Here is a 69,844-nt window from a genome sequence, read left to right as displayed (position 1 = left end):
AATCAGGGCAGCGTATACCCCCTCCGACCAAGCTCACGTGCACCATGGAGAGGTTTTCCTCCCATGAAAGGCAGCATCGTCTAGCAGGTAGGATACTGGTGCGGGAGTCAGGAGAGGTGGGTTCTGTTTCCAGTTCCGTCACTGGCCTGCTGCGTGACCTTAAGCAAGTCCCTTCACCCCTCTGTGCCTCTATTTATTTACCCATCCAGCCTTTGGTCTGGTTGGTCTTCTTAGACCAGCAGTTCTCAAACTGTCGGTCGGGACCCGACTTTAATGGGGTTGTCAGGACTGGCTTAGACTTGCTGGGACCCAGGGCCGAAGCCAAAGGCCAAGTCCCACCACCGTGGGCTGATGCCAAAGCCCAAGGGCAGGGCTCAGGGCCGTCTTTAGGATTTATGGGGCCCTAGGCAGTATTATTAAACTGGTGCCCCTATGCCTGACGTGCTCTTAGTAACACAAACATAAGCTTAGAGTATTGGAAAACTTCCTCCTCCGCCGCACCCCGCTCCCCAAAGTCCCATGCCCACCTCTACCCCCCCCAAGCTTGGCTCCCCCCTCTCTTCCCAGACTCCGGGTACCCCCCCAGCTCTGTTCCCAGCCTTACCTGACCCCCCCGGCCAAGTTCCCCAGCCCAGTTCCTCCTCTGCCCCCCGCACTCCCCAAAGTCCCACGCCCACCCCCTCTCGTCCCAGACTCCGGGTATCCCCCCACCCCACTCTGTTCCCAGCCTCGCCTGCCCCAGCTCCCCCTGTTTACTTACATGCAAACTTCCAAGCGCTCCTGCTGAGGGGAGGGGAGGGGAGGGAAGGGGCCAGGGCATCTGCTCAGAGAGAAGCCTGCGGGCCCAGCACTGGGGAGGGGCCGGAGAGGCATCTATGCAGCAGCCCGCGAGGGTGGTGCCCCAAATTTTTGGGTGCCCTACGCAGTCGCATATGCCTAAAGATGGCCCTGCCGGGGCTGAATCTCTCAGGTTTTGGCTTTGGCACCCCTGTCAGTGGGGCTCGGGCGTTGGCCTCCCCACCCAGTGCAGCAGGGCTCGGGCGGGCTGAGACTTTGGTCCTCGCTCCTGGGGTCGTGTTGTCAGAAGGGGGTCGAGGTGCAATGAAGTTTGAGAACCGGTCTTAGCCCAGTGGTTTTCAAACTTTTTTTCTGGCAACCCAGTTGAAGAAAATTTTTGATGCCCGTGACCCAATGGAGTTGGGGTGTGGGAGGGGCTCAGGGCTGGGGCAGAGGGTTGGGGTGCAGGAGTGAGGGCTGCTGGGTGGGGCTGGGAATGAGGGGTTCAGGGCATGGGAGGGGGCTCTGGATTAGGGCATGGGGTTGGGGAGTGGGAAGGGGTCAGAGCTCTGGGCTGGGGGTGCAGGCTCTGGGGTGGGGCTGGAGATGAAGGGTTTGGGGTGCAGGAAGGGGCTCTGGGTTTGGGGGGGCTCAGGGCTGGGGATTGGGGCGCGGGGTTGGGGGAGCAGGCTTACCTCGGGTGGCTCCCGGTCAGTGGCGCAGCGGGGGTGCTAAGGCAAGCTTCCTGTCTGTCCTGGCGCCACGGACCGCGCCCAGAAGTGGCCAGCAGCAAGGCCGGCTCCTAGGCAGAGGCATCTGGAACTGGTGCTCAGGGCGGGGGCAGTGCGCAGAACCCCGTGGCCCCCGCCCCGGCCTAGGAGCCAGATCTGCTGCTGGCCACTTCCGGGCCGCAGACCAGTGTTAGAACAGATAGGAATTATCCTGCCTTCGCCGGGCAGCACCACCGACAGGCCCGGTCGGCGATGTTGACTAGAGCCGCTGTGACCCAGTGCCTTACGTTTCGCAACCCAGTACTGGGTCGCGACCTGCAGTTTGGGAAGCAGAGTATCTCAGCTGTGCTGCAGCCTGGGGCCCTGAGAGAAGAGTTTATAATGCTGAGGGTGAGAATGCACCTTTCTCTCCCTTTATATTACTGCAAACAGTCTTCCACAGTCATGGTCTCAACCACTCTTGCTTGCAAGAGTGTTATTGCAGCATATTAGTTCCCAACAAGTGTTTGCACTGAAAGCAAAATCCTCTTTTCGGATCTACATGCTGCAACTCAACTCTGCTACCTGCTCTCTGGCTATGATAGGTTCATGTCCTGAGCGCAGATCAGAGCCGGGATGGGAGCAGAGCATTTCATCCATGGAGACCGCAGCTGTTTTCCTGTCCATCAAACCAAACCAAACCAACACACACTTCAGTGCTCTATAGCCATGGTTGCAACATTGCAGCTTGCACCAGGGTTGGTGCAGCAGCAGGGATCAGTGCTTTTTAAATAAGTGTTTCCACAGATCAAAATCCTCCTCTTGGTAAAGGTTCAACTGTCTCCAAAACAGGGGTGGAGGGAGGACTAGAAGAGAATGCACAAGTCCTCACAAAGGCTGGGGGGGGGGGGGTGTCCCATCTGCCTTTTCTCATGTCTGCAGCTTGGCCTTCTGGGGGTTACAATTGCATCTAATCCCCCAGCGTTCACATTCTGCTGTCCAAGGGCGAGAGAGCCCAGCATGGTTCAAGTGCAGAAGTAGCCCCTCCTGCTGCACGCCCCGGGAAGCGTCTCTCGGGTCCAGCTAGCCCTAGTATCACCCCAGCTTGCAAGCCTGCAAAGGCAGCATGTGGTTTGCAGACTCTTGCTGCAGCATTTAATCAGGGACTTTCTGCGGGGAGCAAACTGCCCTCTGTAGGGTGCATGGTGCAGCCACGCTGGGCTCTGCCTGGTTCCCACAGGACTGAGTGGGGGAGAGGATGCTGCGGGGAGAGGGGCAGGAAGGAAGGTGTTTTTCCTGCAAGGCGGCTGGTCACGGCTGAGGACGGTTTCCACGCACTGTCCCAGGCAGCTGGTCCCATGGTGTAATGGTTAGCACTCTGGACTTTGAATCCAGCGATCCGAGTTCAAATCTCGGTGGGACCTCTAGGGACTTTTTGCCACCGAGGCCTTACTAAATTCACAGGCAGAGCGGAGTCGCGGGCTAGGCGGGAGGAGGCGAGCCCCAAACGCTCCCCCCGGCTAATATCAAAGGAGGCGGGGGCTAAGCTGCGACTCCATTTTGTGTCTAGGGAGCAAAGGGTAGCGAGGGCAGGTTCGTGCGCATGCGCGGGGAGATGGGGGCCCGAAGGACCGAAGAAATCCGAGTGACGCCGAAGGGCCTGGCCCCGCCCTCCCTAGCGCAGATTGGCTGAGTGAGGGCGTGCGCCCGCCTGCCCCGCCCTGCTATTGGCTGGCCAGCGATGCCCGTCCTCGCATTGGCTACCCGCTGGGGCTTGGGGCCGCCGGGTTCGGAGGCGAAGCCTTTTCCCGCCCTCGCCTCGCTTTGGACCCCGGGCGTCCCTCAGCGCCCCCCCCCCCGCCCCCCCCAGCATCGCGGGCTCCTTGGCACCCCCGGGGGTACCGCGCTGGCCTGGCCTTTGGGAGACCTGAGTGCTGGTCCCGGCTTGGCCATTGGCCTCCTGGGAGACCTGGCACGGTCCCTGTCCTGCTCTGTGCCTCAGTTTCCCCTCCCCATTGGGTCTAACTCAGGGGGGTGCGCACCCCATTGGGCCCTCTCACCCCCCTGCTTGTACTCCCAGGGCCTGGTTTTTTAGAGGTGTTGCCCCCAGGACCGGCTCTAGGCGCCAGCAAACCAAGCACGGGCTTGGGGCGGCACCATTTCAAGGGCCGCGTTCTGGGCAGGGCCGGCTCTAGGCACCAGCTTACCAAGCAGGTGCTTGGGGCGGCCACACCAGAGAGGGGCGGCACGTCCGGCTCTTCGGCGGCAATTCGGCAGTGGGTCCTTCACTTAGGGTTACCATATTTTGTGCCTCCAAAAGGAGGACGCTCCACGGGGCCCCGCCCACGCCCCAACTCCGCCCCCTTCTCCAAAGTCTCCGCCCCCTCCCCTGCTTCCCGCGAACATTTGATTCGCGGGAAGCCTGAAGCAGGTAAGGGGAGTGTGGGGGGAGGAGGCGCGGCCCAGGCTGGCCCCCCCCCAGCGTTTCCAGCCTGGGTTGGCTCGGGCCCTGGGGTGCCGGTCCCCGGCCCCCGGCCGAGCACCCCCGGCCCACCCAGCACTGCCGGTCCCCGGCCCCCGGCTGAGCACCCCCGGCCGCCCAGCACCGCCGGCCCCCGGCGGCCCGGCGCACCCCCCGGCCGCCCAGCACCAGCGGCCCCCAGCGGCCTGGCGCACCCCCTGGCCGCCCAACACCGCCGGCCCCTGGTGGCCCCCGGCGCCCCCCCCCGGCTTCCCAGCACCGCCGGGCCCTGGCGGCCCGGCGCACCCCCCCCCCCCCCGGCCGCCCAGCACCCCGGCGCACACCCCCCCCCCGGCCGCCCAGCACCGCCGGCCCCCGGGCCAGCCCCCAGCCCAGCGGCACCGGATTTTCCCCGGACATGTTCGGCTTTTTGGGATTTCCCCCCAGACAGGGATTTGAGTCCCAAAAAGCCGGACATGTCTGGGAAAATCCGGACGTATGGTAACCCTACTTCACTCCAGCTCGGAGCAAAGGACCTCCTGCCAAAGTGCCACAGATCGCGATCGCGGCTTTTTTGTTTGTTTGTTGTTTTTTTTGGGTGGCCGCTTGGGGCGGCAAAAACCCTGGAGCCAGCCCTGATTCTGGGTGTTCTTGGAGGGTTTTTTTTTCGCTTGGGGCGGCAAAAAAACCTAGCGCTGGCCCTGGTTGACCACCACTGACTTGGACTGGAGTGATGGACACACTGCGCTCCTAATAAGCAGGCCTTAACTAACTTGCCTCTTTTAACCAGGGGTTTGTCACGGCTGGCTGACGCAGTGGCTTTGAAAGACGGCAACTTCTCAAAGCACAGGTTCTTCAAATCCCGGAGTCAACTCAGCCCTTCATCCTTCGATTCACTGCTGTCCAGTCAGGAGTAGGTCCTTCAGGATATGATCTGCACAAACTCTGAAGACCCCAGTGTTATTTCTTATGACTGGTTTGCCCCTGCAGTTTCCTCTCCCCCAATGCTAGGTCTGCTGTGTGCCATGGGCAGCTGCATTTCTGGAGTGCCGTGTGCCTTTAGAATGAGAGATGCTAGCAAATTTTAAAATGTGTCATGTAGATTTCAGAATGATTTTTAAGGGCCATTGATGTGTGGGAAAGGGAAAAGTTGTGTAGCAAGAGAAAGGACGCTATTTGTAAAGAGACTGTAGCATTTTGTCAGTTGCCATCCTGACGTTGCATACAAATGAAATGTTGGAGTACTTCAGTAGCTCTCCTGGTATTTCAAACCAAGATTGCTCTGACTAATTACAGTGAAGGCTTCCTAGTCTAGGGTGAGAGAACTGGTTCTCTCTTTCCTGGCACCTGAATAGATGATACTACCACCAGATGGCAGACTGATCACGGGTGGAGATTTGACTGCTTTTGTGACTCTTGTTGTCTGTCAGCTGCTGAAATAAGGATTGAGTGAGACCACTGCCTGTCTTTTGTCTATGACAGTGATTCCCAAACTTTAACAACCTCTGAATCCCTTTCAATAAAATGCCAAGCCTCATGAACCCCCTCCTAAAAATGAATATTTCCAGGGATTTTCTCCTTTACCTGAGTAAAAGTTATAAAAGCAGTGATCTTGGAAATATAACATTTGTTATTATGACATGCTTATTACACACTATTTATTATTAATAGTTATAATTACAGTATTTTATTACATTATGAAAATGGCAACACTCTTCCAAGATTTCACTTTTGTAGCTTGTATCACTTTGAATAAGCCTGTTATAAGACAAGGCTCCTATGTTTCATCAAGGAGTATTAGATGTGAAACAGCATGACGATCTTTAAGAAGCCAACTCAAAGAGTTCCTCCTACACAAGTAGTCAGGTCTTGAGCAGTCCAGGCAAACAACGCACGTTACAACAAAGCTTAAACTTGTTCTTCATAATAATTTTAAAAACAATACTAGCTGCCTATTTAATTTTAAAAAACAGCAAAAAAGATCCACCTCCCTTTCCATTTCTTATAAGGAGTCTTGAAGTTTAAATCTCCTCACTGTGATAGATATGCTTGCTTTGATCTGTGTAGCTCTTGGAAGTCCAGGGGCTCCGGGCTGCTGGCCCCGGGGTCCCAAGGGACAGCTCTGTCTGCCATTAGGGAATTTTTTTCCCAAGACCCCCCTGTAACATTTCACGAACACCCATGGGTTCACAAACCCCAGTTTGGGAACCACTGGTCTATGACCACCTACCTGTTGAGAGGGCATCACCTTTCCTCTCTCCACTTGTTTGCAGCTGGTTCTGGGGAACGTCTCTTAATTGCAATATCTGTGTCAATGTTCAAACAGCTGTTGCTTCATCCTGTGAGTCTGAAAATGGGGGCAAATGCAGACTAAGGAATGAAGATTTGCCCCCAAATGGGGCTGAGACCAGGGAATTAGCTGATTTGGGAATATGGCAGGCAAAAAAACTGAAAACACTAAATTACCTGATGGAGACACTTACTAGGATGTTAATTGCTCTTACTTTGCTCTTTGCTCTTACTAGGATGTTAATTTCCATGTACGAACCTGCAGCAGTTTGCCACTTACAATGTGGTTCTATTGCAGAAGGTGGCTAGGTAAAAATGCCCCCCTTAGTCAGCAGATCTATGCTGCACACCCTCCAACTTTAGTGGCAAAAATAAGATTCTACTTCTCTTAGCTCAGCTGAAACAACACAGCAAAGAGATTGAGCCGGGTTGTCATCATTAACAGAATTTTTAACTAAATTGTAATTGTGGGGCCAAACTCCGCCTTGTTATACCAGTGCTGCTCCCCCCTGGAGATAATGGAGCTACCTGAGTGTAGGTGAGTGCAGGATGTAAAGACAACAGCATTACACACGTGAGGGCAGAATCTGACTTGCTGTTACTGGTGATGATGTAGGTCAGAAATAACCCAGCTTGATTCTCAGATCCCAAGGCAGGTTTGGAGACTGGCCACTGTTGGTAAGCAGAACAAACTTAATTTGGAGTCACTGAGAGAAGATAAACATGAAGGCCTGGGGTAACATGTCTGCAGAATCGCTTTTCAGATTAGAGCTCCACTCTTCATTTGTGCATCTTTTAAAGGGAGACTTGCAGGGTGTAGAGGGGGAGCTATATTGTACCATTTGCTTTTAAGCAGAAGTCTCCGTGGAAGAGAGAGAGCCGATCTGCCTCAAACCAGATGGTATAGTTGACCTGCTTGGGTCATTAGTGGGATTTAAATCTGGGACCTTCAGATCTAAAAGCATGACTCCTCTCTTTGAACTAAAGGACTAAATCACCTAGGTGGAAATAATATTCTTGTAAACATTTTGTATGCACAGGGAACTACAGCAGAGCAAATGCCCACATTCTTTTAGAATGGGTTACACAGGCATTGTAGGACACCGGACTCTTTTTTTAGGAACCTTCATATTGGCACAAACAAGGTTTATTTCCCTCAATTTTCTGCAAAAATATAGCATGTAGCAGCCTGAATCATAATGGTCATGGCTACAAGCAGGGAGTCACCATGCTGTGAACATTTTAATTTCCTGAGGCCAGCACTTCTTGTGTCACACTGGAAGGGTGACTTTGGTTTCCCCCCATCACTATGAATGCATTGTTAGTTCTCGCCACATACTGAGTCTGCTACCTCTTTCTCCGCAACTGTATTGTATGTATGATCCTGGATCTTGGAAACCCCACCTGCCCTATCGAAGACTTCTGACCTGCAGAGGGTATTCCATTGACTAACATTGACTTCCTGTACCAAGCTGGTGGAATCTTAAAAGTTCCAGGATTGGAGTTGCTTGGTTGCTTCAGGAGATTCTAAGGAGGCTGCAGGCAGGGTTCAGGAGGCCCTTGCTTAAACAAATTTCAAAGGCTGGTTACAACCCCTGCTTTCAGTGCTGTTGGTAAATCCTTTATAAAGACCAGAGGCCAGTCAAACAGGAAAGGCCCAGAAACCCAAATCCCTTTAATACAGATTATTTCACTCTGACGCAGGTTACAAGGAGCTTAGCTTTCATTAAATAGGTCAATCTGCTTTGAGAACAGTAATACCTGGGTATATTTGATCTATCTCCCCCCGCCCCTCACTCTCAGATTGGAAATGGAAACAAAGAGCAAAGTTCTTATCTGTCAGTGGGCAAGTTTTAATATTTCATAAGTGCCTAATGGTGACATAATGGGTGACACATTCCAGCAGAGGCAGTTGGGAGAGGAAGATTTTGGGGAGGGGGATGAGAAACTGGGTCTTGTTTTGAACCTGAAGATGTTTGTCTTGATTAGAAAACAGCATATTGTGTGTGCTGATTGGAAAGACCCTTTCAAAAGATGTCAGATACTTTGCCCTTTCAGTGCCAACAATGGGTCAAACCCCACTAATCCTGACTCAGGCTAAATTCCCATGAACTTCAATTTGAATTTCACTCAAGGAAAGATTGCTGGGTGGTTTTGCCCTTTGTCAGGTTAACTGAGCAGAGGGTTCTGTGTTCCGAGCTGTAAAATCAGGAACAGGTACTTCTCGAAACTACTACTAACACTACCACCACCCCCACAAAAAAAGGAAGAAAGATGAGCCATGTTTAAAATATTCAGCAAATTTATTTATAGTCCACAACAGAATGAACAGAACATCTTCTGCTAATTGCATACAAGACATTGAGCAGGATGATGTTAGCTACAGAGGAAATGCATAATTCTCGATTTGGCTTAAAAAATTAGTTATATGTTATTCCCCCTCCCCACACTCATCTCTTGTATGGGAGCTGGGCTCCTTTATGATGCATGTAGGGCCTGATCCTAAGAAGACGGAGCTCCCTTCCGCTCCCATGAGGTTCAGCAGTGGTCAGGACTGAGCATCAAGTTAGTGTGAGCGCTGGCTTGGCAGACGGAAATCATGCAAGTCAAATGGCCAGCTAGAGAGATTTGTTCGTATGTGGTGCCGACTAAGCCAGTCCTGATATGACTTCTACTTTGCCACTAAAGTATCAGAAGCTGGTACTTTGGCGTGTTCCAGCGCAAACGCTTGACATGCAGAATTGCTACAACAGACGCCAAAAGATAACCCTGCCACCTCTTCCCACGTCAGTTGTTTTTTATACGGGAGGGAAGAGAGTGGACAATTCCTTCTCTGAAAAGCCTTTATTGTCTTTTAACGCTACTAAACCTTATATTGATACATGCCTACTTAAAATGTATCTTTTGTACCTCCGAAGTAAAGTGTTTCATATCCTTTAATATCAAATACACTATTACAGAGAAATCACAGGATGCAGCAGGGGTCTGAGTTGTGATCTTGGCCACACGTCTTACTCAGAGGGGAAGTGGTAGTGGTGTAGACAGCTCTGCCTCAGACAGGAAGCTTGGATTCCTTGCTGTCTTATTTTCAATATAAATTTTTTTCTGTTGATTTAGGTTATTGCGCAAGTGGGTTTTTTTTTGGGGGGGGGGGGCTCCCCAAAAAATGAAGACAGCCATAATCACATCGGCTCTTGGAACATTTCAGCCTTGGTGGTTGCAGACGGATACACTTCATCTGTTGGACAGGTAGCAGCATGGGAGGTAGCAAAGTGAGCACCTCATGCTGCCCTGCCAATGCTTCAATGTAGCTCATTTAGTGCTTGGCTCCTGAGCCTGTCAGCAAGTTAGTGCTAAATGTGGGGCAGTTTAGGGGTACTTGACCACTGGGGACTGGACTGAGATCACCCAAACAGTGGAACTGCAATCTGAGGAATAACTCTCACTACCACCCCAGGCTAGGTTTGAGCAGATGAAGCCTTTCACCCCTGGGTTATTTCCCATTTCCACATCTCTGAGCTTCCTGTCATCATCTTGCTTCCCCTCGGTTCTGTTAATCCACAGGCCTTCAAACTCCCAAGAGGTGAGCAGAGGACTCTGGCTGTTACCGACATGAACGCAGGTGAATTCCAAAGTTAAAATGATGGTCAAATCAACCGTAGTTCCAGCGCAGCTTCCAACATCTACCTCCTCACTGCTCTCTCCTGCTCTAAAGGAATCCGCCCTGCCTCAGGTAAGATGGTGGGGGGAAGTAGAGGCAGGGAGAAGAGGGCTCTGAACAAGTCGCTTGCAAACTTTGCTCCCTTCTGTGCCCTTCTTTGGACTTGTGTGCCATACAGGAAAATGCTGCACATTTCAGGCTGGGCAGATGGCCAAGCCATCACAATGGTGGCTCTTAAGATCTGGAATTGAGACTTAGCTCATTCCCCACTTCTAAAAAATCTCCCTGCAAACATTTCTCCATGGTGCCTTTCCCCGTCAATGATTGCTATTGGCTCCTTATTATCTTCCTCTCCTGCATACCCATCACTAGACTCAATTTGTATTTTAAGAGGGTGTTTGTGTTTTAAATGGTTAAATTATGTCTGTATTCAATATTTGTTCTTGCATCGTGATCTGAGTGCATTGCTGGGGGCAGACGGGGTGGAGGGGTGTCTCTCCCCAAATAATGTAATGAATAAATGAGCAACTTCCAAGTAACTGGTAGCCTGGTATGTGGACAGAGTAAATATGTCAATTTATCAGGCCCCCTAAAATCCTTGGCCGTGATAGTTATAATAATACTTAGCACCTTTGAAACTTAGATCTCTACATGCTTTGCCAAAGGTGAGCAAGCATTATTATCCCTGTTTTACAGATGGGGAAACTCTGTCACAGAGGTTAAGTGACTTGCTCACAGTCGCCCAAGTCAAGTGGCATTGACTTCCACCTTGTGCTAGGGAGGTCGAGTCTGAAGTTAAGCTTTATAGTCTCAAGGTTTTCTTAATGCCTGATTGAAGTGTTGATTGATAGAAGTGCAGCAAGTTCAACAAATGTGTGTGTATATTAAACGAAATGGAAATCGGCTGTGAGAGCCTAGAGAAGAAGGCTGCCTTCTTGCTGCTAAATTTAGGTATGTCTCCAATATCCTTTTTTTCCCCTCCCATAGATGTGCTACACTTCAAAAGGGTTTCGTTTTGGGGGGCTGCCCCACCCAATGGAAAGATCATGCTACAGGGTAAGCAAAATTCTTACAGTCTTGGTTTTGTAGGAGGAAAGGGTCCGAAGTTTGTCTGTGAGTGGCGGGGGTCAACTAATTATACAGCCTCCCTTCTCCTTAAAAGGGTTTTTATCCTCAGGAACACCTTTCAAAAGAGGGTCCTCTGCTGCCAGGGATTCTATATACTCCTTGAGTTCTTTGCCCGTCTTGGAGATCTGGAGAGAAAGAAGAATCTCTTTTTAGATTATGATCATGAGATCTCATTACATAGGCTTGGCCAGACGGTATCAGACTCATGGTCCCTCTACTCCACTGTCGGACACAGGACAGTGGCGAGTGCTAGATGATTCAGAAGAAGGTGCAGGAAGCCTCTGCCCATGTAGAAGTCATCCTAGCCCCTAATTGTTAGAGGTTGGCTGAAGATTTTGGAGCATGCAGTTTTAGATCCCTACCAGACCCGTTTCTTAGCATTAACTGTTCTAACTCTGAATAGCCTTGTGATCCCTATAAATGTCCAATCCCCTCTCTGAATCTTGCACCTTGATGGGAATTATTTTTCTGAAGCAGGCCACTTCCCTTGATCAGCAGCAGGAATTTCCCAGAACCCTGGGGCATGGTGCTGAGAACCCTCAGCAAGCCGGTAAAAGCTCCCTGGAGCTGAGGGTACTCAACACCAGGAGGAGTCAACAACTTCGCCCTCTGGCACTATGGAACTCTCAACAATAAGGATAAAAGCTTATCTGTACGGGAGACAGAACCTTCTTCGGGGCTGGTCCGAGACTGTGTAATGAACTCCCCCAAGGCACTCAGGGCTAGAACAGACCTCATCGCTTTTCGCTCCAAGTGCAAGGCACATTTTTTGACCTTGTCTCCTCTAATGTAAACGTGTAGCAACAGATATATATTTAACAAATAAACCAAAAACCCTAGCAAAACAAGACATTCCCCTGCACACACTTCTCCCTCTGGGGAGAGGATAAGAGAACAAACACATGACAGATAAATAGTCACGTTGCTTAATGCACTCACTACAGGAAAGCGCTCAGATACTCTGGTGATGAGTGCGGTATAAAAACCTATATAGAATAGAATATCAACGTTGGGCTGATGAAACAGCCAATGAATTCCATGCAGAGAGACCGCACTGCTACCCTGCTCCTGTTTTAAGAACTCTGGCCATGTTAATTCAGCTGGGTTATACTGTAGTGATTTAATGGTACAAGATGGAAATTGGCTAAGACTTTTCAATCCTCTAGTCAATCTCTTCCCTCAGCAAGTCCAGGATTTTTGTCTTCTCTAGCACATGACTTTGTCTTCTCTGCACAATACAACCGGATTATTTTAAGGGGTCTCCTATACAAATTAGTTCTCCTGCCCCTTAACCTTTTTTTTTTAAAAACCAAATGAAACATTGCATGTAAGTGTCTTAAATCTAATGTCATTCTCCATCAGTTTTGGGCCTGATCCTGCTATCATTGAAGTCAGTGGCAAGATCTTGCTGTTATCCAAGCTCCCATGGACTTCAGTGGAACTGGGCCAGGCTTTTTGTGCAGCAACAGACACTGTGGGACAGATTTTTGAAAAGATTGTGGTGTGTTGAGTGCTGAATGTCAGGATGAGGCTAAACTAAAAATCTAGCCCCATGAGACCAATCCTTCTTTGTGCTGTCCCTCTTCTCCCATAGACTATAACAGGAGTTGAGGGCACTTGACACCTTACATGATTGGGCTGTGTTGGCAAACTGCTATTTGCCATGTGCCTTTAAATACTCAAATGGCAGCCAGAGAAAACTGTGTTCCATATACTCAGGGACCAAGATCCTCATGCCTCATTGATTTCGGTGGGAGTCAGGCACCTAAGTACCTTTGAGATCTGGGTCCAAATCATTTTCTCTTTGTGCTCTCACTAATCGTCCTTTCCTCGAGCCTTTTCATATGCACTAGAAGCCTGAAGTTTGCTATCCGGACAAGTAAAACACAAGGCTAAATCCTATCTTTAAGGTGGAAATGTGAAAACTCAGTCATTGGTTTTGTATTTGAGATTTAATTGAAGGCCCTTAAATTGGGACGAACGTTGGTCTAGATGGTTACCCCAGGGATTAATTTATCCCATTGTGCTTAGACCCTAATAGAAATACTTGCCATTTGCCTTTCATTCTTCACTTCCTTTTTCAGCTGGTCAAGTTCCATCTTCAGCAGTTCTTTTTCTGTGAGATCTTGAGCCATGCTGCCCTGCAACCAGAGTGGAAGCCCTGTTACTGATTTACATGCATCTTCTGGAAATAGCAGGTATGATCAACAGTCTAGCTTCTCTTAGTACCCAGTGAAGTCAGTGGGGCCAGGAGACACACTAAGGCTATCTAGCTGCTTCCCCATTCAGAGCTGGCATGGAAAATCCTTGAATTTCTCCAGCATTCCCAATAGACGATATAATCAGTTAAACCTTGATGGGCCAGATCCTCAGCTGGTTTAAACTGGCGGAGTTCTATTAGAGCCAATGGTGCTATGCTGGTTTAGGTAACATAGGAATTTCCGCATTAGATCAGACCAATTGTCCATCTAGTCCAATATTCTGTCACCAGCTGTGACCAGTATTAGGGGAAGGTGTAAGAAACCCTGCAGTGGGCAGTTATGGGATTAGCTGCTACCAGAGAGAGTCTTCCTGGCCCCCCAGTAGCTAGGCTGATGCCCTGAAGCATGAGGGTTAATAGCTCTTTCAAAGCTAATTTTTGGTTTTTTTTTTACTATAACTGGATATTTTTGTTATCCAGGAGAGCATCTAATGGCTTGATGCTGATTTACACTAATGGAGAATCTAGGCTGATATTAAAAACCCCCCACCCAATTCAATATATATTTTAGGTGGGAGATTTTTGCACAGGCACAAACCCTATTCCTTTGGGTAGGTTTGTTACTGGGTTGCTATTTCCAGCTAAATTCTAATACTTTGCCCTTCTCTAGCACCTTCCATCCAAGAGTCCAAAAGCGCTTTATGAACATTAATGAATTAAGTGACATAATGCCCCTGTGAAATAGGTAAGTATTATCCCCATTTTACAGACTTGGTGACCTGAAGATCAGACCGCTCTAGTCACTTGCTCACTGTCACAAAGCAAGTCAGTGGCAGCGCTGGCCATGGAACCAGGAGTCCTGGCTCTCTGTCCTAGCCCAAACCATCATCTGTGCTCTCACTGTATAAAAAGCAACATGAAAACAACTTCCTAGTTCTAACTTAAACCAAAGGTGGACAGCTGTTAGGTCGGAAACACTGTCCTTCGTTCACCTGCTATGTTTAATTATTGAATGTCTCTCAGAATGCTGTGGGCTGGATTTTCAACCAGAGTAAAGCCGCATAACTCCCTAGAAGTCAATGGGTGTGGGCTGATTTACATCAGCTGAGGTTCTGGCCCTTGGAGTCTGAAATTAGTTTCGTAGTTGATGTGGAAGGGGAAAACAAATGAAGTATTATTCTGATTTCCCCCTCTCCCTCCCCCGGCCTTTGTCAGGTTAAGCCAAAACTTAAATATCTGTAATGCTTTTACGTTTTTTTTTTGTTTTTTTTTTTTGGCAATTCTGCTTTAACTTGCAATAATTTAACAATTAACTTGCAAGAGTATTAAAAGGAAACAGCACTATAAGGAGATTTTAAACTGTCCAGAAAAACTGAGCTTGTTCTGCGTATCTAAATATGTATTTAGACTATACTTCTGATCTTTATTATTTATAAGCTGGGAGATAGAGGCAATTAGTTAAGCAACGCCACATAAAATAGAATCCCATTTATGGAAATAGAACAGGGGATATAGAATCTATGGAGAAGTTAGGGTTTGGAAAAGAATGAATAACCTTTAGAATAAGTGATGTGCGTGAAATAATCATTATTATCCTAGCAGTATTCAGTAAAGCTTCTGGCAAGAATAAGTGTGGCTGCAACTGGTCTGATGTTTGGGTCTAGTTCAGAGAGACTTCTTAAGCAAGAGTGATCTATTTTACATAGAGTGTCTTTTAAAAAAAACGTTATTCAGAATACCAAAATTAAGTGGCCCACATGATGGATTAATCAGTTTCATATTTAGAATCAAAACACGTTTGGAGGTCTGGGTGCAAAATATATCTAAGTATAAAGCTGAATGGATTCATTTGAACACACATCCACGCGGTGATTCTTCCTGGTTAAGGCAGGTAGCCTGTCTATTGCTAGCAGTGTTATTTGCCATTTTTCTTTGCTCCATCACTTCGTAAGAGTGCACGCTCTATAATGCACTGCAATAGAAATATTCAATATTTCTCACCCTAGCTTCCTCTACCTACAGTGGTATATAAATACTGTCAAATCCCATAGCTGAGACTGTTACACTTTTGTGCCGACCTGCAACCCATTGATACCTGAGTGCTAAACCAAGGAAAAGCGAGGCGTCAAAGAGAAGCCAGGACCCAGCCTGGAGCACAGCAAAGCAGCCTACGCTCTGAGGAAATGAAGGGAACTTACCTACTGGGCTGAGGGCTTTTTCCTTTCCGAAATGCTGAGAGGTTTTAGAGATACATCTGTACAGGCTGCTGAGAGGATGGCCTCTGCTCTTTCCTTCTGCTTCCCACTTGAAGACTCCTTCAGACTTACCAGATGGCCAATGGAGCAGATGTCTTCAGTTCCTAAGCTGATAATAGACTCAGTTTATTAAGCTGGTCAGGTGTCAGGCATTAACCTCAAAACCCAGGGTAACCGGACAGGGGGCTGCAGAGGCAGATTTTAAAGCTGATCAATAATTTCATAGCTGGCAACTAACATGCTGCTTAAGCGTTGGTCCCAGGATATTAGAGAGAGGTGGATGAGGTAATCCCTTTTATTGGACCAACTTCTCTATTGGCAGTAGATGTTACGTAATGCTTCCTTTTTCTTCATGTTGTGGCATTTCTATTTCAGACGGCAAAATTTGAGATCTTCCCTGGTTGTTGGCAGAGTTCTTGAAGCTGTGTGGGTTCAATGAAAGCTGTTACCTCGCTCACCTTGTGCTACATAAGGGCAGTCTAGAAAGCACCTCCAAACACTTGGGAGTCGGATTTCCAGTCCAGGCTGGTCATGAGTGAAAAGAATTGCTAGAGATGGGTACAATAGGCCAAGTTATCCGGGATTTTGTCCTAGGGCCATCTTGAGCCATTGTTGCCTGAAGGCCGCTCAGTCGCTTTGTGAACTGAGCTTGGTGGGTCTGAATCAAGTTCCTAGTGAGCAGGGGTCAATAATCTAAACCACCCTCCCTTCTCCCCCTCCCACACACAACCATCATTGGCCGTCTCCGCAGAGAGAGGTAAGGATCAAGTGGGTCTCTTTGCCCCCTCCAAGCCAGGACTGAGGACTTTTTCCCATGTTGCTGGTAGGGCAACATGGGGAAAAGTTTGCATTGCTTCTTCTATAGATAGGAGACTGACTCCCCGTGTAGACATGGATAGTTGGCAGAAGGATTCTTCCATTGATCTAGCTACCACCTCTCGGAGAGGTGAATTAACTACATTGACGAAAAACCATCTTCTATCAATGTCAGAGGCGTCTACGCTGTGGCACAGCTATTACACTGTAGTTCTGCTGTAGCAGCTGTAGTGTAGACATACCCTGAGGGCTTGTCTACACAGGGAGCTATTCCAGAATAGCTACTCCTGATTATCTCCATGTGTGGATGGTCTTAATCTGCTTTAAATTCACACCCTACCTTATTCCGGATTAATTTTCATGTGTGGACAAGTCCAAGTAGGAGGGCTCCTGCACTTGGGACGTAAGAGGGATTTTCAGAAGCATTTAGGGTGGGATTCACGATGGTATTTAGGTGCCTAAATCCCATTGATTTGAATGGGAGTTAGGCCCCAAAGTATTTTTCTGAATCCTACCCTTAGTGTTTGGCCTACCTCTGCTGCCTTTGGAAATCAAGGTGAAGTTAAATTTTCCTGGATTTCATCAGGAGCAGTCAGGCCAATGCTGAGTGCTTTGGGAAACCCCACCCTTAAGCCCTTTATTCAGTTGCAGATGGCCACATGGCAGCAAGTTGTGCTCCTCTGGGAGGATAAACTGACAGGCAGGCAGGTGCACATGCTATTTTTATGAGGATTCTAGAATTCCACAGATCTTCGAGGGAAGAGAGGATTGACTTATGGCAAAGGCACTGGCCTGGGACTTGAGTGGCAGCTTGCCACGGTCTCCCTACAAAATGGGACGATTCCTTTGTCTGGGATTTGGACCTTCCCATTAACCCAAATGGCTACTATGTGTCCAAATCTGCTGGGCAGTTTTGAAAAATCTCAGCCTTAGATTGCAATCAATTCAGGACAGGAATGGTCTTACTCTGAGCCTGTACAATGCCTAGTGCAACGGTGCCCTGATCTCAGGCAGGGCCACTAGGTGCTACCATAATATAATTATTATTTAATCCTCCCAGGAAAGATCTCTTGAGGAGGTTCTCTCCTGTAGGCCTCCTCTTGCAATATTTCCATTCTCTACAGGAAAGACAAGGACTACATAATTTAGCATTGGAGGTCTGCTCCTTCCCTAGAGGCAGGATGTTTTCCCTCCCCCACTACTTCTTCTCCCCTTGGAAACCCTTTAGGTCTTGAGTGACCGCACTGTTACCTACATCACTGAGCTAGAAATCCATGTGTCAGTTTCTTTCCTGGATTCAGTAGAGAGTGTGGAGGAGGAAGAGTCTGTGAGGTCCCAGAGTGCTGGAGAAGGACAACCATCATATCTGTCTTTAAAATGGGAAACAAATAGGACCCAGGGAATTATAAATCAGTCTAACTTTTATACCTGGAAAGATACTAGAACAAATTATTAAACAATCAGTCTGTAAGCATCTAGAGGAGAATAGAGTTATAAGGAATAGCCAATATGGATTTGTCAAGAACAAATTATGTCAAAACAACCTAATTGGGAGGGCATATGTAGTGGGGTCCTGGGCCACAGGGGTCAGTCCTGGGTTTGGTACTGTTCAATATGTTCATTAATTACTTGGATCATGGAGTGGAGAGTATGCGTATAAAATGTGTGGATCACACGAAGCTGGGAGGAGTCGCAAGCACTTTGGAGGACAGGATTAGAATTCAAAATGACCTTGACAAATTGGACAATTGGCCTGAATTCAACAAGATGAAATTCAATGAAGACAAAGGCCAAGTATTTCACTTAGGAAAGAAAAAAATCAAATGATAACTATAAAACGGGGAATAACTGGGTAGGTGGTCGTCCTGCTGAAAAGAATCTGGGAGTTATAGTGAATCACAAACTGAATATGAGTGAACAATGTGCTGCAGTTGTAAAAAAAAGCGGCTAATATCATTCTGGGGCATATTAACAGGGGTGTTGTATGTAAAATGTGGCAAGTAATTGTCTCGCTCGACTCAGCACCGGTGAGGCCTCAGCTGGAGTACTGTGTCCAGTTCTGGGCACCGCATTCTAGGAAGGATATGGACAAATTGAAGAGAGTTCAGAGGAGAGCAACACAAATGATAAAAGATATGGAAAACCTGACCTGTGAGGAAAGATTAAACAAACTGGTCATGTTCAGTCTTGAGAAGAAAAGACTGATGAGGGAACTCGATAAAACCCTTCAGATATGTTAAGGGCTGTTATAAAGAGGACAGTGATCAATTGTTCTCCATGTCCACTGAAGGAAGGACAAGAAGTAATGGGCTTAATCTGCAGCAAGTGAGATTGAGGTTAGATATAAGGAAAATGCTAAGCGTCGGTAAACTCTGGAATAGGCTTCCAAGGGAGGTTGTAGAATCCCCATCATTGGAGGTTTTGAAGAACAGGTTGGACAAACACCTGTCGGGGCTGGTCTAGGTTTACTTGGTCCTGCCTCCATGCAGGGAGCTGGACTTGATGACTTTTCAAAGTCCCTTCCATCCCAACCTTTCTATGATTCTGTAATTAGAGCAGCCTAGGAGCTGCTCTAAAGTGCACCAACTGGCTACGGCCCCCAAGGGGCCATCTGCCGATTGGAAAACAGCTTGAGCTCAGCAGCACTGTGGTCGCATCCCCTGTGCTCTGGGGTAGAGTAGGAACAGACTAAACTGGCTCTATGTCAATGGGGACTTGCTCACATTGGGAGAATCTCCAGCTAGGGAGATAAAGTGGCAGCGCAGCACAGGGGGGCTGGAATGGAAGAGCCCCATTGTTGCACATTATAGTGTAGACTGGCCCATAACCAGGTTAAAGCTTTGTTTATGACTGAGTGAAGGGGCAACGGCTATGTAGCATGTGGAGTGATGCCAGGCCCTGCATGTTCTTTGGAAAGCGGAGGTGAGCCCATGGCACAAATATCTGTTGGGTTTTGAACTGCCCAAGTTCAGGGCTGTTTCGATCTGAGGGGTTGGTTCAGGCCTGTCTCTCCTGGAAACGTTGGTCCCGCTGAATATGAGGATGGAACCCCACTGCTGTATTGCATTCGTCTCTAACTCCCCACTCGTTGGTTTCAGTAAGGCCAAGATTTGACCCCCTTGATGCGCTACAGAGGAGCTGCAGCTGTAGAGAGCACCAAGCAATGCACCCAGGTTCGGCTATGAACATAGGAACAAACGCCTCAAGCAGATGGCAGGAGTGGGACACGAGTCGATACCTAAGGAGCCTGCTGTTGCCTGATAGTTTAGCTTCCTAGCTGCTGGGTTCTTCTTGGAAATGCTTCTTTTTCCACCGCCCACTTACTTTTCTGCCAGCGGGAACATGACTCACATCCTTTATCACTGCTGCTTTTCTCTCGCCTGGTCCCCAGAGCTTCCCATGGTGGCTGCGTATCCCTGTCTCCGTTGCTCCTCTTCCATCCACCCATTCCCCAAGAGGATCAGACCAATGGTTTGACACCAGTTTCCCCCCTTGCTGCAGCCCAGTTCGTGTTGCAATTCCTCTGTCCTACAGAACGTGGGAACCCATTTGGAGCAATCAGTAAACAGACCCAGGGCTAAAATAATAGTTTCCTCTCCTGGCAATTCCGAAGTTTCCTGAGTTATTCCGATCGCCTTGGTTTCTCTTTGTATCAGTCAGCCTCCAGATCAGGGGCTGGGATGCAAGGAACCAAGGGTGATTAGGAGCTGGAAGTCGGGTCTCTTTGAATTAACCCCCAGGGTGGCTGAGCAAGTGACCAGTGCATAGTGAATCTGAGGCAGATGACCGAGGTCCTCAGTTCTCTCTGTGAGATGCAAAGGAAAAGGTTCACTGCTGGTGAAGGCAGTTGAAGCGTGACTGAGCTCCTCCCCAGCCAATGACAGCACCAGCGTGTCTGAGAGCTGCAAGGTTCAAAACACCAGGCTAGGACAGCAGCTCTCGCAGAGAAGGAAGTGGGAACAGAGCAAAGCAGCAGCATGTCTGAATTGCAGAAACTTCAGCAGACTGAAATCCCCTCTGCCAGGCAAGTCCTGAGGGAGAATTACAGCAAACTTCACAAAGTGGCCGACTACTGTGAGAACAACTACATGCAGGTAGGTGTGTGCTCTCTGGCCCCAGCACACCATGCTGAGCTTCATGGCGCTGCAGCAGGCATTCAGGGACTGGGGAGAGTGTGTGCTGGGCTTCCCCTAGGTTGATTGGGCATGTGCCCCGGAGGGGCAGAAGCATGATGCTGTAGGCGCAGAGATCTTGGGCATGCTGTTAGGGGTATGAAAACTTCGGACGCTCTTATGCAAAGGATCAGATGGGGCTGTCTGTGCAGAGTAAAAAGAGAAGGAAAGAAAATCATCTTACCTTTGGAGAGACAGTATGGTCCAGTGACTAGTGCACTGGGCTGGAACTTGAAAGACCCGGATTCTGGTCTCAGTCATCTTCGAGAAACCACTCCATCTACTGTGTCTTGGTGTCTTGTGTCCTTAGATTGTAAGCTCCGAGGTGCAGAGAGACCATGTCTTCACTGTGGTGGGGCACAGGGGGGAAAGATGTGTTCTTAACTCAAATTCAACCCCTGGGGAGTCTGGTCTTTAACTTGACCTGCAAATGTCTGTGAACCTAGCATCTGCCTGCGCTTCACTAGGCTTCTATCTTGCACTAGCTAACTCGAGTGAAGGACAAACCTTTTTCCATAGCGAAGACAAGCCCTGTGTGTTTGTACAGTGCCTAGCACAATAATAATAATAATCTATATAGCACTTTTCCACTTTAGAGCTCAATGAGCTTAGCTAAGTAGAAAGTGTTACCCCCATTTACTGATGGGGAACTAAGGTACAGGTGGGTGAAGTGACGTGCCCAAGGTCACGGGGTCCGTGGGTGGCAGAGCTGGGGATTGAACCTGGATTTTCTGTCTCTACATCCAGTCTTAACGACAAGCCCACCCTGATGGTCTGTAAGTATAAGCGCTGTACTATATGGCGATAAAGACTAGATCAACCATAATTTCTAGATAAGTTTTTAAAGGCGAAGAGTGACCAATTATTCACATACAGCGGGGGGGGGGGGAGGAGATTGTTCCACGCGGTGACCCCAAAAATCACGTGTCAGGAAACGCAGAGGTAAAAGCTGAAACTCGGTGCTCAGCTCACGCACCTGTGAAATAGCAGAACCCCGAGAGCTGCAAGCGGCAGCCTCCGCTTTGCAGTTTCTGGCTTAGTCACTGCCACAATGTTTCCGTGATAGTTCTTGAGGGAGCAGCTGTCTTCTTTTGTGACTGCTTCATTGAAGAAATTGCAGCGTTATTCCCTTCCATGTGCAACCTGGGAATTAAAACCCACCTCCTTCCTTTCTCCAGATGGGAGTGGAGAACGATCTTGGTATCTAGGCTTATTTCTTTTGCATTGTGGTAGCACCTAGAGGCCTCAGCTGAGATCAGGGATCTTTGTTGGGGGGTGCTCTGCCAAAGCAGTTAAATCCAAATAAACCAGGGGAGCGTTATCCTCATTTTATAGGTGGGGAACTGAGATACAGGGAGTCTGTGGCAGAAGCAAGATTTAAATCCTGGTGTGCGGAGTCAAAGTCCAGTGTGTCTTAACCACCTTTGGTCCATATGGATTCTAAAGGGCTGTACAAACTCGTGGTGTGAGGGATTAAACTAGTCACTCTTAAATGCAGCCACTTCTGGGGTGGAACACAGATGGTACCACACAACCATTCGGGGCACAAAGAGAAGAATCACAATGTGTCCAGTTGAAAACAGAGGTGGAATTTCAATACACAGAATGTAATTGTTCGAGCTGGAATTTGGGCAGGACACCAAGGGTAGCACTTGTGCTGTTGTGAAAACAGCAATGATTGAAGTGAATCTTGAATGACCACAGGTGGCCGGCAGCTTGGTTTTGTATATTCTGTGAAAATCAGCACCCGGGGCGGAGGTGTGCTAACACCGTGAGGACGCACTGACTCAGAGAACGTTATCTACCACATGGCTAGCACTGCTGAGGGTTTCCCGAGAGGACTGCATCTAAGAACTAAGCTTACCTGACCCTGCTTAGCTTGAGAAGAGGACAGCTTGCAGTCACACAGCAACAGGCAAACAGTGGTGCAGCCTACCTAAGACTCTTGGTTTGTTCCCTTCAGTTCCCACAGAAGATGGGGGTTTTATAGCTTGATCCAAAGCCCATTAGAGTCAATGGGAGACTCACCATTGACCGCAGAGCCCTTTGCATCAAGTGTTCATTCGTTTCCACTCAGGTCATCTGGAACGGAAGACCCATTTCCAGCACGTCCCGGCCATGTCTATACATACAGCGGCACAGCTGTACCGCGTACAGCTGCTGTGCGCCTGGTGAAGCCGCTCTATGCCGACAGGAGAGAGCTCTCCTGTCAGCATAAAAAAACCCACCTCCATGAGCGGCGGTAGCTATGTCAGCGGGAGCAGCTCTCCCGCTGACATAGCGCTGTGCACACCAATGTTTATGTCCGTGGAATATTCACACCCCTGTGCGACATAAGTTTTGCCCACGTAGGCCGTAGTGTAGACGTAGCCTAGGTGTTTTGTTTCCGCTTCCCAAGTGAGAACACCCTGGCGTCCCTGTCTGGAGTAACAGCAAGACAAGGCGAGCAAGGGAATATCTTTTATGGCACCAACTTCTGGTGGTGAAAGAGACAAGCTGTCAGGCTCCACAGAGCTATTCTTCAGGTCTGGGAAGGTGTGTGTAGCTCGAAAGCTTGTCTCTTTCACCACCAGAAGTTGGTGCCATAGAAGATATTCTCTCAGCCACCTTGTCTCTCTAATATCCTGGGACCAGCACGGATACAATACCAACGAACAGGGATTAACAGCTGCCTTTATCCTCCTGTCAAGGCCAGGGTGGGGCTGGAGGGAAATGGCGGTGTAGTTTCAGGCAGAGACAAGTGTCCCTGAGTAATGAGTGTCAGTGACCTGCTCTTGTTCTGTCGACGCAGCTGAAGGAAGTTTGATGCATTTGGAAAGCAGAAGGAAACATCTTAAAATTAAGCCCGACGCCAATTAAAAGACATCGTCTCTAAAGGCGCCTTCGCCCAGTCAGTTGGCTCTGATTCCTGAGAGCCCCACCCCTTGCCAGCAATAAACTATCCTCCTCAGGGTCTAATTGACCAGGGACACCACCCAGTTTGCTCTTTGTAAAAGGAATCACGCTAATGAGCTGGGGCTGGGCGATGGGACCTTTCAGCTCTGCCTGTGGCCCTGGTTCATTGTTGTCTCAAACTCTGGCCTCTCAGGACTTCAAAGTGATGGTGGGGATATAACATGGGATTTTCCTGCTCCAAAACAAGCAGGCATTTAACCTTTGAACTAGAGAGGAATTTCCATGTGCAAAGTAATGTACATTGGAAAACACAATCCCAACAACACATATAAAATGATGGGGTCTAAATTAGCAGTTACCACTCAAGAAAGAGATCTTGGAGTCACTGTGGATCGGTCTCTGAAAACATCCACTCAATGTGCAGCGGCGTCAAAGAAGCCAACAGAATGTTGGGAATCATTAAGAAAGGGATTGATAATAAGACAGAAAATATCCTATTGCCTCTATATAAATTAATGGTACGCCCACATCTTGAATACTGTTGCAGATGTGGTCATCTCCTCTCAAAAAAGATATACTGGCATTAGAAAAAGTTCAGAAAAGGGCAACTAAAATGATTATGGGTTTGGAACAGGTCCCATATGAGGAGAGATTAAAGAGGCTAGGACTTTTCAGCTCGGAAAAGAGATGACTAAGGGGGGATATGATTGAGGTCTATAAAAACATGACTGGTGTGGAGAAAGTAAATAAAGAAGTGTTATTTACTTCTCATAACACAAGAACTAGGGGGTCACCAAATGAAATGAATAGGCAGCAGGTTTAAAACAAACAAAAGGAAGTATTTTTTCACACAATGCCCAGTCAAACAGTGGAACTCTTTGCCAGAGAATGTTGTGAAGGCCAAGACTATAACAGGGTTCAAAAAAGAACTAGATAAATTCATGGAGGATAGGTCCATCAATAGCTATTAGCCAGGATGGGCAGGGATGGTGTCCCTAGCCTCTGTTTGCCAGAAGCTGAGAATGGGCGACAGGGGATGGATCACTTGATGATTACCTGTTCTGTTCACTCCCTCTGGGGCACCTGGCGTTGGCCACTGTTGAAAGACAGGACACTGGGTTAGATGGACCTTTGGTCTGACCCAGTATGGCCGTTCTTATGTTCCATGACAGTAGAGGGCTTATGACACATACAGCCGAGCAGTTCTGATCCATCCAGCAAAGGGCAGTGGTTCACATAGACACTATCCAATCTGTTTCACCACTGACAGCTGAAGGCTGATTGGTGGACTGTGTGAATGCAGTTGGTGGTAGTAGATTAGTTCCTGGGTCCAAGTGTCTATGTCACATTTGGCCCCCTTGTTGGCTGTCTTAGTGGAGAAGCCAGGAACAAATGGCCCATGGAGATAGAGGGCAGTTTCTTCAGAGCAGCATCTAGGCATGTTAGCTGGGGATAGTACAGGGAGGAGAAGGAGTCTGCACGGACGCTACCCATGCTGTGTTTATCCCCAGGGCAAGTAGTCTTCAGAGCGGTCACTCCAGCACCTTACACCAGCTCTTCATTCCCATGTAAACGAAAACTGGCCTCCTCCATCGAGACACCAGAACTGTTGGCCTAGATACCAAAGGGCCGGTATCCAAGTCCCGAGTCCCTGAGCCTCTCCAGTCCAAAACGTCTTAAAGATTATAGTGGTAGAATGGCAGAGAAGCCTACGGACACTGAGACCACACAGGTCTCCTGGCTCTCCCGTTCGGTTGGGTTCTTATATTGCTCCATCACGGTGGTGTCAGAGTCTGGCCAGGGTGACTCCCAAACCTTTTTTTTTTCTGTTCCAGGCAACAGACAAGAGGAAAGCCCTGGAGGAGACCATGGCTTACAGTGCCCAGTCCTTGGCTAGCGTCGCATACCAGATCAGCAATCTAGCCAGCAACATCCTCCAACTGTTGGACCTGCATGCAAGTGAACTCCACCAGGTGGAAGCCAACGTCTGCTGCGTTGCGCAGGTGGGTGGGAAATGCCTAGAGACAATGGGGGTGGTTCACCCTGGGTACGTCTACACTACAGCACGTGGAGACATCCCCGAGCTAGCTTTGATCTAGATGGTGAATAACAGCAAAGAATCCGCAGCCGCATGGGCTAACCGCTTGAGTACAAGCCCATGCTGCCACAGCTTCACTTGTTACACGAGCCAGCTAGATCATCGCCCCTCTGATTGCAGCGGTGACATACTCTCCGACTCCTCATCCGCTGCCTCTGATCTCTGCGCTGCACACAGGTGGGCCACGCTAAACATGTGGCTCTTTGACGCCAGGCGAGGGGTTGGTCCACAGGAGAGGTTTATATTGGCAGCTGATGAAAGCGCTCCTTTAGCTCATGTGGTAGAGGCTCGTGTTTTCAGTGCTGAAAGTCTGGGGTTGAAATCCTGCTGTTGGCTCAAGTGGGGTTTGATACCGGCATGGGGGGGATTTCTACTGTACGTGCCCCACTCCATAATTATAGCCTGCAGTCACTCCTATTGGTGGGGCTACAGCCGTCCTCTGTATATGTGGGCCGAGCACAATGAGGTTGTCCTCCCTGATCAAGCCACTTAGGTGCTGTCATAGCATGAAGAATAATTGGCGATCCTTCAAAAGGCCCCAGATCCCTTTGGGGACACAGTGGGGCCTGATTTTCACAGGGGGCGGGGCTGACCGCTTGCCGCTCCCACTGAGTTTGAATGGAGTCGTGGGTGCTCCGCACCTCCTGAGAATCCTGTGCTGGGACGTAAGCGAGAGCAGTTTTCGAGCCCACGTGCACACCCTGCAACGCAGGCAAGTGTCACGAAGACCCCTTGGCCCCACAAGCGGGAAAGCCCTGCAGGAATTGCTCCTGTTCAGTTTGACACACAGAATAGCGAGCTGCTAACTTCGTGTGGGCCGTCCCTTACCGCAAAGGAAAGACGGCCCCATAGCTGGCTGAAGGGCTTGACTCTCTGCCCAGCAAGACGGTGTGTATCTGACTGCTCCCCACCCCCATCCTTGTCCTCCTGGAGTCTACGGATGCGTGTCGAGCGTTCAGTCACAGCCAGCCCTTTTCCTGTGCGTGAAAGTTGCCTGGTAACTTTCCTGTTAGCTGGAGAATAATAATTTAGGGGGGGTGGGGAACCTGCTCAAGAAACTGCAGAGGAATGGATTAAATGCTGCGAAGAGCTGGGCGCTTTGCTTGTCATGAGTGAGGCTCTCAAAGGACTTTCTGAACGTGAAGGGCCAGATCATCAGCAGGTGCAAATTGGTGTAGCTCCATTGATGTCAATGGAACTGTGTCCATTTACCTCAGCTCAGCATCTGCCCCCACATGCCTGATCCTGCAGCATTAAAGTGTGGGAACTGCACCACGGAGTTCAGGAGCAGGCCCTCATTAAGTTTCACCACCCCTCCCCGGGAGGCAGCAACCCTTCCCTGGCCCCTCAACCCCCACCTTTATAGATGGGGAAACTGAGGCACCGAGAGGGGTTGGGACTTAAGGACCATTGCAGAGCTGGGAAGAGGCCCCAGGAGTCCTGGCTCCCAGGCCTGTGGTCTCCACACAAGAGCCTCTTGTTTAGGGGGAAGAGTGCTTCTGGAGCCCCACGAATTTCAGATGTAGAAACTCATGCCTCTTAGTGGGATAACGACAGGGGTTTGTGGTTCCTCCAAGAGGAAAGGCCCTGGTGGGGAAAGTGATGGGTGACGATTGTCTCTCTCTAAAGATGGTGGACGTGCACAAGGAGAAAGTGGCTCGTCGGGAGATTGGAACGCTGACAGTCTGCAAGAGGCCCCCCCACTACCAGAAAATCATCTATCCAACATACCAGGAACCCCTGGAAGCTTACTACAGGAAACCCCTCAACTTCAGCATCCTGGATGACGTCGGTCATGGGATAAAGGTCAGAAAAAACCCCAGGTGAAATCCAGCCTGCTGTGTCCCAGGTCACGGGGAGCTTGAAGTGATCACACTCAGGCTCAATAACGAAAGAGGCGCTAGTTCAGTTGGCAGTTATTGGGATTGATGGTGTTGCTTACATCGCAGGGAAGACTCATTGCACTGGAGGAATCTCTGGGTGAGATTCCGTGATGGGTGCTACACAGGTCAGGCTGCTAGATGATCACAATAATCCAACCCGGCCGTAGAAGAGTATGGTCGTCAGTTTGAAAGTATTAATTTTGTTTGAGGTCCTCCAATTTTTCTTTGGGGGCCCAACTTGACACACCTGAAAAGGCCGGGTTTAGAAAGTGCTGAGCGCCTGGCCCTGTGAAAATCAGCCGTCCTCAATGTCTGGCAAGTCAGGCACCCTGACTCGCGCGTCGCCTCTGAAAGTCTTGGCCTATCGGACTAAGGTAAAGAGCTCTCAGCTTCACTGAATTCCTCTTTATTCCCTCTTCATAGATTCATCTAGTCTGACGTCCTGTAGAGCACAGGCCAGAGAACTGCCCCAAAATCATTCCTGGAGGATTTTCTTGTAGAAAAACATCTAAACTTGATTTAAAAATTGCCAGGGACGGAGAATCCACTATGACCCTTGGTAAATTCTTCCAATGGTTAATAACTCTCACAGTTAAAAATGTATGCCTCATTTCCAGTCTTAATTTGTCTAGCTTCAGCTTCCAGCCCTTGGGTCATGCTAGACCTTCTTCTGCTAGTTGAAGTGTTATGGTGCACTCAGAGTATGTAACTTTTCCCTTTGATTCAAGAGGCTCCACCATGTTTTACAGACATTAACTAACCCTTCAAACACTCCTGCAAGGTAGGGAATTATTATCCCACCACAACAGGTGGAGGACCTGAGGCATAGCGAGATGAAGTGAGTTGCCTGGGGCCGCAAAGTGAGTCAGTGGCAGAAGTGGGAAAAGAATCCAGAATTCTCCTGGAGCCCTGCTCTAGCCACTAGCCCACACACCTCCCTGAATGCAGCCAACATTGCAGCTGATCCAGATGACGCAACAATCCCAATCCCAAAGCGTCCAATCCCAATGTGAAGTAGGGTCTTGTATAAAACCTTGCAATGTCTGCCTCTCAGTCAGCCATTCCAGAGTCCCAATAAAAGGGATGGAAGGGATTTTACCCAGACATTACAATCCAGTCACAAGAAAATTGCTGTAGAAAACACCAGAGTCCAAATCCTGCCCTCACCAGTTGGACAAGCTTCGTGAGTTTGGTGGGGTTGCGTGAGTGTATGTGAGACACACCAGGAGTTCTGATGACTCACGCAGAGACAGGCAGACAGACACAGCGTCTCTAAGCGCTTCCTTTGTGGACAGCTAGCGTCCTCTGGTGAGCCACAGTCCAGTCCTCCTCTTCCTCTTTGAAAGGAACAGGAGCAGAGCTCGATGAGAGATGGAAGCCTTGGCAGGAGCTGGAGCCAGAGTGGAAGGGGTAAAGGTGGTGTTGGCGTGATCTGCTATTTGGCCTAACCACTGGGCCACCCATCCTCTACATCTCTCTGGGTGCTGCATTGCTGTCTCCCTGGCGCGTATTGCTCAGATTTGCCAAAGAAAAAGAAAATGGATTTGTGCCCCTTTTTATACGACGTAGTAAAATGATCTGCAAGGGTGTCTTTCTGCTGCGGCTTATTTTATTTATTTATTTATTTTTTGCCTTCCCTGTTTTTGATGGAGAACTTCTTGGCTGTGTCAGGAGTCGGGGAGGGGAGGGATGCTGAGTTCTTACCAAGGAACTTTGCTCCCCCAGGTTTTCGATTCAATAGCCATTATGCACTTTGTTGTTGCTGCTTTTGAGACACCGGCTAAAAATCCTTTCTTCTCTTGGCGACTCTGATGTTGCTCCCTTGGTATTTGTAGTGTTATAATCCACTCAGTTCTCCAGTCGCCCAGCGAGTTCTCCAGGGGAGAGGATGCCTGAATCCCTTCAGGTATTTCTTCTGAAAGTAGCAAAAGTGCCATAACAAGCCCTATTTTTTTTTCTCCTTTGTGAATCACCTTTAAGAAACCAAAAAGAAAAAAAAAATCCCCATGCGTGAGGGTTTCATCAGCTAGGTGCCCGGCAATCTGAGACGACCGTAACCACCCGAAATCGAAACTGCCACGGTTGGCTTAATGCAGACACGGGAAGTTGTCTGCTCGGGCTCTCTTTTCCCACGATCGCCCCCGCTTTCTCAGCGGCGTGCTCAGCACTGCGCCGAGGGCTGCTTCCTCCACCCAGCTCTTGCATGCTTTCCGCTGCTCCCTGTGGCTAAGTGATCAGCCCCCTCGGTCTGAAGGACTTCCTCAGTACTATTTTGTACATGGCAGATGTGAGACTTTTTCCCAATGAGCTTCGCTTCCGTCGAGGGAGCTAAATAAAAGCTAGATCTTCCGACGTGCCTAGCTCCCCGTGCGACGCCGATGGCCGTCTTGTCAGAGCCTCAGCACCTACTGGCAGTACGTGAATTCATGTGACCGTCTTAGCCTGTGGGGTAATGTTCTCTTGGCCCCTGGCCCCTAGTAAACTGCTGCGTTTACCGGAGTAGGAGGGTTTTTCTTAGGGTTTGGGCTTGTCCAGTTTGTATTATTTTTCCCTTTAACTATTTGAAAGGGCAGGTGAACGTGGCACTGGTGACAGACACTGGCTGCACGGCTGTCCAGCCTGGCTAGCCACAGAAAGATGTGTAGCCAAGCTTGTCAATATGGTGGCCCAGCCTTCCTCCACCCTGGCCTCAGCTCACGCCTCTCGATCCTGTTAGTTTGGCGCTCTGCTGAGGGAGCCACTTTCTGCTGATTGCATGGATGCTGCTGGGCGGAGACCCAGCAGTGTGGGCCCTGAACAGCTCACTATGAACATGGACTTTATTCCAACCCGGCTCTGTATCCTGACTGCTTGAGCCATCCAGTCCCGGCTTCGGGACAAGGTGCTTGGCCTGCTTGTTTTCTTCTAGACCCTCAGGCCAAGTGACAGGAAAATCTTTCTACTCTGACATCTTCCTCCCGAGCCTCTCAGATAAACTCATCCTGCTGCACTCCAGCAGGCACGACACTTTATAAGAGGAGCCACGCACCAATATGGGGCAGCGGGGGCAGAAATACCCTAGTGCTTTGCTCAGTAGGAATGTCCTGAGAAAGTGAACAAGAGTCTGAACAGATCAAGAGGCCAGATTTGCCCCTGTGGTTGCTCCACCCCAGGGGAAACCCAGCCTTTTGCGTTGGTGTGTAACAAGATGTAGGACACTCCCAGCCCAGCGTTACCAAGTTTGGGCTCTGTTCCTCTGGAGAAGTGCCTGGCAAAGGAAGTGATGCACCGCGTGCCAATGCTCACCATTTGAAGGGGCGTCTTTCCGAGAGTCTTCTCACCAGTGGTGCATTGGCTTGCTGGCCTTGTCTCTCTCACCATGTGTCTCCTACCAGCTGCAGCCGTGTAACTTCCTCAGTGGATTGACAGCGTGTCCTGTTTCGTTTTGATCTAGCACACGGTGCTGGCAGGGTACAAAAGAAACATGCAGCGATGCATAGCGAGGAGAGTGGCAATTCTGAAATGCGTATTAATATTTTAGGATGTTTTGCCTGTTGGTAACAAGGGAAAAAAGACTTCATGCTATTACCGGTGCTGCCAGGTCTGCTGCTTGGAAGCAACAAGACTGTGGGTTGTGACAGTTAAAGGGGGGCAGCATTCGCACTTGAAAGACACTGTCGCTGTCCGTATAACTTACTTTACATCTGTGTAGCCATGGCAGGACTCTCTGGGTTCCCTCGGCAGTGTGGGGTAGCGGGAGCCCTGTGAGACAGGACTCCTATGTCAAACTCTGGGAGGGAGTAGGGTCTATTGGTTAGATCAGGGAGCTGGACATCTGGGATCCTGAGCAAGGGAGTACAGTCCGCTAGCTAGAGCAGAATTGCAGGAGTTGTGGATGGGTTCCATTCCCAGCTCTGGCTGAGAGCATAGCATGCTGGCTATGAAAGAGAGCTGGAAATCCTGGAGCCGCTTTCCAGTGCCACCCCTTCTGACCCAAGCAGCTAGCCACAAATTGGGGTCTTACAAGCTGTTCCAGCGGGAGGCAGGTGCCCTTTGATGCAATCTTGTGTAGTTACGAAGTCCTGATTCCATGAACACCAGAGGAACCAAACAACTGGAGATAGTTTCTTTGATTACAACCCCAGGCCTCTTTTAGCCAGCACCCCACTGTACTTGTCCAGGCTGTGCGCGTAGCTCTGTCTGTTTGTGTGTGCTTTCTCTCCTTGTCTCATCTCTCTCTATCTCTCACATATACACCCACCCTTACCCCAGAAGATCACCAGCAAAGCCCTCTGCCCACATAGTTCTAATTCCAGGGCAGACTTGCGTGTGCCTGTGTTTTGGGTGGGGGATGCTATAAAGGAGCTTAACCGTTTCTTAATAGTATCTTAAATGAAGGGCAGTGGTTATACCCACTAGCGCCATAGAGGTTTAACCCAGCCTATACCACCGGCTTTGCCGCGGCTTATTGTGTGGCCTTGGCCAAACACTTTACCCCTGCCCCTCAGAAGGTGACATGGGATGGTTGGAGAATTCATGAAAGTTTGTAAAATGCTTTGTAGTGCTTGTATCAGAGGCCTGGTATGAGGCCTAAGGCCTAAGGCCTGAGCTAAAGTAATGGTCAAGACTTTGCTGATATAAAACAAAGGTAAGCTGTGAGCAAGAGGCAGGCCCTGCTCACAGAATATGGCATGAAGAGGGCTGATGCTGCAAAAACACACATACCTAAAAGGAACTGGGCACAAATGATGTACACACGTGTCAGGATGGTACCAGAACACTCCAGCACGAGCACATTCCCCCTCAGATAACAGGAACATGCTGACCCATCCTAAAGACAGGGTTAAAAGGATACTATGATGGATAGAGTTGTTTTGTTCCAACCAACATGTACAAGGTAATAGGCGGCACCTTGACACGTAGAGGGGTTGTACCTCAATACGTTAGGAGGGATGTGTAACTCGTTTGTACCTGTATAAAAAAAATGGACCTCTGAGGGGTTTTCTTGGTCTGGCCTAGGGGGCAATGGTAAGTCCCGCCACTGACTGAGCCGGTCCATTGTCAGGGAGCACATCTGTACTAGCAAGAACTGTAGACATCTGATCCAGGGAGCTAGAGATTGTGTTTCGTTTAGCAATAAACCTGGCCGGGTGCCTTCATACCTTATCGGAGTCTGTGGTCATTGGGGTTTTCCTCGGGGTCTGCTGTGCCAGCTATCTGCGCAGAGCCAGGCCAGCACACACCCACACAGCTGACTGTTATCAACATTGGACAGAGCAGAGCACGCCACTGTCGACATTCCTCTGATGAAAGATGCAGGAAATACAAAGCATTAGTATTAGCAGTGTAACCCTTCTGCCAGGTGGAGCCAGCAGCAACCATGGCCGGGTTCAATATCGAGGGGTTCCTTTTCAACAATACAACACAAAACAGGCTCGAGCCCCCACGCCTGGGAAAATTGCACACCACCCCTGGGCGCCTCTGGGAGGCAATACTTCCCCACTTGCAAGCACAGAAAAGAAACGTTTAATGAAAGGAGGGAAGTCACACGACATTCGTTAGGGAGAATGCCACAAGCAGGATTCATAATCATAAAACTGTGAGCAGGACCCCCACCCCAGAGTGCGTGGGGCAGTGCCTTCCGCCTCATGTTCTTGAGTTCTACAACCAAATGTTCCTTTCTGTGCCCCTCTCTGCTTCCCCACCATACCCCACTCACAGTGGTTGTCCTGGGTCAGCGAGGGCCCAGGGTTCAGAGGTGCGTTTGTGTGAATTCACCTCCCACCTGGGAAAGAGGGCACCTTGCTTGCACTTGCTCTGGCTGGCTGCCCGCTCTGCCAGCCACTCTTCCATGCCACCAGGCCGCCCTGCCAGTCGCGGTTCCTCTCTGCTGGCTGCCCCACCAGCCGCAGTTCCTCTCTGCTGGCTGCCCCACCAGCCGCAGTTCCTCACCAACTGCTTATTGTCTCGTCAGCTGCTCGTTCTGCTCACTGCCTCACCAGCCCACTCGTTCGCCAGTTGACTGTCAGCCACCTTCTGCTGCCAGCCGCCTCTTCTGCTGTGACCTCTGCAGCTCAGTCTCTTAGTAATTTTCAGCTCTTTGCAGGCTGGGCAGAAACACTGCCCCATGTCAGGTGATTTCAGCTCTCATTGGAGCACTTTAACATATCACAGAGGTTCCTAATGAAGCCTGTTTAGCTGTATCATTGAACAGTGTGGAGGAACAGGTTAAACCAGACAGGACCCTTAGAGAGCATCTACACCTCCTGGCTGGGACACCTGTCCCCACCCCTCTTACTTTCCCAGGGCTCTGGCATTCGAGCCCCTGGCGTAACGAGGTCCTTTCAACTGAGGGTGGACCCCCTCGTTTGGGACAGGTTAAGCACAGTTCTGCTCCCCTTTATTCATACAATAATGACAACAACATTGGTAACAGCATTTCACTACCCCTGCATTCAGTACTAATGCGATTTGTACCCCAACACCAGCCAAAATTGATCACTTTGAGCAACCCCGCTTTATCCGCTGGATATCTAAGCAGAGTGGGTGTGTTCATGTAAATACGCTTTGCTCCTGAAGTTTCTCCCCCTCCCAGCTAGCTGTCAGGGGAGAATTCATTCAGACCTGGCTTACATCAGCAAGGCCTTGTTGTCTGTGTAATCTAGAAGTGGAGACTGTTGCGAGCACCCGGCTCATCATTAACAGGGGGCACAAATTAATTTGCTTCTCTCTCAGGCCCCTGGCAGCACTGGAGGGTTTTTTGCACTGCCACAGCTGTACCACTGCAACTGGTAAATTACCTGGGCCAGTCGCACTGGAAAAATCGCCATGTTTTGCACCAATGCAGTGTGTCTGCGTTATGGGTTTGCACTCGTATCCCGTGCAAATAACCCTAATTTCGACAAGGTTTAAGAATCCGAATGCTCTTGGTCACACACAGCCGTGCCTCTCTGTGAGTAACCCCTTGGGTTGGTGAGTCTTTGTAAACAAGCTTCTCAGGGTTTGTTCTCTCTAGGCGGCCACTGATTCTTTCTCTCTTCTTCCCTGGCTGTAGGACCAGAGCACGCAGTTGTCACGAACGGGAACCTTGACTCGGAAAGGATCCAAGATGTCATCTGGACCGTCTACGGGCACCCTGGGGTGAGATGGCACCACTCTCTTGCACTTGCTACCTGGCAGTCCCACTGCCCTACTTTCCGCCCACCGTCCTGTCCTAAATGAGACACAAGCCTGATAAAGAGGTGGCAAGATTCCCCCCCTCCCCACTGGAAAATAAACCTTTCAGATCAGCTCCCGAAGGTTCAACATCTGCCTGAGACTGCCCCTTATGCAAATAATGGTCACGCTTTTCACAGTAAGGTTCCATTTATAAAGGGTCTAGAAAGGGTTAATGAAAAATTGATAGATGTTTTACTAAATGATTGATCATTTGTTGTAGAGTCCAATCGGTCAGGAGGTTGCTTTTAGCCATGGCTTATCACCCTCTGAAACACCTACTGGCCTGCATATGCCCATCTATAACAGAGTCTACTCACATCAGTAACATGCTTATAGCATTAACCCTTTGTAAGCCGTTTATAAATGTGCCCTGACTAGAGTGTGACCAAAATAATACTAGTCCAGACATAGCCACAAGCCTTGCAGCTGAGCTGGCCAAAAATGAAAGGATTATTATTTGTATTGGTGCAGCACCTAGGAGCCCTCATCATGGACCACGTTCCTGTCCCAGGGGGAAATGCTGAGATTTCAAAATTTAGTTTCATTCTGAATTGGGATGATAAAGTAGAAACCTTGGACTCTTTTGCGAGACGATATTCCAGAATATTTCATTTCGGGAAAAATTCCATTTAGACCTTATCAGAACGTTCTGCGTAGGCGATTACAGAGTAACTATAAAATACATCCTGGGATACAAGATGAAACGTTTCAACTGCGTTGAAACAAAAAGGTTTCGATAGTTTTCTGTGGGAAATGTTGACAACAGCAGAACGTCCCCAGAGCAACATTTTGATTTTTGCCAAATCAGCATTTCCAAACGTTGGAAACTCTTCCTCCAGCTGTGCCGTTAGTGCAGCTGTAGCGTTTGGGGGAAGAACTGTTTGTAAAGGACACGCTGGGCTACATTCACGAAAGGTCTTAGGCACTTTAGGCACCTAAATCCCAGAATCGGGGATTCATAACCCCCTGCCCGACTGCCCCTGCACTCTAAGTGACCAGCATTGCTCGGCACCTACGTTTCTGCAGTGAAAGTTCGCTTGGCACCTAGGATTCTTCATGAATGTAGCCCGCTGCCTTTAAACCACCCAGTGTATTGAATGGGCCTGGAGACTGACCTCCCTTCTCAGGCCCTCCAGAGCTCTGTCAGTGGCATAAAGTTGGTGCTTGTTGTAGAAAACTGTCATCAGCCAGTTTCCTCGTGGCCGCAGGGCGTGGGTGTCGGGTGAGGCACCCAGGTGGAGTCCAGGGGAAGGGAGAGGTTGTATTTCCCCTGCCTTTGCTGGGCCTGGGCGGAGGCGAACACAGGGCCTCAATTTGTCAGGCTGAAAGCGCACGGAGTAGTTTTAATCTAAGGTGAAGATTTCCATCTCTGGGAAGCCGGTTTAATTTTTTCATTGGCTGTCTGGTTGTACGGGACCCTGCTCTGTGCAAAAGGCCATTTGCTGTTACTGCTATGGGCAGACTGGGACCCCTTTTTGCTTGGTGCTGTACAAGCGCATAGTGAGACACAGTCCCTGCCCCAGTAGACTAGACAGGAAAAAGGGCGAGGGGAAAACAGAGAGGAAGTGACTTGCCCAAGGTCACCCAGCAGGTCAGTGACAGAGCTGAAACTAGGACCTAGGTCTCTTGGGTCCCAGTCTAGTGATCTGCCCACTGCCTCACACTGATTCTCTTTATACCATCATGACAATCTAACACCGAATCACCGCAGCTCTGGCATTGATACTTTCAGGCCAAACTCAGAATAAAAACGCCTTGCTTTCAGCAGAGAAAGGGCAATGAGTTTCTTCCCCAAGATGAACTGGGGGTCTGACTGTGGATTTGTGTCTGTCCCGACTGCAGGAAAAACTCTCGTGTCCCAGAGCCCATTCAACTGCCTGTGGTTCCGGAAGGCAAACTCTCAACGGCGTCCTCCACATCATCTTTAACATCCCTCAGGTAGCTTGCCCAAGCTCCCAGAACTCATCAGCCATCCTGGTCGGGGGCTGGGAGACTTGAGGGGAATGTGGGGCTGAGTGAACCTCCTGGCAACATTGGGGAAACATTCGTTCCTCTCTCTAGTTTAAAACCGTGTCTGTTTCATGCCTCATAGACTCCAAGGCCAGAAGGGACCATTGGGATCTGACCTCCTGTGTAGCACAGGAGATAGTGTGACCAGACCCCAGTCGTCTGTGGGCGGGATCGAACCTGGGACCTCTGAAGCTAAATGCATCAGCCTCTACTGCATGAGCTAAAAACCACATGGCCTTTAGCTAAGGCTGGAGCAGACTCACTAATCTCTTAAGTGGTTTTGGTGCCACTAGAGGGGACACAGCACCACACTCAGGAGGTGTGTGGATTACAATAGCACTTCCCCAAAATCATTCCTAGAGCAGATCTGTTAGAAAAACATCCCATCTTGATTTTAAAAGGGTCAGAGATGGAGAATCGACCACACTCCTTGGTAAATTGCTCCAATGGTTAATTACGCTCACCGTTAAAGATGTATGCCTTATTTCTGGTCTGAATTTGTCTCGTTTCAATTTCCATCCATTGCATCGTGCAATACCTCATTATGCTAGATAGGAGCCCATTATTAAATATTTGTTCCCCTTGTAGGAATTTATAGAGTGTAACCAATCACCCCTTAACCACTGCTCAAGAAAAGTTTAGAAAATGTGGGTTTCCAGCTATAGATCAAACACTGTGAATTGGGGATAGGAGAACTCACCCATACACAAAAGCTCGATTAACCAGATGGGAACCATGTGTATGGTCTATATTGGAGCGAGTGACTTTAAAAAAAAAAAAAATTCCTGCAAAAAAGTCCAAAACATTTTCACTTGAAATTTTTTGACAACATATTTTAGGGTTTGGGGTTTGTTTTTTTTTCCAGCAAGAAACATTTTGAAACTAAAACTTTCATTTTTTTTTCTATTCATAATTTCAATTTTTGAAAACCAAAATATTTCAGGGTTTTCAGTTGGGAAGGGGAGGCTTTCCTCCCATTTCTCTCCTTTTCTGCTGGAAAAAAGTAAAATGGAAAAAGGAGAAAGAGAAGAAAACACAAACCAAATATTCCACACTCCAGAAATCAAAAATGAAAATGAAACGAGTCATTCAAAATGAAACAAACATTTTGCTTTTCGTTTTGAATGTTTTCATTAAAAATGTTGTTTAAAACCAAACTCTTTGTGCGAAACATTCAGATGTCGTCACTAAAACTATTTTTCAGTGGAAAAACATTTTGCTCAAAATATCTCAACCAGCTTTAATCCATCTAGTGAGACAGAATAATCACTGATTCTACTTCGTGCCTATTATGGGTGTGTTTTCCATTTGAGTTCTCGGTCTCCTCTGCTCCTGTTTCATTCAGCTTCTCACCCGATATTTTTCCCATTGACCTGGGACAAAATGGGTGGAGCTGGTTGGAAATTGGGCTTTTTTGCCCTTGCGGGAAAATATATTTTGCTTGAGAAGTGCTCCCGCAGTGCCTCATGGGAGCTGTAGTTCAGGTGTTTTGTGCACCTAGTCTCCCTTGGGGGCCAGGTGCCCTGCTTGGACTGTGTCTCCCTCTAGGAGAAAAGTGGTGCTATTTACTGGGAATTTAGTCCAACCGTCCTTTGCATCTGGAATGCATCGAATCACGGCAGCAGGTCATTTGACCATTGGAGGATCCCAAAGTGCTTTAATAAAGTTCGGCATAGAGTCGCTTGCCTGGTGATCTTGAAAACTACGCCCAGGCTTCTCCTGCCATCCTCTCTACGCCCCTTGCCCCAGCAATGCTGCCTTTCTGAATCCCGCCTTATCTGCAGATGCAGCTAATCCAGTTGGCAGACAGAATCACACAAGTACAGGCAGGTGTCCCTCTTTTGGACGCAATGGGAGGAGGTTTCAGACCTATTGCAGCTAGTTTTGTGGTCACTTTGGCAGGCTCTTGACTGGGTGCAGGCACCTTTACACAGAGAGGCTGGTAGGAAATGAGCCAGATTTTCAGTATAACCCGGTAGCACAGAGAGGCTAGACTACTCTTTAGCTCAGGGGTGGGTAAACTTTTTGGCCCAAGGGCCACATCTGGGTATGGAAATTGTATGGTGGGCCATGAATGCTTTTGAAATTGGGGGTTGCAGTGTGGGAGGGGGCTCGGTGAGGGCTCCGGTTAGGAGTGTGGGCTCTGGGGTGGGGCCAGAAATGAGGAGTTCAGAGTGTGGGAGGGAGCTCCAGGCTGGAGCAGGGGGTTGAGGTGCGGGGCGAGGGGAAGGGGGAGGGCTCTGGCTGGGGGTGCGGGTTCTGGGGTGGGGCTGGGGATGAAGGGTTTGGGGTGCATGAGGGTGCTCTGGGCTGGGACTGAGGGGTTTGAAGGGCAGGAGGGGAATCGGCCCCTGGGGCACGGGAGGAGGTCAGGGGTGCAGGCTCCAGGCGGCGCTTACCTCAAGCAGCTCCCAGAAGCAGCGGCATGTCCCCCCTCCAGCTCCTGCACGGAGGCATGGCCAGGTGGCTCGGCGGCTGTCCCGTCTGCAGGTGCTGCCCCCGCAGCTCCCAGAAGCAGTGGCACATCCCTCCTCTGGCTCCTACGCAGAGGCACAGCGCCGGCCAGGAGGCTCTGCACACTGCCCCATCGGCAGGCGCTGCCCCTGCAACTCCCATTGGCCGTGGTTCCTGGCCAATGTGAGCTGCGGGGGTGGCGCTTGGGGCGGGGGCAGCATGCAGAGCCCCCTGGCTGCCCCTTCACATAGGAGCCCAGGGCAGGGGGCATGCTGCCGCTTCCTGGAGCTGAACGGAACCAAGGCACGCGCAGAGCGGGGCAAGCCCCCGACCCCCTCCCGGCTGGAGCTCGAGGGCCGGATTAAAACATCTGATGGGCCGGACGTCCCCCGCAGGCCATTATTTGCCCAGCCCCTGCTTTAGCTCGACTGCTGGCATTCACTCTTTGAATCTGGTTACATATGACTCCATGTCACTCTCTCTCATTTATACCCACAACAGTTCCAGTGGAGCAGCTGGCAACTTCAATGCCAAGGTGCCTGTCGCACAACCTATGCCGCCCTCAGTGCCTCCTCCATTGGACCTAGACACAATGCCTCCCCCTCCACCTCCCCCTCCGCCTCCTGTTGACATGCCCGAACCACCACCCATCGGTTTCGAAATGCCGCTCCCAGATGTCCCTCCACCATTCTCCATGCCAGGTAGGGCTTGTATTTGACACGGCTTATCCTCAGGTCGAATGCTCCCTATCAGCTAGCAACTAGCATGGTATCCTATGCTGAGCCGTGCTGGAACCTTTGCACCATCAGTGGCCAAGCGTAGCACTGGGGTGTTACAGGCAGAACTGGTTGAAAGAGGATAGAAAACAATTTTGGGGAGAAAAAATGAAATATGGAAGTTGTTTCCATTTTGCATCAAAGCCGTTTTTTCAATTAATTTTTTTCCACAAGTGCCTGAAAAATTGTGAATTGTCGGAACGTAATGGTTTCCCCAGGCCCACCTCTTTTTGCCTTTTCCAAAGTTGGGGCCGTTTTTGAAAGTGACAGCCTGGCCCAAGGGGCAAACGAACCCCTGAAACTACGCTCCGTAACTTTTCAAAATGGCCCCAGCTTTTGCACGTAAAAGTGGCAGAGTTTGAGTTTCATTTTTCTTTTGGCCATGCAATAACCTTCCCCCGCTGAGGAAGTTCCGTAAAAGTTGAGTGGCAAAATAAAGAAGAAAAAAAAAGAAGTGGGAGAAAATAGCATAAAATCAAAATAGACATCACTTATTGTATTCAGTAACAAAAAGGGCGGGAAGACTCTGAAAATTCTTTTTTTGTTTTGTTTAAAAAGTTTTTTGGTTTGGAAAAAAACCACCATTATTTGTTGAACAGAAATTTTGCCCAAATCTCTGAGCTCAGCTGTTGGCCCCAAGACCTCAGCAAATCTCCACTTACAGGATGAAATTGTCTGCTGGATAAGGTGCATGCACCACTTAACATAGGAGGCTTAAGTGGAACCTACGTAGCACCTAGGCCATCTGCTGGCTCTCTGGATAGGGTCAATCGAAGGTGCCACAAGGACTCCTCGTTCTTTTTGCGGATACAGACTACCACGGCTACCACTCTGAAACCCCCAGTGAAGTTATTCTATGGAGGAAAAGCAGATATTCACTGGAAGAGGCTTCCCTAACTGATCTGTCTGCTCCAGTCGCAGGGTGGCCAGCCCCAAGCGTTGTGCTTTTTTCTAAATCATGAATCAGGCCCCCACAAGTTGGTAAGCTTAAAAATCATCAGATTTGAAAATGAATCCTGTTTGGGTTCGTTCTGATTTCTGGCATTGGAGGCTGAAGCGGCCCTGCTGTCAAGCTGTCCTCCACCGCCCACAAATCACCCTGGTTTTTTTTAAATGAAAGCCGAGTTTCCCGGTTAAGACGATGCCAGGTGGCGGGGCTTCCAGACAGCCACCGAGTACCGGGACAGTTGAGATAAAAACAACCACGGCTGGCAACGCTTGGCCTGGTTTGCAATTAGGACTTCATCCCCCTAGTGATTCTTTGGGGATTTTCCCCCAGGTGCCGACTTCCTGGAGCCCCCCCTTCCGCCTCCTCCAAGCTTGACAGAGTTTGAAGATTTTGCCCCTCCTCCTCCTCCTCCTCCCCCCCTGGGTACAGAGGAACCTGCATGGGCGCCAGACAGCTACTTGGAGAAAGGTATCTTGTCCCCCCGCCCCCCTCCCTGCTTCGTTTGGCTGCAGCAGTGGGGTGGGCAAAGCTTTCTGAATGGGAGGGGGGCTACAGCTCACCAGCCGACCCCCTGGTCTCGTTTATTGATTAGATTCCTTGGGCACTGACAGCCTGGTGGCGTGTTACATTGTAGCCTGCGACCTAGCTCATCGCTTGTAAAGGGATCAAAGGGCTAATACCCCTCCGCCCTCCCTCCCTCTGTGCTTCTGAGCATAAGCTGAAGAGCTGGGGTCAATTAGGGAGCCGTCACCTGATGGATAGAGGGGGCAGCATGGTCCTGTAGGTAGGACTGGGACTTAGGTAACCTTCCCAGCTCTGCCACTATGCTGCTGCGTGTGGACTTGGGGAAACCACACACCCCCACAGCCCCCGCTACTTCAGTTTCCCCATCTGTAAGGGGGATCTGTGCACGAAAAATGCTCTATTGGGGCTAATGATTTGTAGTTCTGGAGCCTGTCTCTGCCACTGCAGAGTGGAGCATCGCTCTCCTTTCACAGCTTCCCCCCGAATCAGCTTTGGGTCAGGAAACCCCATTGTGGAGAAAGTCCTGATTGAAACCGACCTGCTCCCACCCTCTCCCCCAGCACATTTCGGCTGAAATGCAGCTCGGCCAGTCCCTTCTGACTGGGTGCAGGTTTAGAGCCCCAACCCATGTATTTTCACAATGAGCCTGGCTCCATGTCATTCCTTCCTTCCCATTCTGAGCTCCTCCTTCGCCTTGCAGTGGTGACCCTCTACCCCTACACTCAGCAAAAGGAGAACGAGCTCTCGTTCCCAGAAGGGGCCGTCATTTACATGACCCGGAAGCACTCGGATGGTTGGTGCGAGGGCGTGACCAGCGAGGCAGAGGGGTTCTTCCCAGGCAACTACGTGGAACCTTTTTGCTGCTGACCCTGCGTGGATGCAGGAGATGACGCCACTGAGGACCAGCAGAGGTTTTCCTCCTTCACCCTGCCCCAACCTCGGGGTTAATGGAGCCCAGTCTCTCTGCCAAACCAGTGAGGCCACCTCCATCTCCCTGGCTTTGGCCACAGAATTTATCTCTATCCAGATTGATCTGATTATAGATCCCCCATTCCTCTCCTGGGCTAGGGCACAGACAGGCCCAAATCCCTGGCAGAAAGCAACAGGGAAACGTAGCTCTCCGAACCCAAGACTTATCAGGAGCGGCTTTGGAGGCCCAGGAAAGTCCCTGCTTTAGCACTGCTACTTTCAGGTCAAATCTTAGTCCCCCAGAGCTCAGCGGGAGTTTTGCCCTTGCTTACCCCTGGGGACCAGGATTGAAGCCTTTAGCATGGAATCCCTTTGCTTGAGGCTTTGATTATTCTCAGCTCTTATTTCCACCCCCTAAACGTGCACCATGATCAGAGGCTCCTATTCCAGGTTCCCCAGGGAGCCTGCAGCCAGTCCCTCCCGCCCACCAGAACGAATGCGGCTGAGTAGCAGAATGCTGGTGACTAGCTGGGAGAGGGGGCAGAGGTAGGCGTGGGGAGTGCTGCGATTCCCAGTGCTCGGGGCTCCTCAAAGGCTCCCACATTCCTGACTCCTGCAGTAGCTTAGACGGTGCTTGGCAGACTCTAGTGGGTCTGGCAGAGAGCCTTTTCCCCACCGCCTGGGCCAGCGCCGCCCAAGCCCAGAAGTAGCAATGGGCAAGAGATCGAATCCCAGCTCCGACAGAGTCCTCCGGTGACCTTGAGCAAGTCCAGTTTCTCGGGGGAAACCAGGCACAGTGCTTCCCTGCCTCGCAGGGCTGCAGTGGAGATTAACGTAGGTGCACGGAAAGCCATCAGCACAAAGCGTGATGGGAGAGCAGCCGTGCCTCACCCGGCAGAGACATGAGAAATGGAAAATTAACTGGGGAAGGTGGTTGGAAGATAAGAGGATGTTTCGCAAGGAGCTTTGGCACCGAGACTAAGTGGTACAAACCAGAACTAGTAGATCTAGGCTCAAATGCACGGGAATAGCCCACTTGTTTCCTGCTGTGTCACGCTACCGAGCCATGTAGTACCCGGGCAGGTTGCTGCTTGGGGTATTATGAGCCTTGTCTGCCAAATGTCAGCAGAGACGCAGCTTCTGCTTTGCCTCCCGTGATTCTTTACTAAAAATGGCAGCTGATTGCCTTGAGGTTTGGAGTGAGTGAAAGGCAGCCCTGCCTTTAAGCCCCACCCAGGGCCTTGCCCCATGGAATTATTGTGGGCAACCTGTGCGCTCTGAATGCGCCGTGGGGACCCCCCTCGCTGATGTCTCGCGGCACATTGGAAGTAGAAAGGGAGGCTCATTGAACCTGGTCCCCTCTAATGCCAGGTGCTGTTGAGAGCAGGTCCTCTGCTCCGTGCCCTTGCTCATGCCTCTCTGCATCCTCGCTCCCTCACTGCTTCGATAAAGTGCCCACTGCTAATAAAGAGTTTTAAAAACTTGTGTCTCCCCTGGCTGCAGTGGATGGGCCGCAATGTCAGTGGCAGATTTGCCTTTGCTTAAACGTAGCTGAAACGTCCCAGGAACGTGCCTGGAAACGAGGGAGTTAATTCCCTTTGTATTTTATTTTTTAAGGCGAGGTTTCCAAAGTGGAGATAGTGGATCACTGGTGGTTTATGGTGCCGGCTCGCCCTCTTGGTGCCAGCAGACAAAAATAATGATCTTTGGGCCATGTAAAGCCTCCTCAGAGAGCAGCTAGGTGTTGAGAGAGGGGAATTAATCATACACCTCCCAGCTGGGTGTGGGAATGGCAAAAGAGGGAGAAGGAATCTTCCAAACAGCTGGCTGTATTATTTGCTGCCATAGGCACGCTCTGTAGACCTACTCAGTCACTTCGCCCTTGTCCTGTTCTGTTTACCCCCATGCTTCACGAACGACAATGAGAAATGAACATTTGTCCAAGAGCTTGGGGAGGTAAGTGGTGAAGGGAAACATGGGGGAAAGGACAAGCTCTGGAGTCGACTTAGGCTATGAGCAGTCAACAGGAAAACTCTCCCAGAATCAACAGGTGACCAACAGTTACATCAGCAGGGTAATGTGCAATGTTTGCGTTTGTCCTAGTTGTAGCAGCTTGGGGCCCCACTCAGAGACACCCCCGCCCACTTTGAAGTCAAGTGTTTACAGGACTCAGGCCCTTGCTAACACCCGGGTGGGTGTGGGGTAGCTTTTGAACGAACAGCATCTTTGCGAGGCGTCACACTCCACAGGAAAAGCCAGTGGCGGAGGGAAGTGGATTAAACCTCCAAACGGCCATGTTTACATCTAATGGTCCCAGTGCTAAAACACACCTACCCTTCCCTTCATGAGCGAATTTGCCTCTGCACCTGGTAATTAAACCCATTTTACAGGGATCTAATGAATAAGCCAAAGTCCCAGTGAGCCAGGAACAGATCTCGTCAAAGGCCCTGCTCCCTTTTCCTGGACCACAGCACGTCAGTCAACATACTCCTGGCGAAGCCCGGTAGTTAAGACACATGACTAATGCTTAGCCTGAACTGGTGTGTATGGGGCCAGTGCCCATGGGAGGATACTAGATACCACTACCTAAGCTAGTATTCTGGTTTCTGGCACCAGGAAACATTGTTTGCTCCCCACTCCTCCCCTACAGAGCAAACCACCACATACACACACACCCAGCCTACCTTCCTTCTGCCTCCTGGGCAGCAGCCCATCAAAGACGAGTGGCAGGGGCCGGAGACTGCACAAATGGCTTCTCCAGGTACCACTCCCGCTGCTTTCAACAGCCCCAGGGAAAAGCTGAGACAGTGAAGTCACAAACCTGTAGTCGCCCAGGCGTGTGCATATAGATATATATAGATATATATATTAATATATTTATGATCGTTAGGAGCAGGTGGGGTGTTCACTTAACTGTCCACATCAAAATACAACATGCGCAGCAAATTCCAGACAAACGTTTCGAACCCGCTGTTGATATTTACTAGATAACGTTCAATTTTTTTTTTTTAAATTCCATGGCTTTAAGTTCCACATGATTGGAGGAAGGAAGAACAAACAAACAAACTGCAAAGAGGAGGGCAAGCTGGTGCGGCTTTGGTTAGTTCTGTACTGTGCAGAGTACACTTTAGAGTAGACAGGCTACAGTTCATCCCGGGAGAAGCCACCCTCATGGGCAGTTAATGCTGCGGCTGCTGAGTGCAATCACGGGGGGGCAGTAATACTGCGATTGCCCAGGGGGAGAATACTGACAAGGAGAGTGGAGAGAGGCTTTGATCCTCTAGCAGTCTGACCCCCGGGGGTGCTAAGCACCACAGCTCCCCTTGCAGTCAATGGGAGTTTCAGCACCTCCCAGGATCAGGCCAAGGAAGTGGCTCCACCCTAATATAACCACCATGCTGTGAGCTGACTGGTGATTTGTCTACGGTACAAGGAGAGCTCGGCTTATGCTGCTACTTGCTACTCCAAGTGCACCGGAAGCAGCCCATAGCTTGGAGCAATAGCTCTCCTGGACGCTGTCCACCAGGCCTCTCAAAATTGCCTTTGGGGGGCTGCTTCAAAGCACAGCTGCAGCAGCGCAGTTCAGACAGGGCAGGCGTTAGGCTGGGTTTTAAACTAGTTCAATAAACAGGCTTTGGGATCCAGTCTGGACACGGGCTAGTGAGCACAGCTGATGAGTCACTCTTCACTCAGCTGAGGAGTTCGAGCTTCTGCTTTGGAAAGCAGCTGTGTGTCTAAAAGCATTTGAGGGGGGATGCTCACTTTCATGCTTAAAACAACAACAGAGAAAGGTGTTTGTTTAAGGTACCGTGGAGAAATTTCTGCCCTGGGGAAAAGAAGATTGTTGAAATGAAAGCAAAATAGAGGCAAAGTGAAAGGACTTGGCCCTGACCTCAGGACACCCAGGAATGGTAATCCAAATTAACTAATGGTGCAAGTTAAAAGTAGATTAGTTAAACTGCATAAAAACCCCACTGTGGACACTCTGATTCAGAATTAAGGTGGCCTTACTTCACTTCAGTTTAATTCACTTTTGAATTAAGGCTACATCTTCACTACGGGGGGGGGGGGGGGGGTGTCGATTTAAGATACGCAAATTCAGCTACGCGAATAGCGTAGCTGAATTCGACGTATCGCAGCCAACTTACCCCGCTGTAGGGACGGCAGCAAAATCGACCTCTGCAGCTTCCCGTCGACAGCGCTTACTCCCACCTCCGCTGGTGGAGTAAGAGCGTCGATTCGGGGATCAATTGTCGCGTCCCGATCCCCGAGAGGTCAATTTCTACCCACCGATTCAGGCGGGTAGTGTAGACCCAGCCTAAGATACACCAAATTAAGGCCACTTCAGTTCAGAATGAGTGTGTCCACACAGGGGTTTAATGCAGTTTAACTAATCCACTTTACTTTCCTGAGTGTGCTTGTGCAAACAAGCCGTAGAAATTCAGATTCAGTGAAGTGTTTTAAATGCAAACTAGTTATACTTTGGTGGGGGACAGGGCTTTCTAGCTACATGTCACACACTGCCCCCTACATCTCATTATTCCACAGCCCTTTCCCACTGTGATCTGCTCAGAAGGGACAGGGCTGGGGAACTGGAGCCTGTGATGTGCCTAACTCCCATTGGTACCTGTGGAAAATCTCACTCTTGCTTGCTTAGAAATGTGCTTTGGTGAACCACTTGTAATGGAAACCTAAAATCAACAGTGTCCTCCTAACCCCACACCTGAAACCCCGCACCCATGTCTTCTTGCTGCAGCAGCCTTCCTGGAACAAGGGTTTATGGGCAGGGTGGCTCTATGAATAGAACCTGCCTCCTGGACAGAAGCAAGCCCCGTTAGGAATTCTCATGTCAATTTAAAGTCACCTGCTGGGGTGTGGAGGAAGAGGGGTCATGCAGGGGGTGATGACGTAGGTGGACCCCAGCTGCTGTGATGGAAAGTCACAGATTCGGAGACCTCTGCCTTGGGGCTAACGGGAGCACGGGCACTTCATAGCCTCATGAGAACTAGTTTGTTTTTGTTTCTTTAAAAAAATAAAACAATCACTTGAAAAAAGAATTCAAGGTGAAGGTAAAAATAAACATATCTGACTCACCCCCGTCTCCTGAACGGGTGTGCAAACTGCATAGAGAAGACCTTGTCTCAAGGTCGGGAGGAGGGGGGAGAAAAGGGGACCCAGAGAATGTGCTTTTTTAAAAGAAAAAAAGGAGGGGGCGGGGGAAGAAATCCAGAAGTTCAGAGAGTCCAACGCTGCAAAGCTAGAGATGGAATCAGATCAGCCACTGGGTATGGAGATGCTCCTGAACTTCCCACTTTCCTGCACAGTGCCCCCAAGCTGCCTCAAGGTCAGCAGGAGTCTCTTCCTACCCATCAGTCCTTCTCAGCATTTCTTCTTGAGCAGCTCCTGCAGATAGCAGCAAACTTCTACAGCCGAGTCCCAGGGCACTACGGTGGCCTGGAAGGCTCTGGGTTGCTTTTTCTCCATCTCCTGGGTCATCTGGTGCATGGGGTAGCCCTTCCGCGGGAAAGCAATATCTGTCGAAGTCAAAGCCACGGAAGGGCAGAAGTCATTGGCTCCGTCCCCGACGTAGAAAATGCGCTCAAATTCTGCTCCCTCCTGGGCCCGCTCCATCAGGTACTCAGTGAGGATTTTGCGCTTACACATGTTTGCGGGGCACTGGGGGCACTTGTGAGTGTGATAGGGCCCCAAGGTGAGGTAGCCCCTCTTATCAAACCCAGAGGGGTTGCTAAAGATTTTGCGGAAGAGGGAGTAGACGCCGGCGGCTCTCAAAGTGCACTCGATGCCAAACATGTTGGCGTCAGAGAGGAGGATGATCTCAAACTGGTCTTGGTTCTTGGAGAGGAACTGGAAGAGCTCCGGCATCCCAGGAGACAGCGGGATGTTCTCATAGACGGTTTTGTAGTTCAGCATCTTGACCCCTTGGTCTCCCAGGTACTCGAAGACGCACTGCATGTACTCGTTATAGAAGCCATCCCGGAAGGTCTGGCGGATGTGTTCTGGAAGCACCTGGCCCGGAGCGGCCCTGATGACCGAGTCATCGCTGTTCTCGTTGATGATCGTCTCATCAAAGTCAAAGGCTAGGAGGTATTTTGGAGGCTTGGGGGCAGCCATGCTGACGCCCTGTGAGTTGAACCAATGAGACACAGCAGTTACTCAAGACAGGGGAGGGCTCTTTACCCCAGACACCCTGGTGATGTTAATGGAATCAATCTGACCTGGATAGCAGAGCTATCAAAGTAACGCTATTTAGGTAAATCAGGGCTGTCTCTCCCTCTCTCCATATATTTTTCTATCCTAGCTGGGGACCTAATCTGTTCCTTGTATATCTTAACCCTGACCTGAAGAGGCTTACGCACCCTGTAAAGAGATCATTTTGTCACTCTTAATCCTGGACTTTCCTACCCTCGAGACGGTCACTGTGCCAAGCTGCGCACTGGACTCATGCTCACAAGAAGATCTAGTTAACCTTAGGGCGACACTTTGACTCTGAAAAACTGCAACTGGGGCATCTGTGTTTATCTGGCTCTCAATAAGTCCCAGTCAATGTGCTGGGTTTATATGCAAAAAGTACACAGGGAGGTTGCCCCTTAGAGCTGCCAGATTTGCAGACTCACCCTGGCCTCTGGAAAGCCAAGCTAGACTTTCAGGCATCGTCCTGCCACGGAGAGATTCTGCAGGTCGAATTCTGCTACCCACATGCAACTTCCATCACCTTCAAATTCTGGGTCTGATTCACCACCGAGTCATTCTATGACACCAGACATGGGCAGTGATGAATCAGGCCCTCATGTCTTCAGTTACCCAGGTGCAGCCCCCAGTACCTCAAAAAAGGGGGGCCCAAGCATAAGGGAGACTGGCATCCAGCCCTGCCATTTGAATGTAGCTAACAGAATTTTGCTGTGGCACATGAGACGGGACAGGACAGAATGCAGCTCAATGTCCCAGAGCCACCTGGTCTCTGCAGGGCACAGATTCCGCAAGTGGCAGAACTGCGCTTGCTTGGGACCCCCTGACTTAAAACAGGACTCTGCAGGTGAGACTCTGACCACGCGGAGAGAGACGGGCAGGCTCGGGGCCTTATTTCTGTCACCAGAAGCCGGGAGCTGTGACTCTGAAAACGCACAGGGCGCAGATCAGCTGAGCCACTTTTCACGGCAGGATTGCGCACCTACAACAAGGGCCCCTTTATTAAAACAGCTGCTTCATAAGCCGCAGAGGGAGGAGGAGACAGCCCTGTGCAAAGAGATCAACATGGAGAATTGCACTAACCTTAAAAAGGCATCGCAGCCCAACACCTTCGAAGCACCCGTTCATTTTCAGGGCATCACTCGCCAAACACGGCTTTTCCTGCTGCTACAGTCTAAGGCTTCCTTTGTGCTGGTCACATCACTGCAAACCACAAGGGTAATTTCGTTACCAACCACTTTGTTGGCCCTCTTGCACTTTAGGGTACTGGGTCAAAAGTCACAACAGATTGCTCCAGTTCCAAAGGAAATAATCTCCCCTCCCTGTCCCCGAGGGAACGTGCTGGCCTTTCAAGCCCTACAATGAACCCAGGAATGCATGACCTCTAGCACCAAGAACTAGAACAGTTACTGGGCAGGGGAAGGGCTGAGTGGGCAGGGAGAGATTGTTTAATGCAGCCAATCCCTCTTAACCCCTTCAGATGCTAAGGGCTTGTCTACACTGCCTGACATAGGTACTCCAGAATAGCTTTCCCAGGTGGGGACACACTTCCAGAATAAAAGTGACTTTATTCTGGAATAATGACTGTGCTCACAAGATAAAGTCATTTTTATTCTGGAAGAGTGGATTCACACCAGCTATTCCAGAATAGCTATTGTAGAACAGTTATTCTGGAAGAGCTATGCTGGTCAGTTTCCCCTTGTAGCCAAGCCCCTTAAGCGAAGTGAAAAACTAGGGGAACATAAAATGCACTAGGAGGTGCACTTACTCTTCCTGGGTTCTGCTGACCCCTTGTGGCCGGTAACTGTAAAAACCCGGCTCTATAAACCGTCAAATATGCTGGTGATTTTCCGCTGTGCTGAGTGCCTACAGCTCCTATTGGAGTCAAAAGTATAAATGGGTGCTCAGTGCTTCTGGGAAATCAGACAGCTGTTTAGCCAAGGGACTATTCTGGGGGAAGTGGGGAATTTGTAGCTCACGTATTCTGATTTAATGGGGAGTGAGACTTCAATCAAATTTTATCAGCATCCTGATACAACATTTTTTTGGCCTCAAGATCATTTCTTTTAAGTCTGTTTTGTTCTAAATCCAGTTTCAAAGACTATTTTGGCCAGAAATTGTACTAGAAAGAGTTTTTGCCCTGAATCCTTGTGTTGAACTAATTGCTGCTACTAGAATAAACAACACAAGTTATTTGAACCTGTCAAGGGATGGTATTTTTTAAGTTGAAAGGGACATGGACAACTACATTGAAATGTTGTTAAAATGAGCTTTCGTGGAATCTAGAACCCAAAGTCGTCCTTTCACTTTTAAAAAGATATCCATTGAAAACACGGCAAACATTCCTGCACCGTTTGAAACCCAAATATTGCCGCACTAAGAATTTGAAAATGAAACTGACTATAAGCAAAAGTGAACCTGACCTCATTGATTTTCATTGTCCAAGTAGACAGAAATGCAAAAAGTAAAGAGCACAAACATGAAAAAAGTCATTTGGATTTTTAAAAACTCTTTAGTTCTTAATAATGATTTAATACTAGTAGTGGGTAGCAGAGGTGAGGAAATGTTTGTTTGCATCTGATGAAGTTGACAGTGTCCCTTTAAAACAGCATCTATGCATGATCAGCAGTTATAGACGATACTATTTGATACCAGGTTTCCACTCACAAAATTCTAATCCGTGTGAGACTCTGAGAGCCAGGGCCAAGAATTTAATGGTGGGGAAATAATTTCAGTCCAAGCCCTATGCGGGTGTTAAAATATCAGCGTGAAAGCAGCAATGAAAGGGTGTTGGAAGGGATGTTAATATGTCTCCATAGAAAAGCGTTACTAGTTAAGCTACACCTAAGGGAAAATGGGTCCCAGATGTGGGAAGAAAACTTGTGTTTTGAAAAGCCCTGTAGGCACCCAATATTTCTGTGTTTACTCACATGGGTAAGGGCTGACCGATCAGACCCTCAGATTCTTTAAGCTAAGCATGTCGGATTACACATGGACATTTAAAGTCAAGGAAAAAATTAAAGAAGCAGGGTTGGTTTTTTTAAGTCATACTTTCGTGCCTTTCACCGGAGGATCTCAAAGCACCATGCACACAGTTGCCTCCTTTGAGTTAAGTGTTGTTACACAGCAGAAAAATCCTGACTCGGCAATAAGTGAAAACAATTGAGTCGGTTAATTTCTATTCTTCATCCCATCCAAGATCAATAGTTCTGCGGTCTGCAACAGTGTGACCCAAGATCACACATCATGATTGTCCGCTTGTCCACAGAGGAGTTCTCGGAAAGGTGGTTGCTTCTCAGGAGATAAAATTTTCCTCTTGGACTTCCAACTTTATCTTCCCCTTAAATGTGTTATTTTCAGTGGAACAACTTTTGGAATTTGTGGCCATAAGGAGGAGAATTCTAGCTATTTCTGATGAAGGCTGCACCATCGAAACATATGTAACAATACACAGATCAACCTCATGTCCATTGAGGTAAAACGGTGCTCTGGGTCATTCAACCTTGGTACTCACTGCAGTGTCACCCCTCCCCCCACCATTTTTACATGGGGCAAGTGAGTCATGGACACATTTAGACTGAAGTTTTCAAAGTGCCTAAAGGAGTCAAGTGTCCAAAATCCATTGAGTTTCGGTGAGATTGGGTGCCTAAGAGAGGCAAGCATCTTTCAAAATCCCAGCCTAAATGACTTGACCAGGGCCATATAGGGAGTTAGTGGCAGACCCAAGAACGAATCTGGAGAAGTCCTGGCTCCCGGTTCTCCTCTGTAACCAATAGCCCACACTCCCTCACCCCACAGCTTCATCAGAGAAGCTAGACTAATAATACATATTCCTAGCAGGATGTGTCAAGGTGCAGGGTTAGGATCACGTGGGAACAGAGCAGACACAATAATGGGCAGGGGAAAGGGATGGCGGCACCTAAAAATGCTGTAGAAAATGGTGAAGGCAGGTTGTACCTGTGCAGTTAACTTGGACATTTGGTGCCACACAGTCCTTTTTGTAAAACAGTAACACATTATATTTCCCCTCCAAGCATTAGCAAGGAGACGTCTATCCGTCTCCTGCCCCTGTCCAGCCCCCTTTCAGAAATCCCCTGTACTGTGATTAACAGAACCCAGCGTGGGTCTTTTGGGGCGGGGAGAGGGAAGGCAAAGGAACACAATGGAATCCCTTAAAATTAGAGGCAGTACAGCCGAATGGATAGAACACTGGACTGAAACCTGGGTTCTATTCTTGGCTTAGCCACTGGCCTACGGGATGACATTGAGCCTCAGTTTCCCCATCTGATGATACTTCTCTGTGAAATCTTCCAATGAAAAGTGCTAATTTTTCTTATTAACCCAGACGTTGTGAACATCTTGCCATTCTCATATTGCTAAACGGGCTAGGTCCTGGCTAGCTAGGGAGGGAGGGGAATGGTATGAAACAAGGTGCTCATGTTATGGAACCACTGACTCAGCCAGTTTAGCAATGAATTAAGATCACATCTGGTAAAATCCATGTCACAAGCTGGCTCACTCTGTGCACAAGAGGGGAGAAAATCAGTGTTTAACAGGACTCTCTCTTCTCTGTCCTGAGTTACCCCATCTAGTAAAGCAATGAGCATGAGTAATGTCCGGTGGGTGAATCAGCAATGTCACATGTACAAAGCACGCACACGAGTCACTGGTTTTGGATTTGCTAAGGGTTAACCACAGAGAGAGAGAGAGAGCGCTGTCCACAACCATCGTCTTCCTTCACAACGGACTCAGGGCTTGAACCAAAGGTTAGTTTTCCTCCTTGCGCTCCACCCTTGCCTTTTTGAAGCCGGATGTTGGTTTGGCTGGAATCAAACAGGCACATGTAGCACCAGCTGCTCACACACAATAATGCTGTGGTCAGTGTTAAAACAGAAGGGAAAGGAGGGCCTATGAACTCACAGTCAAGCACACAGCTTAGTTTTTTAGGCTGGCATTTCATAAGGACCCTGCTATGCACTGGCACTGCAAATTTTATCAAAAGGCTCTCAAGTGGGTATTACCCCTGTAAGGAAATTGAGGCACAGAGAGATGAAGTGACTTGCCTAAGGACATACACAAGTCAGTGGCAGAGCTGGGAATAGAAGCCAGGTCTCCAGACTCCCTGATCCTGCACACTAGCCATTATACCACATTGTCCCCCATTTTGCTGGACAACAACATCCCAATAACAACCTTGGGCTCCTCTTGAAGGCAGGCTGGATTGATGTTAAAGAACTTGTGGGTTTTCAAAACTTTTAGCAACTATTGTCAACTTTCCCGCAAGAACTTTCTGCTTCGCGGCTGTGCCAAGTGTGGAGCCTTGGGTAACACTCTCGCCAGAACTATTTATACATTGCAATGACTCACCTAAGGGCTGCTTCCTGGGTGGGTGTTCTTCCACCTTCTGTAAAAAAAGTAGTCCCTCCAAAATAAAATAAAAGTGGCCGTACTTCCTAACATTATTCAAAGCCTGAATGTTGAAACAGAAAATAGAACAGAAGTGTGCTTATTAATTGCATGAAATACTGTTTTTTTGGAAAAGGTTTAAAACAAATTAAATGTGGGGCGAGGCTCATAGTGCAAAGTGGGGCAGCCATGGAAGGAAGGGTCAGGAGGAATCTGTCTCATGGAGAGGAACTGGTCATTGGGGCAGGAGGCAGATGGCGCTTCTCCCCATGATCCCTCACCTTTTTTCCCCCTGGAGTGAAGAAAGGAACATACCTCCAAGGCTTCCTACAGGATCCTCCTGTATTGATTTTGAGGGGTGGGGGGGAGAGAAAGGTCCAGCAATACTCCTCACCTTGACTATATCAATTGCAGTGCATTCTGGGGAAACTCGGTACCCTCCTGTCATTCTTGTTAACCAAGGGCCTAATCCTGTAAAGGGGTAGACATGTGAACCATGGGAGTCGTAGGAGCAGTCCCTCACCCGCATAAACCTTTACAGGATTGGGCCCTAAACGAATAAAAATCACATGAAGTCGAGCCTGCATAGGACTTCCGCATGTGCCTACGTCTTTGTGGGATAAGCCATTTATTTCAGATTCTAGAATCGCTGAACTTTGGAATGATCTCAGGCCATACAAATTTCCCAAGAAGGAAATAAATAAACAAACAAACATACAGAGCATTAAACGTACGTGCAGTTGTTTTCCGGGACTCAGTCACACTGTCCCTTGTACGATCTCTTCTCAACTAGCTTTGGTCACGTCATGTCATTAAAAAAAAAAGATTCTAAGACTAAACAAAACTCTGTTTCTCCTGAATGCTTGAAACAACGAGGGAGCTTTCCGGTCCCAAGGGACCACAGGATCCAGGGGCGCTAATAGGAATTTTTTGGCTGCCCCAGGAATTCAGGGACGAGGCCCTTGACGATTAAACTTGCTCTCAACTCTTGCTCTTTCTCGGCCCAGCCTGGGTGTTGCCCAGCTCAAGACGGGGATGAAATGAGAGAGACAAGCCTCACACTTGGTAAGGCAACTCCCATCTCTTCATGTATTTATACCTGCTCCTGTATTTTCCACTCCATGCATCTGATGAAGTGGGTTCTAGCCCACAAAAGCTTATGCCCAAATAAATGTGTTAGTCTCTAAGGTGCCACAAGGACTCCTCGTACTTTTTGCTGATACAGACTAACACGGCGACCACTCTGAAAGGTGGGGGAGGTAATATCTTGTATTGGACCAACTTCTGTGGCTGAGAGAGACAAGGTTTGGCGCTTACACAGAGCTCTTCTTCAGATCTGGGAAGAAATGTTATTTGAGTGTCTTCAGAATTTAGGAAGAGGTGGGATGGGGGTGAGGGAAGTTAAAAATTCCCTTCTGCTTTCCCCCATGTGTCTCAGGAGCTCTCTCAAGAAGATGATTCAACACATTTTCTCTCCCTAGTTTTGACAGTATTACCCTTACAAAGTACTGTTCTGTGGTTCTAGGGTCAGATTTAAAAAAGATATTTAGATGCCCAACTCCCACTGAAATCAATCATCTGATTCATTCCAAACTAGTCATCAATCTGTCCTCAAACCTACTTCCTCAGGTATCCTCCACAAAATCAAAATCGACACAGACAGAGAGAAGCAGAAGACTATTTATTGTTGCCCCGAATGCAGGCAACTGAAAAACCATAGGTCCCCCTCAGCCCATTGTCAAGGACACTAGCTAGAGGACTCCAAAGGTGATCCTAGAGCCTGTTTGCCTGACTGGATACTGTTGCTTTTCAATTTATGGGTCACAAGCACAGAGGCTTAGGAACAAGATTTTCAAAAATAGGAGCCTAGAATTAGGTACCTAACAACGGAATTAGGGTTGGATTTTCAAATGTGTCTATGTGACTTCGGAGCACAAGTCGCACTGAAAGTCAACACACGTGCCTTGTGCTTTTAAGATGCCTCCGTACTTTTGCAAATCCCACCCCTAGAAGACTGAGTAACTAGTCTGATTTTGAAAATTGCCAACACCCACCAGCTTAACTTCATCAGGGGCTGTTGGTTGTTCGGCACTTTTGGAAATCGGGGTAACATTTTCAAAAGCATCTAAGTAACCCAACGTCATTAGGTCTTGGGTGCTTTTGAAAATGTTACCCTAGATTGCTTATTTAGGAGCCTACATAAAGAATTAGCAGCCTAAGGTTATTAGTACTGGAGCCTAAGCTTCCGTGGATGAATACCCACTTCGTCAGATGCATGTGGCGGAAATTTCCGGAGGCAGGTATTACTAGGCAGGTACCTGCCTCTGGAAATTTCCACCACATGCGTCTGATGAAGTGGGTATTCACCCACGAAAGCTTATGCTTCAGTACTTCTGTTAGTCTATAAGGTGCCACAGGACTCCTTGTCACTTTTTACAGATCTAGACTAACACGGCTACCCCTCTAATACTTAAGGTTATTAGGTTTCTGTTTTTGAAAATCTTGGACCAAATGATGATAGTTCATTTTACTTTGGCTCTTTAAGAAACTAAACACCATGACCCAAACTATCTGGGAACTGAATTCCCACCCGCCCAGGTGAACAACAAAAAAAACCCACAGACAAAAACCAAAATTCAACACCCCAGATCTGGATAGTTTATGACACTGCCAGGGAGTTAAACAGATTTGTGGAAAGCTCTGGGTCAACGCAGGTTATTAGGACTACATTTTTAAGATGCCCCACAGAAAATTAACCACTAAAATATTACATTAAGCTCAGTGGCTTTTGCAACAAATATCCAGGTTGTGTGCTTGATTTAGTAATGGATCTAAAAGTGCCTGTTTCTCCTGTTGCAACATTTTGGTGGCATGTGCTAGATGCCTCACAAGGAAATGGAGGCATATGTCAAGTTGGCTCAATGTTGAGTGGCATGTTGCTTGCCCTTCAGAGGCAGCAGTATCTGTAAAGCTACTTTAAAACATGATTTTTCCAATTGGCAATATTTAGCAAAGTTATTGCCTTACTTTTTAATTTTGACATTGTGAGTTTTCTTTTGGTGCTTCATTTTTAGGGGGTGGATTTTAATGTACAGCGGATTCAGTTTAGTAGGGAGCTTCTAAATGTAGTGTTCACTGTTGATCTCTCTTTTAAATATTCAGTACAGTTTGAACTATCTATTCCACACGCACACAAAATCAGGCCAGATGGCAGCTGGTTTGTGGGAGTCCCACAGAAATGCCTGACCCAGAAAAACCTGGAGAAGAACAAACAAGAGGGAGGGGGAAGGGAAGCAGGGAGTTAAATAAATAAAACTTTGTATAGCAAAGTCTGTATTTGTATTATACACTCCATAATCCAGTGGGACAACCTGCTAGGGAAAGGGGATCGCCTAGGAGCTATATTTAAGGTGTCTGGAATAGAGTATTTTTGGACACATCTCAGTCCAGTGTTGTTCCTGTCCTCTCCCTATCCCGGGTTGAGGGATTAATAGGCGTAGTTTGGCAGTACAGTATTACTCACTTGAGACAGAGGCAAAGAAAGCAAAGGGGACCAGGATCAGGACTCAGAAAGGGTATTTTGGAGTGCATGCGTGTGCAGGGGTGAGGTAGTGGGGTAGAATGGGATTTTGGAGAGGTGGACGAAAAGATAAAAGGTACCAGGAGAGGTGGGCAGTGGTATTAGGGAATGGAGCAGGAATGGTATACTAGGGACATCTGAGAAGTCCAGAGAGGGTGTCAGAACCCTGTACACCTGGATTGGGTGCAATGAATGCAGCATTTGCAGCCCCTCCCCACAGAGTACTAGAGTCCTTCCTGGATTGGGACCTGGTTCATCAGCGTATGACACCTGCTAAACGCTTTCCTCCAATACCAACTACTGGATCATTGTTCCTGGATCCCCCACCCTCCAGCCTGGTATCGGTCCCACTCACAACCCATTGCTCCTAGACACCCATATCCCTTCTGGTACCAGTGCCAACTCCTGGTCTACTCTTCCAGGATCCCTTCCCCCATCTCCGCCCTCAAAAAACCCCAGAACAAAACAAAAAAAAACTTCTGTTACTAGTGCTACCTCCAGGCCCTCTGCTTCTGGATACCCTTCACCCCTCCAATAACATCAATGGTACCAGTACCACCTCCTGGCCCATTACTCCTGGATGCCCCCTCAGCATCTATGGCACCAGCACCATCTTCGGGCCCATTGTCCCTAGTTACTCTCCTCAACATCTATGGTACCAGTACCACCACTTGGTCCATTTCCCCCCCACACATACACACACCCTTTGCCTTCTGAGCACCCACTGTTCCCATTAACCTCCCTTGGCCCAGTGTCCTTCTAGTACAAATACCACCTCTTTGGCACGTTTTTCATGGTCCCTATGGAACCGGTGACGGGGATACCAGTCCCATCCTCACCCCGCTCATTGCCCTTGGCCCTTTCTGACCTCTCCGGCACTGGTACCAGCTGCCAGGATGCAGACTCCCGTGTGATCCTCTGGGGCTCGCTCTCGGAAGGGACGTCGGCAGGATCCCCGTCGCTGGGGCTGGCCCGGTTCGACCCAGTTCTGGGGTGTCACAGGGAGGCTGCAGCTGTTCACTGCAAATGGTCTCTTCTGCCCACCCCGCTTGGGAGCCTTGGTCCGGTTCGGTTCGGGTGGATCCCCGGGAAACCCAGTGCCTGACCTCCCACTGGGATAGGGCGGGTTTGTCTCCCGGCTCCGCCCGGTCCGGTCCAGTGGTCCGGTCCGGCCCGGTCTCCCACCACCCCACCCCCGGATCTCCGGGCTCCAGCAGCCCCGCGACCTCGGTCCCTTTAAAGAGACGGAAACTGAGCCCGGCGCTGCTACAGGGGACAACTGCAGTCCCCGCACGTCACAAACGGGCCAGCCAATGGCAGCTGCGCCGGCGCAGATCAAAGGGGAAGGGGAGACCGCAGCAGAGCAAGAACATCCAAGCGCCCCCCCCCCCCCCCACCCCCCGGTCTCTGCAGCTCGGGTCCCCCCTGCACCCCCCATGCGCGCATGCAAACAGCGCCTCCAGAGCTCGCCACGGCCGCCTGGCGCAGGCAAAGGGGTGCAAAGGGGGCTGCCCAGAGCCGCCCCCACTGCCTGCCCGCCTGCTAAGGGGCTGGGAGCCTTAACAAAAGGCTGCTAAACTATCCGACCCTTTTGCAGGGATTCTGCATCCCCCAGTCCTCCCCCCTGCTTAGTTCTTTCTCAAGTGGAGCCCAGTACATTTACTGGGTTCAGAGTAGCAGCCGTGTTCGTCTGTATCCCCCAGAAGAACTTGGGGCACCTTAGAAACTAACAAATTGATGTGAGCATAAGCATCCGATGAAGTGGGCTGTGGCCCATGAAAACTTATGCTCAAATTTGTTAGTCTCTAAGATTAAACAAGTACTCCTGGTCTTTTTAGTAAAGTTACTAGCAATTAGGGAACCGCAGGGTGGAGGGTGTCCTTGACGCTGTCCCTGCTGCACCGCTGAAAAGGTCTCGAAACATCTGGCTGGTAGGGAGGCTCGTGTCCCGGCTGTTCCTAGATAGGACCCGGCCCGGCAAGGCTGCCCACCGAGCTGGGGAAGAGCTCTCTATAAAATGCTAACAAAGAAAAAAATAAATAAGCCTAAAACCAGAGCCTGCAGGAAGTGAAGAAAACGACCTTAGGCCTTTTTAACTAGCGTGGGAGGCGATGTGAACTAGGAAAAGGGAAGAGGCCAAATTGGGTAAGAAATTCATCTACTTAAAACTCTTTTGCCATTAGAAACACAGCTGTGAATCTTGGCACAGTAACGCACTAGTGAAACAGTTGTACTGGGAGCGCCTGGAGCATCCCATCTATTTCTGTAAGCTTTAGATCTTTGAACTCTTATATTTAAGTCAAAACCCTACAACATAGCCCCCTACAAGATAGCCAAAGACTAATGATAGAAGTCAGTGTGCTTCCCTTTATCTATTTCTTCCTCACAATTCATCTCTCTCGCTCTCTCTTTTTTTGTGTCAAGTATCAGGGAGTAGCCCTGTTAGTCTGTATTTACAAAAACAACAAGGAGTCTGGTGGCACCTTCAAGACTAAGATTTATTTGGGCATAAGCTTTTGTAGGTAAAAACCTCACTTCTTCGGATGCATAGCTCCTTGTTCTCTCTTTTTGGGTTCAATCTTAACTTAAAACGCCCAATGAAAAAATTGGATACTAAGGGGACACAAATATGCTCTCTTTGGCTAAACAAGTTGCCCACAACTGGGCAATGGTCTGGTATTAATGGCTAATTTTAGATCTCAGCTCTGCCACGGAACAGGGGATTACAGAGTACTCTTCCAAATCAGTCTCATACAACTGAAGACACATTAAACAAGTTTGTCCACACCCTAAAATATTGTCAACGAGGCTTTAGGCGGTGCCGTAACTATCATCTTTGGTTTTGCAGGACTTTCTAATTTGTACCATGGGCTTCAAAGATAAAAGAGAAGCTTGTTCTAAAATTTAAAGGCGTGGGGAGAGAGAGGGAGGGAGTGGTCAGAGCAACATGACATTAAAAACCAAATAGGAGAAGGTTACAGAAGCATTTTTTTTTTTCTTTAAAACCAAGCTTCCAAAAATGGAAGGACCAGACCAAAATCCAAAAGGATCTCCAAACAGCACAAGTCCCTGGACCCTGAACCCTACTTTTTGATGGAGTCACTGGATAGAGAAGTATACATTACACAAAGTGGTTGTGAGTTAAGCTAGATCCCCCTACCCTCTCAAATCTCGCCTTGGACTTCCACACTGAGCAAGTTTCCCATTTTTGCTAACAAGGATTCAAGGTCCACAGGTGGGAACTGCATCAGGAGCCTCCGGGCGCCAGGCTGCTGGAGTTTCGAGCACTGTCGTGATCCGACCCTGCTGTTAGCAAGTTAGATGGCAAAGTACTTAAAATGCTGGTAGCAGTCGCTCCACACTAAAATTTCCAGTGTTGCTACCACTAGTGGTAGTTACCATCACTGGCTGTGAAGACAAGTCCACTGACTCCCTTATACACTCAATCTCCCTTAAACTTAAGCATAAAGGAGTTTAATTAGCATGCCAAGGCGTCAGAAGGATGGATAAACTGAAGTAGTCCACTCCCTACTGACTTAAACCCAGCTGTTGGTCTCTTTTCTTGCTATACTTCTATTTTCTAGCCCCTCGGGTTGAGTTACACCATCTTGAACTCTTGTACACAGATACACACACCACCTGAATTTTGTCTATGTGGGTGGCAGTCTAAGGGCCAGATTCGCGACTGCCCTACATCCCCATGCTAGTGGATAGCACCAGTACATCATCTCCACAGAAATTCCCAGTGCAGGGGGCATTCCAGGAGCAGGTCAAAGGAAGGGAGGGCCATACTCCAGGCCTGTGTCCCAGATTTCTCCCACTGCTGCAAACCCCTACAGAGCAAGTGAGAACAGCTTTCTCCTGCATTGAACTAATCCCCGGAAACCCCAGAATCGATGAGATGCAACCCATCTCATCTGTCCCCGTGTGAACACAAGGATTCCCTGTAATGGTGTAACATGTTGGGGTGCAAAGAGACAAACTTACATTTACTTCTCTTTGAACTTCGGTCACTGTCCTGAACGTGGGAGAGCTTGTGTGTAGTTTTACCAACTCAACCACAAACCCAGAAACGTTCACGCATGCACGTTCCTTCCAGCGGTTTTTCGCCAACCCTTTATCATATTTTCAAGTGGTAAAAACCGAGGCAGCTTCAAGTCTGAATGGGTTCAGTGGCCTACAAGAAATGAGTTTGGCGTCTCAGCCCAAGTGTCCAACACAACTGGCATTATCTGGGGAGAAGGCCCCAAAAGCTTAACTATTTCTAAAGGTAGGTGATCTCTACAGCACAGACCTGAGCTACACTGACAGGAAAATCAACTGCAGCTACACTCACATTGTGCCAGCCTTTTTCCAACACAAAATTCCCATTACCAATGTTTCTTTTACTATCGTCAGTAATTTGGCATCTTCATAAGATGTATATGCTCTTATGCCCCAGTGGCTAGGGCACTGGACTGGCTGGTAGATCTAGTCTATAGCCAGTTTTTTCATGGACTTACTGTGTGACCTGGGGCATCTCTTCCCTGTGCTTCAGTTTCCCCATCTGTAACACAGGGAAAATACCTACCCACCTCGGTAAAGCACTTTGAAATCTATGGATGAAAAGTGCTATATAAAAGGTAAGTATTAGTCAACTGATGTAATGCTACAGTTAGATTTTCAAAGGTTTCCTTGGCTGGGAAGTAGCCTCATGGTGTGCAGGGTTATTGAAAAGGACTACCTGCTGCTGACTCGTGTTGCACACCAAATGCAATTAGTATTTAATATCGCGCTAAGCATTTCATTAAGGCGGCGAGAGAAAGAAAAGGGCAAAATTGAGTAAAGAACTCGAAGTCAGGGTGTTGCTAACTCAGCAGTGGTGGAAAGGCAGTTTGAAGACTACGGCCTACACATTTAAAAGTGTAGATTCTCAAGAGCAACTACAGAGTCTCAAGGCAAAAGCCACACGGTGTATAAGAATAGTAGTCAAGAAAGCATGTAACATAAGGCTATAATTCCATGAAGGGTTTATACAATAAAAAGTCACAGAGTGAAGCTGTAATGGATTGTTAAGGGAATGCCAAGTTATGATTATGCAGCCTTACATAAAATAGGCAACAGGAAAGGGGCCACTTATCAGCTGGCAGAGGTTTCAGCTGTGGTGGTACATATGTATACGCGGCAGTATAGGTCAGCCCTGGTTAGCTAGTTTAGCCACCCTCACAGCAGTATGGTGGTGAAAAAAGACTAATAAAGCTCCTTCACAGGAATGGCAGTTCACACTGTAAAATAAGACCACGCATTTCTACACATTTAATCGGAGAGCTGACCTCTCGTGCATGCAAGTAAATTCAATCTTGTTCTGTACTATCCTATCAATTCCAAACTAGGAATCACCCCTCCCTCTCTTTCCCACAGGGAAGCACAGATACTATCGTGATGGATGCTATTAAAAAGCCTAAGCTAGACAGCCAGGTAAACGACATACTTAGTGCTTGCTGGAGCCGGATGTTTGTAGATACTGCTAGAAAACCCAAGAACAGCATGCGCAGGAATCAGATTCAGTCTGTGCAATTCACAAGTGGTCAGACAATCCTGCTGTCAGAACAGCTGCCATGAAAACGACTGTAGTGTCACAGAAATGGAATTGTGGTGCTTTACACTAATTAAGAAAATTAGGTTACAGGTGACATTAGCATCCCCAAAGATAGAACTGTAAGCATTAATTTAGGAAGCAGTGAAAGTTTAGTGGGATTAGTACGTGATTACTATTTGGGCTTGGTTCTCTCAAAATAGTTGAGCGCTACTAAACCAGTACGTTCCTTCACCCAGAGGTTCCACATCAGCACCAAAGCAACGTGTATCCTCATTTTGTCTCCTTAGTTTGCTTGTCTTAGGGTCAGCAGCAGGTGTGGATCAACTCCACCCACTCATCTTCTAGCTATCGCTCCAGAACTTGTTCCTGTTGCTTGCTCTCTCTCCTCCAGTTCAAAAGTGGATCCCAAACCCCAATCCCCTGTTGGATGCTTTCCCCAATCACTAGGGCTTGGGAGAAACCATGAAGTACTGTACAATGGTCATAGCAAATGAGGAGTTAATCCAACTCACACTAGGACAAGCAGTCTACAGTTAAACCAGCCTAAACCACACTCTCCATGGCGATCCAACATTCATTTCACTAGCAACGAGGAGGGCAATCAACCAAGGATGTCTGTACTCTGATTATACAGGCTAAACCAGATATTTGTACATGCTTTCCGAACAGTATCTATAGATTTAAAATCCAAAGTTTGCATTGCAATCCTACTAAAAAGTTTCACTTGGAGTTTACATACGGAGGAATTCTGATTGCACCTGTATTCAGAAAATGAGGGGGTTTTAATTGTAAACTTTAAAATAATTTAAAATGCTAACAAGCATTGGAATACGTACTAGAGACCTGCAGTGGAACTGGACCTAAGGTTTCTATCTAGCTGGAATTACTTACATTCCACATAACTGCTTTTAAAAAATAATAATGAATGATTGGACGATGTCTATGCAAAATGGATTACATTCCATGTTCTACAAATCACTTGTGTATAAATGTGGAAGGTCACAATTAGTACATATGACCGCATGCTACATCATTTGCGACTGTTTTGTCTGCCGAGTCTAGGAAAATATCCAGAAATAGTCAAACATTTATTTGAATGTGTACTTTCTGATATAAAGCCATTATGTTTACTTGACCGATTACACAAATTATATATCACAAGATACAAGTATTATATGAACATGTAATCTACTATTTATTTCAACCAGTACACATTCAAATACAGGCTATATCCAATATATTTTTATTAAGTATGTGATTATTGGTTTGTAATGAAGTACTTGGTATCAATGGCTACCTGCTCACATGTATACCTCAGCGCTGCACATTGAAGAATGTACTTTGCATGCAGAGTACAGTATTTTTTAAACACTTCATTTACTTCTATATCGAATTTCTTTGAACATGTCAAAAGGCACAGAGGACTAACTATGATAAGTCATACAAATTATGCTTAAAATCAAGGTAAACAAATATATGCAAAGCTGTACGTGTGCACAAGAACTAGAGAGTTATATTCTGGTAACAACATAAAAAGGTCCAACAAATATATCCGACTTTCCATACAACTTCACAATTATGAGCAGTGTCCGCTCCAGTAGGTATTTTCCTTCAGATGTTGTAATCAGCCCAAAACACGAAGATTTATACATGCTTATGTCTAAAACAAAAGTCTCCACTCTAATTATAGGGTTACTAGCATATTATAATATACAGTCCCTTTCTTTCTTGGTGATTGTACCATTTTCGGTTAGAAATTTGCAACTAAACTGGATAGTCAGATAAATATGCTTCCTCAGTTTCCACACTGAAGATGCCCTCTTATATTGCCAAGTCATCCAGCAAAATAAACAGTCCACACAGAACAGGAAGTGTAGGATAACATAGCTAATTTAAATCACAAGGTCCATATAAGGAGATAGAAGAGTTATAAACACTGGAATTTGACCAGGACATGGTAACTCATATCTTATGAAAACTGTCATAGGATCTTTATGACTAGAAATGGTATTTGGTATTTAGGCTCATCTGACAGAGGGCACCGTCAGCAGCTCTAAACTTAGTAGATCTGAAACAAAGTTTGAAGTGCATATGGTTCCAGGTCATAAACAAATTAAAACATGTTATCCCTTACTTTGCATATGGCTGTTGCCGTCACATACCAGTTTAAGTGCAACCTCACACTAAGTACACTGATAGTATCTACCACCTTACTATACTGTATACAGTCCATTGCTAGAGAAACCTTACAAAGAGGATCATACATACAAGAAATTGAAGAGAAAATGTGTGTTCTTGTGATTAGAACACGGGATTGGGATTCAAGATAGCTGGGGTCTGGTTTCCAGTTTTACCTCTCACTTCTTGTTTAACCTCAGGCAAGCCACTCTGTTTTCCCATCTATAAAAATGGGGATAAATGTCTTCCATCCAAGAGTGCTGTGAGGATGAATTAATACACGAGCTGCTCAAATACTATAGTATTGAGCATCATAGAAAACCCTGTAATGCAGGCAGAGATTTTCTGCCACAGCAGTGCTTTCTAATGAACTTCCTTGTTTTTCTCACGTTTATGGAGAAGGGTGTCTAGCTGGCAAAGTCTGACACCAGATATTTCTCTTTCTTTGAAGGGTGAAAGGGAGAATTTTTAAACAAACGAGTATATGGAAGCATACAAATATAAGTGTGTCACTGGACAGGGATGCAAACACTGCTTCAATTCATTATCCTGTGTTGAGTTACTAAGGCAAAAAGAAAGGATGGATTCCTGTTGGAAAGTTGAACAGCAGCGTCTATATTGTAACCTGCTGCCTCATGAACTCCTAATTTTGCAAGTTTTCTAGCGTGCCTATCCTAGGTGTGATTTCTGGATTGTTCTGTGAAGTGTGTTCAAGTCCACACATACACAGACATCGGTACAGCACTTTCCTATCTTTAACATATGAGCATTGGCCTGCTAAACCCAGGGTTGTGAGTTCAATCCTTGAGGGGGCCACTTGGGGATCTGGGGCAAAATCAGTACTTGGTCCTGCTAGTGAAGGCAGGGGGCTGGACTCGATGACCTTTCAAGGTCCCTTCCAGTTCTAGGAGATGGGATCTCTCCATAGCGCTGTGCACATATGTAAGAATCTGAAGTGCTGTTTCTGTACCAGCACTGGTGGGGAAAAAAAAAAAAAAAAAAGAACTACAATATTTTATAAGTGGTTCCAAACTCCACATTATCTCCTGCCCCAACCACATCTCTCTCAGCTGTGGTCAACCTGACGACGAAGCTGCGAAATTAGGACATCAACAGTCACAGCGGCTCACAGTTAAGAACCTAAATTGATTTTCCATTGAAGCGAAGATTGACATAAGGAAAAGTAATTATGTTTGATGGATTCTCACGGTTTTAATTTTTTAGTTCAATATTAGCAGCAGCAAGGGCTCTTTTATCAGTATTCTGATTAGTCAGTGTTTATACTGCAGCGTCTCCACTGGCTACTTCTGACCTCTTTTTACTGCTTGCTGGCACCAGCTCCCAAGTGCAATGGTAAATACAGTTATTTGTAATAGGGGTGAGGAGAAAAAGTGGGAAAAATCTCAACTTCCCTACATTCTTAAAGAATCCTAGCTCTAGATGTTGAGTAACGTCTAGACATGGAAATGTAGTTACTTTGCTTCTCTTTCTGTAATCTACATGATGTTATTTATATTATGACTTATTTTATTGGACCTGCAAGTTTGGAACCTTCCTTTGGTATTCAAGATATTACACAAATTACAAAAGGGCCCAATAAACCTTCCCTCAACTGATTTTGTAAGAAGGGTTAGTGCAACATACACAGTGAAGACAGACATGTGTGTTATATGGCTATTTCTTTTTACTTTGAACATTGGCAAAATGTTGGTTATTGTACACATCCAAAGGTTCAGCATGTCAAACATTGCAAAATGGCACATCTGGTACCAGAGACACTCAAGAATAAAATGTACAATGCAACGATGGGCTAATAAAACAGTAGTTTTCACAATGTGTAACTGTTATAAACTTTATTTTTCAGAGCCATGCTTGAGTTGGGGAAAGTGCACTCTATTGCTAAGGAAACAAACTTAGCAACTGAGTAAATATAAAGAGAAAAAACTCCAGGCCAACTGGATTCGTCCAGATGCAGAAACAGGGCATTCTGAAGAAGAACAATTGAGTATTGTGGGCTAGTTTGAGACTACAGAAGAGGAAATGTGTGAACTTGTATACAATGAATTGGTGATCCAACAATGCCACTGGTGCACTATAAACCAGAGTGGACACCTCCCCACCCCATCATGGCATCAATCCAAAGAGGAGTATTTAGTCTCATTCATCTGCAAGCATCTCGACACCAAACCCCCCTTGCATTTCCCACAGGGCGAGGGTTATGGCCTAACACCTCACCTTGGTATAAGCTCCAACTGGCCATCTTTGTTTTTTCGCTAGTATGATCAAGTGACTAATTCGTTTGACAAGGGGTTCAATCCTGAACTTCCAATGGAATCAGTGGCAGATGTGTGCCCAACAACTACAGTTTACCTTTAGCTAGCTTCTCTTTGCATAGAGCTAGCTTTAAATGATTCACTGGATGTTTTTCTTAAAATGTCAGAAAAGTGCAAGGAATTTCTGTATTCTATCAGAAAAATCAATTCTACTATATTCAAACTGATCACAGTTTTAATATTCTTGTTAATTGTAGATTTTATTTTCATGTAGAGGTGGGATTAGAGAAATAATGCAAGATGGAATCCTCTAATCATCCTTGACTAGAGAAAGAGTAAACACTACTCAGTATCCTCTGAGTCACATTAACATCAGGATAGCATCTCAAAAGGGGCTGGATCAGAGGGCTTCTTTTGAAGAACCTGCAAGTTCTCCAAGCTTTGTTGAAAGGGAAAGAAGTTGAACAAGAGCAATGTTTCTTTTTGGACTGGAAATTTTATAGCATTTCCAATAGTTCAGAATAATCCAAACTGGGCAATTTAAAACCTTCATATGAAAGTACATGGTGAAGTACCCTAGATTACTGTAATTAGCAGCATGAGAACACTTTAGACAGGACAACACAGATACTGGTTCTTATGCTAAATTAGTAGAGTCAAGGGCATGGAGACAATGAACGAGCTTTGAAAAAAAACCGTAATAGTATAAAGTAAAAGGACAGGTTCCAAACTTCTAAATGATTAGTTTTCTAACCCAGCTAGGGAAGCTGAGTACAAAAATTCTTGACACAGAAACACCAATGTGTAACGAACCCCTGTTTACTGTCATATACAGCCAAATGTTGTCTAGTCACCACACATATAGGGACACAGCTCTTGTGAAAAGGCTGTCACTCTCAATACCCGACACTGTGAGGGAAGAACGATGAAACATTTCTAAAGAATGTCACAATCAGAAGCAATTTCCTACTTCCTTGGCATTTTCAGTCAGTGAAAAGGGCAGCAGAATAAGTGGTTATAATGATCGGGAGGCAGTGTCAAAGAGTTGTTCACAAGAAATAAAATGGGCAGGCCATTTTTCTAAAGTTTAGGAGAATAAAAATCACCAGATCCCTCTTAAATCCCTATACTCCTTGAAAAGGCTCAGCTAACAAACAGAATAAGCCAACACTGTATAGAGAGCTTTGTGATTATTACTTTTCCAAAAGCAAAGGGTGCCCTCTGCTGCCCACAAACAACTTCCTCAGTAAGCACCAGAATAAATGACTAGTTGGATTCAATCAGAAATTCCTGGGGAGAGCCATGAAATTAACATAATTCTCACCACTTCTTACTCAGAGTAACCATATTAAAGATTAGCAATCACAAAATTATCTGACTGCTACCAGAAGCAAAGTCATGAGTGTTTCTGAACCTTAAACTGGAAGGAAATTTTATAGAGTTCTGTGCCCAAAAGGCAACTGAGTGGAAAATGAAGAAAACTGTTTTGTCCTTTATTTTTAGCTTGTCTTTCCTTCAGAGAAATTAAGCCTTCTACCAGTCCCATCATTTTATACAGTATGTGCCTTAAAATTTTCTAGTCTTTCCTTGTCATACCAGTAACAATCCACCAGGGACCCAAATGAAAGGATTAGTAGATTTATAGATTTTAAGGCCAGACGGGACCATGAAGATCTAGTCTAACCTGCGATTAATAATTCAAAAATTACTCCTCTCTCCAACCTTTACCTGCCAAACTCTTGGGAGTTTGGTTTGCCTTACAAAAACTAAATTAGGTGTTTACGTCAAGGAAAGCAAATGGTGGAAGAATGAATTCAGATGGAATTGATAAACCTTAAGGCTAGACTATCCTCAGTAGTCTAATTTTAACCGTCCGATTAACCCAATTTTCAGTCTTTATTCTCCTTTTCAAAAGCAACTAAGATGAGTCCTTTTGTTCGGTTTCAGAGAACACAGGGATGAAGGGAAGGGAAGAGAGCTGTTCACTGCACAAATCCCAGCTACAAAAAAATAAAAATGGTGGTTTTGTACTTATGTAGGAAGCTGAACCTGATGTGCAAACAATATATTATACCACTTATATAAATTAGCTTCTATTGTGCAGGTTCAGAAGACTTTTCACAGAAAAAAAAATCAGTGTAGAAAAGAAAGGTGGTTTATGGAGAAAATTAAAGAGTGACTCAAGATAATAATAAAATAAAAATAATAATGGGGGGAGGGATAGCTCAGTGGTTTGAGCATTGGCCTGCTAAACCCAGGATTGGGAGTTCAATCCTTGAGGGGGCCACTTAAGAGATCTGGGGCAAAATCAGTACTTGGTCCTGCTAGTGAAGGCAGGGGGCTGGACTCAGTGACCTTTCAGGGTCTCTTCCAGTTCTATGAGATAGGTATATCTCCATATATTTAAAAGAAAGGTGGTCTATGGAGAAAATTAAAGAGTGACTCAGGATATTGGGG

The 69,844-nt window shown here is 47.9% G+C and overlaps 3 protein-coding genes and 1 non-coding gene across 9 annotated transcripts; 2 read left to right on the top strand and 2 right to left on the bottom strand.

The window, feature by feature from the left end:
* Positions 1 to 2,839: 2,839 nt before the first annotated feature.
* TRNAQ-UUG (transfer RNA glutamine (anticodon UUG)) lies at positions 2,840 to 2,911 on the top strand. The gene has a single exon. It is a non-coding gene; the product is annotated as a tRNA-Gln (tRNA).
* A 7,465-nt stretch (positions 2,912 to 10,376) lies between these two features.
* GNGT2 (G protein subunit gamma transducin 2) lies at positions 10,377 to 15,483 on the bottom strand. Its single transcript, XM_054014543.1, has 3 exons — positions 15,425 to 15,483; positions 13,078 to 13,167; positions 10,377 to 11,151 (listed from the first exon to the last, which is right to left on the bottom strand). The coding sequence occupies exons 2-3, from the start codon at positions 13,159 to 13,161 to the stop codon at positions 11,026 to 11,028; spliced, it is 210 nt and encodes a 69-aa protein (XP_053870518.1). The 5' UTR covers positions 13,162 to 13,167; positions 15,425 to 15,483; the 3' UTR covers positions 10,377 to 11,025.
* A 4,503-nt stretch (positions 15,484 to 19,986) lies between these two features.
* ABI3 (ABI family member 3) lies at positions 19,987 to 43,646 on the top strand. The gene is made up of 8 exons (XM_054014371.1): positions 19,987 to 20,391; positions 25,200 to 25,367; positions 27,092 to 27,268; positions 34,379 to 34,464; positions 36,385 to 36,480; positions 39,508 to 39,707; positions 41,062 to 41,199; positions 41,957 to 43,646. Exons 1-8 carry the CDS (start codon positions 20,275 to 20,277, stop codon positions 42,121 to 42,123), a joined length of 1,149 nt encoding a protein of 382 aa, XP_053870346.1. The 5' UTR covers positions 19,987 to 20,274; the 3' UTR covers positions 42,124 to 43,646.
* A 1,378-nt stretch (positions 43,647 to 45,024) lies between these two features.
* PHOSPHO1 (phosphoethanolamine/phosphocholine phosphatase 1) lies at positions 45,025 to 58,599 on the bottom strand. 6 transcript variants are annotated; one of them, XM_054014677.1, is made up of 5 exons: positions 58,227 to 58,599; positions 53,740 to 53,842; positions 50,141 to 50,247; positions 49,456 to 49,575; positions 45,025 to 48,306 (listed from the first exon to the last, which is right to left on the bottom strand). In XM_054014677.1, exons 4-5 carry the CDS (start codon positions 49,498 to 49,500, stop codon positions 47,545 to 47,547), a joined length of 807 nt encoding a protein of 268 aa, XP_053870652.1. In that variant the 5' UTR covers positions 49,501 to 49,575; positions 50,141 to 50,247; positions 53,740 to 53,842; positions 58,227 to 58,599; the 3' UTR covers positions 45,025 to 47,544. The 6 variants fall into 6 exon arrangements, with proteins under 6 accessions (XP_053870652.1, XP_053870650.1, XP_053870651.1 ...); XM_054014675.1 differs by lacking the exon at positions 58,227 to 58,599 and adding an exon at positions 54,173 to 56,039; XM_054014676.1 differs by lacking the exon at positions 53,740 to 53,842.
* Positions 58,600 to 69,844: the final 11,245 nt, after the last annotated feature.

This window comes from Malaclemys terrapin, chromosome 25 (genome assembly GCF_027887155.1).
Source record: "Malaclemys terrapin pileata isolate rMalTer1 chromosome 25, rMalTer1.hap1, whole genome shotgun sequence".
Taxonomy (NCBI): domain Eukaryota; kingdom Metazoa; phylum Chordata; order Testudines; family Emydidae; genus Malaclemys; species Malaclemys terrapin.
The sequence above is the reverse complement of the archived record's forward strand: the minus strand, read 5'-3'. Positions and strand labels throughout refer to the sequence as shown.

Bases quoted from the DNA above. Each gene is read 5' to 3' on its own strand.
- GNGT2 (XM_054014543.1), bottom strand. From the start codon at position 13,161: ATGGCTCAAGATCTCACAGAAAAAGAACTGCTGAAGATGGAACTTGAC. The intron at 11,152-13,077 runs GCAAGTATTTCT...CTTTCTCTCCAG, and splicing joins TGAAGAATGAAAGGCAAATG to ATCTCCAAGACGGGCAAAGA.
- ABI3 (XM_054014371.1), top strand. From the start codon at position 20,275: ATGTCTGAATTGCAGAAACTTCAGCAGACTGAAATCCCCTCTGCCAGG. The intron at 25,368-27,091 runs GTGGGTGGGAAA...CTCTCTCTAAAG, and splicing joins ACGTCTGCTGCGTTGCGCAG to ATGGTGGACGTGCACAAGGA. The intron at 41,200-41,956 runs GTATCTTGTCCC...TTCGCCTTGCAG, and splicing joins AGACAGCTACTTGGAGAAAG to TGGTGACCCTCTACCCCTAC.
- PHOSPHO1 (XM_054014677.1), bottom strand. From the start codon at position 49,500: ATGAACGGGTGCTTCGAAGGTGTTGGGCTGCGATGCCTTTTTAAG. The intron at 48,307-49,455 runs GTTAGTGCAATT...TTCAACTCACAG, and splicing joins GGCTGCGATGCCTTTTTAAG to GGCGTCAGCATGGCTGCCCC.